Here is a 72089-nt window from a genome sequence, read left to right as displayed (position 1 = left end):
GTGCCTGGAGGCCCGGGCCTTCGGAGTGCAACGGGAACACCAGGCAAGGGTAGAGTGCCTGGAGGCCCGGGCCTTCGGAGTGCAACGGGAACACCAGGCAAGGGTAGAGCGCCTGGAGGCCCGGGCCGTCGAGGTGCAACGGGAACACCAGGCAAGGGTAGAGTGCCTGGAGGCCCGGGCCTTCGGGGTGCAACGGGAACACCAGGCAAGGGTAGAGTGCCTGGAGGCCTGGGCCTTCGGAGTGCAACGGGAACACCAGGCAAGGGTAGAGTGCCTGGAGGACCAGGCCGTCGAGGTGCAACGGGAACACCAGGCAAGGGTAGAGTGCCTGGAGGCCCGGGCCGTCGAGGTGCAACGGGAACACCAGGCAAAGGTAGAGCGCCTGGAATACATGACCGCTGAAAGTAAAGCCAGCGCTAGGCGCAAGATGGAGCTCTTAGAATACCAGGTCAGAGAGGCGAGGAGCAGCGAGATAAAGCTGCAGGACACGATTTGCGACCCCACTCAAAAATTAAAAGAGCAGGAGGAGAAAGTAAGGGAGGTAAAGGCAACATACAAGCTAGCCTGCGAACAGGGGTTTGAGGAAGCAGATCATGGCCCCTGTAGGGAAGAGATAGACACCTTGAGTATGGCTTTAGCGAGGGCTAAGGGGATGATATGCCTTATCAGCCCGAAGGCGGGCCAGTCGGACTTTACCGGCAACCCAAACAGAACCATCCCACAGGCAGCACCCAGAACAAAGTTGGCTAGGGAATCAGAGGTCCCACAGCCGCCACCCATAGCTCCGAGTTTTCAGGAGTGCTGACAGCAAAGGGGGGTGGAGGATGAAGTGGTAGGGGAAGCACAGCAGGCCCCGCTAACGGAGGTACGACCCGCCCGTTGATGACGAGGACCCAGGGGCCATCCAAAATCAGTTGTGGTGCCGCATGGCACCCAACAGCTCAGGGCCATTGTTAGTCACATCCCCAAGCTCACCAAAAAGGGAGACCCCTCTCTGCACTTCAGGGAGATAGAACAGGCAGCGTGCGTCAATGACTGCGATGACGCAGAGCAAGCTAAGATGCTGCTGTTTTCTCTGGGGAGTGATCTCCTCCAGACCCTATCTGATGAATGTAAAAAGGGGCAGAAAGATTATGAGGATTTGAGGAAAGAGATATTGGAGGCCATGGGACTCAATGACGGTAGTCCGTTCGCCCGGCTGGAAAAAAACGGTACAGCTCCCAGGGGAGTCCCCGCAGGTGTTCGCAGACAGGCTGTGGCCAGTCTACCGGAGCGCATGCTCGGGAATGTCAGTGCGGACATTACTGAACCAAGTCCAATTGACCCATTGGCTCTGTTGTCTAACGACAAACTGCCTGCCCTGTTGTGTATGTACCTTTAAGAGAATAACTGGTCTCAGACTGCAGTACCGGCAGTGACCACCCCTGAATAAAAGGCGCTAGTAAGCCTCTGTAGTTTCAGTTTCCCGATTGACTCCTTTCAGTAAAGACTTGTTTTGTTCAACTCCTGCCATCCGTGTCTCAATCATACACGGACACAATACTGGCGACGAGCAGATACGAACTTACCTACAGTCTGCACCACCTCCTGGGATCCATTCCTGCAGCGAAGTGAGCAGAGGTCGAGGCCAGAAGGAAGAAAGAAGCAGTAGAAATGGGCGTCGAACATGGGCATCCGCCCCTGTGTTAGCGGAGTTGAAGATTGCTGGAGAAGCTGTCGAAAGCGGGGCCTGGTTCCTGTCGACGGTGCTTCAGCTAATTGGGCTGGTGGCAGGTAGTACACTGATCCTTCCTGGGCTGCGGCGGTCGCGGACTCGAGCGGGTGGCTTGCAACGGGGCCAAGCAGCATTGTCGGGAAGAGGAGAGAGAGAGGGTGGAGCACACAGGGCGCGGCCGGTGCTACGAAGCCGGGCTGCGTATAGACCCGAGAAGAGGGAGGCAAGAGTCCCACAGGGTTGTTCCACGACGGGAAAATAATAAAAAAGAGAAATATTAAACGCGCAGGAAACCACGAGGAGCTGCAGGTTGCAACGGAAACCGCGGAAAGCAGCGCTAGCAACAGCGGGGCAGAAGGCAAAAGCACGGGAGGCGCCATCTTAATCAGCGGGGGAAGAAGGCAAAGCGCGGGAGGCGCCATTTTGTTAAATTGGGGAAGAAGGCAAAGCGCGGGAGGCGCCATTTTAGATTTTCAAGATGCTGAAGACTGGCTGTATCACTGCCTTTGATAATACAATAGAGGACTGGACCACGTATGTGGAAAGAGTCGAGGTATATTGCGAGGCAAACGAAATAGCCGATGAGAAAAAGGCATCAGTATTGCTAAACTTAATGGGCGCTAGAACGTACGGCCTATTGCGGGACCTGATTACTCCAGCCAAACCGAAGGCGAAGAGTTTTAACGAAATTCTTGCTGTCCTACAGGAACACCTAAACCCTGCACCGCTGTTGATAGCTGAAAGATTTAAATTCCACAGGAGAACTCAGCATAAAGATGAGAGCAATGCTGAGTACCTTATGGAACTACGCAAGCTATCAAAGCACTGCCAGTTCGGAGCAGGACTGGCAGATACACTACGGGACAAATTTGTCTGTGGACTCCTGAGTGAAGGAACACAGAAGAAGTTACTCTCAGAGAAAGAGCTGATGCTAGATAAGGCTTTCAGGGTGGCAGTATCGTACGAAGCAGCAGCCAGGGGAGCTGCGGAAATTAACAAAAGCCACAGGAATACGGCACCCACGAAATGACACGGGGATTTGCAAAATGTTATCGCTGCGGCAGAACTAACCATGACCAGAAGGACTGCTGGTCCAAGGACAAAATATGCAGGCAATGCGGAAAGATGGGACACATTGCACGAGTTTGCAGGTCTGGGAAGAAGACCAGTGACAACAAAAAGGCTACCAAGGAACTGTACAAGAAAGTACAAAAGATGACGGACAGTAGTTCCGAAGACCAGATGAGCGATAGTGAATCCGGGAACAGGAGACTAAGCTGTCTCAAACTTCACAATGTAATCGCAAAGGAGGATCACCAAACCATTTGGGTCACCCTCACGATAGCAGGGTCCCAAGTTAAAATGGAATTGGATACAGGATCAGCGCTAACCATCATGAATCGACGAGACTACGAGTGGCTATTCTCACACATACCCTTGAGAGAGACATCCATCATCTTGACGACGTATACGGGGCAAAAAGTATACCCCAGAGGAAAAATAAGGGTGCCTGTCGAATACAACGGCAAGAAAATACGGAAATTGTATCTCTACATACTGCAAAATGGTGGACCACCATTATTGGGACGTGAATGGAGCGAGAAGATAAGCTTAGATTGACACTCCATTCATGCAATGACGGTGGACGGTAAAAAAGATGAAGACGTCACTCCTGGACGATTGTCAACAATCTTAGCTAACGCCAAAGAGGTATTTCAACAAGAACTGAGCACTCTTAAAGGCGTAACCGCCTCGATAAAAATAGAAGAGAATGCAATTCCCAAATTTTTCAAAGCAAGACTGGTACCATATGCAATTCGCCCAGCCGTCGAGGCAGAGCTGGAAAATCTGGAGAAGGCAGGCGTGTTGTCTAAGGTCGACTGGAGCGAGTGGGCAACACCCATCGTTCCTGTCATGAAGAAAACGTTAAGCAATAAGTCTGAGGAGCCAAGGAAGGTTCGCATCTGTGGGGATTTCAAGGTGATGGTGAACCCAGTCCTTCACACAGTACAATATCCTCTTCCAAGGATAGAAGACATCTTCGCCTCACTGTCTGGAGGGAAGCGTTTTACAAAAATTGTCCTAGCACAAGCATATTTGCAGATGGAGGTTGAAGAATCCTCTAGGAAGTATCTCATGATAAACATTCACAAAGGTCTTTACCAGTATCATCGATTGGTATTCGGAGTAGCATCGGCTCCGGCGATATGGCAAAGAGCGATGGAACAAGCCCTGCAAGGGATTCCGGGGACTCAGTGTTACTTGGGCAACATCCTTGTGACAGGTGAAGATGACAGTGAACACCTTAACAACCTAGAACAGGTGCTCACTAGACTACGGGAACATGGGCTACGAGCCAACTGCCCCAAGTGCGAGTTTTTTAAGAAACAGATATCGTATTGTGGCCACGTGATTGATGAAGAGGGGTTGCATAAGTACCCTGACAAAATTAAAGCGGTTGTTAAGGCCCCAGCACCTGAAAATGTGTCGCAGCTGAGGTCATTCCTCGGATTGGTGAATTACTACCATAAGTTTTTGCCGAATTTGTCGACAATTCTGCACCCACTGAACGCCCTGCTACGAACAGGAGTAGCATGGAAATGGAGCAATGACTGTAAGCGGGCCTTTCAGAAGAGTAAGGACTTAATCACTTCAAGAGAAGTATTGGCTCACTACAACCCAGCACTGCCGATAAGACTGGCGTGTGATGCGTCTCCCTACGGCATTGGGGCGGTACTGTCACATAAATTCCTTGATGGTTTAGAGAGGCCGATAGCTTTTGCGTTACGCTCGTTAACTTCTGCCGAGCGTAATTACGCCCAGATTGACAGAGAGGCCCTCAGCCTAGTGTGGGGGGTGAAGAAGTTCAATCACTACCTGCACGGTCAAAAATTTACTCTACTAACCGATCATCAACCTGTTGTCTCCATTTTCAACCCTCAGAAGGGCGTACCGATAATGACAGCACAACGGCTGCAGAGATGGTCCCTTTTCCTAGGGGCACAGCAATATGACATCGAGTACAAAGGAACTAAACAGCATGGAAATGCTGATGGATTGTCACGCCTACCGTTGCCGACAGTGGAAGAAGAAGACCTTGCAGTGGATCCAATGGAGTTATTCCACTCGACCATAGTCGAATGTCTCCCTGTGATGAATGCAAACATAGAAAAGGAAACACAGAATGACCCGACACTATCACGGGTCTAATGATTTAACAGTGAAGGGATGGCCAGCACATGGCGAACCACTGCTGCCAGCATTCTTGCCGAGAAGAGAACAGCTGTCAGTGTGCAGAGGAACCTTGATGTGTGGATCCAGAGTAGTAATTCCACCTAAGTTGATGGATAGAGTGCTCAATGAGCTTCATGAGGGTCATCTGGGTGGGGTAAAAATGAAGAACTTAGCCAGAGCGTTTGTGTGGTGGCCGGGAATCGATAGAGAAATCGAAGAGATGACCAAGAGCTGTGCAGGATGCCAGAAGGCTCCTCTACATCCATGGGAGTGGCCCTCATCTCCATGGCAAAGAGTGCACATTGATTTTGCTGGTCCCTTCATGGACTCGATGTTTTTAATTGCGGTGGATGCACATTCAAAGTGGCCAGAGGTAATAAAAATGTCCTCAACCAACACGGAAAAAACTATCACAGTTTTACGAACCATATTCGGCAGGAATGGGCTGCCTGAACAGATTTGCTCCGACAATGGACCACAGTTTGTGTCTGAAGAGTTCCGGAGCTTCTTAAAGAACAATGGTGTTAAGCATTACACATCTGCCCCATATCATCCAGCCACTAGTGGATTGGCTGAGAGGTTTGTTTAAACATTCAAGAAGGCTATCAAGGCAATGTGTAATGAAGATATACCCCTACAACACAAGGTGGACAACTTCTTGTTTGCCTACCGGAATGCGACACATGCGGTTACCAACCAAACTCCAGCCATGATGTCCTTCAATCGAAGACTACGATGCCACTTGGATTTGGTTAAGCCAAACGTCCGAAGAGATGTGGAGAACAGGCAGTTTCAGAATATGAATGAAAGGCCGACCAGGAGTTTTAAGATAGGTCAACCAGTTTTGGCCCGGGACTACCGCACTGAGAAATGGCAGCCAGGAACGATTTGTACAAGGCAAGGACCTCTCATGTATACTGTGGACATTGGAGAGAGCATTGTAAGATGCCATGCTGACCAGATTCTAGAGTCACTGGAAAAGGTCAACTCCACACCACGATCTGATACACCTGGTAATGAAATCGACGTACCAATTGCAGCTACCACAGAATCGGTGATATTGGAAGCAGATGAACCAAACAACGACATTGATCCCAACTCAACCTTGCCAGAGGAACCTGATACCCCAAAGAGGCATTATCCGGACAGAATCAGGAAGCCTCCTCAAAGACTGAACTTATAATTGCTTAAACTTAACCAATGTATCTAGCAACCGTAATTGTGATTGTAATTAGTTATCATTTAGTTGTTAAATGAATGTTATGTACTGTTTATCTAAAAGGGGAGGAACTGTTGTGTATGTACCTTTAAGAGAATAACTGGTCTCAGACTGCAGTACCGGCAGTGACCACCCCTGTATAAAAGGTGCTAGTAAGCCTCTGTAGCTTCAGTTTCCCGATTGACTCCTTTCAGTAAAGACTTGTTTTGTTCAACTCCTGCTGTCCATGTCTCAATCATACACGGACATAATATGCCCCAAATCCGAGCCCAAGCTGCAGCCTGGTTTGACCCCAGTAGCCCCCAGACCACCGAGGAAACGGTGATCCGCCAGCTCACGATAGCATTTAAAAATAATAAGGGTATCGAGATGCCCCAACCCAAGGGGAAAGTCCATGAGGTTAAACCTGGGGGCCAGAATAAGAAAGAGTGGCACCAGGAGGGGAACCATCCCTCCCAGGCTAAGTTAAATTGTTACAGATGCGGGAAGGAGGTTCACTGGCACAAGGATTGTAAGAATCCCTGGAAGGAGAATAAGGGGAAGAATTCATCAGCCCCAGCCCAAAAGGCAGAGTCAGGTATCCCTTCCGCTGCGATCGAGCCACTCTTGGAGTCGATACGCTCTCTCCTCCTGACCAGCCAGGGGAAAATAGCAGCCACCACCAGTGATTTTACCCCGTCTGCCCCAGCCCACTCCCAGCAATGACTAGAACCAGCGCAGCCTGTCGACCTGTGTCTCCGCGAAAATGCTGAGGGGAGCAGGCCCTATGTTAAGATGGGGATGAAGACGGTGCAGGGGAGATATTCGGTGGACACTGGAGCTTCCAGCATGGTGGTCCATTCGGAAGACCTGACCAATTCGACCCTGGTCTAACAAGGTCCCATTTAGCTTAATGGGATCCACAGGGAACGAGCAGGCTGGGGAAAGGGCAAAGCCTTTGGCCATAGATTTAGGATCCCTCCATACCACGTGGGAGGGTAACCAAAAGACCAACGGGGTGGCCAAGCAGGGGGACAGGGAAGGAGAGTTCTGGGACCCCTGTAGAGCAGGCCCGGTAGCAGCAATCCGGGACAAGGGAGGCACACAAGGGATAGCTTTGGCCCCAGACCAAAAGCAGGTCCAAGCTCAAGATTCCACCTTTAAGGCCGCCCTGGTAAGGAGAAAGAATTTAGAACAGGGTTACTGGCAGGCTGCTAGTTATATTAAACGATGTAAGTTGTTTAAACCCGAAAAGAAAAAGCAGCCAGTTGGGACAAGGTCTGAGGATAGAGATCCTCAGCCCGCAGTGGGTACAAGCTCACAGGCTGCGCAGGCAGGTGCTATGGCTTGTGTCAGGCGAGGAGCCATTCCGCCCACTGTTCAGGACACTCCCCCAAACCTCTGGGATTCAGATGGGGAGGAGTCCGAGCGCGATAATCCCGCCCCCGACCCAGGTTTGGAACCTGGGGGCGGAGACTCACAACCTGCTGCAACAGGCGGCGAAAGGTTACCTGCCCTCAGCCCAAGTTTGGGAGAGGTGAAACCTGAGGGAGAGGACCCCCAGCCAGCGGTCGTGGAAAACCCACAGACCGCGCTAGCAAAGGCTGCGGTCCAAGCCAAAGGTCCACCCGCCAAGAAAACCCCACCAGTAGCCCTCCCTAGAAGGTCCCCTCGGACACCCCAGCCCAGAAAGGTATGGTCACCGTCTCCCCAGCTTAAAACGACAACCTCCCGAGTTAAAGAGAAGTCGGAAGACAAAGGTCCCCAGCTGGCAGCTACAGACTGCAAGGGACCAGAAGTGCAGGTCAGTGCAGCCACGCCGCAGGGAGCAGCCTGCAGCAGCCCAAACAGGGATTAGGCTGGCTGCCCGGAGATGGGCGGCGGATGTATATAGTTTAGGTAGTATAACTTTTAAGTTTATATAGTGTTAAGCTTAGGGTGTTTAATTTAATTCTAATTAAGATGATGGTTAGTTTTAAGTAATCTGCTCAGAGTGTGTACATTTGAGTCGAGGTCGCAAGACCCGACCATGCTTCACCCAAGCCAGCGAATCTCTCGGGAACCTGGCTGTGTGCTTCTATATCTTTTACAGGAAAATTTACGGAATGAAGGGGGCGTAATCCTACTCGCCCTGATAGGACTGAGCTTCGGAAGGAGAGGTGACGTGGAGGATTCCCATCTCTATGGGTGCTCCGGAGACAGCGCCGATAGCGATCGATGGGAGCGGTGAACGGGAATAGAGGAGAATCTTACCAATTATGGGAATAGTAGTCATAATGCCAGTTATGGGTAGGACAGCCCGACCCGCACCGGTATACAGGGTGGAGAACATTGGAATCATTCAAGGGGGTACACACATTGGTTTTGCAGTGGTCCCATCCTATGTCATAAAGTGGGAGCACGCTATGACAGGTACTGACCTCTCGGGGTGCCGTAGCCGGGGAGCACACATCATCCTGTGTCCCCAGCACTTGAATGCCTATTCGAAACCACAATGCGGGTTCAGAGCTGCTGACGCGAAACCTATAAATTTTACCATGGAAGCCATGGCACAAGGCCATGTTCCCCCGCAGGTAGCATATATAGGAGGTGGGACATGTTGCATCACCACAGGAGCGTCTCACTACCAGCACGGACAGCACAGCTGGTGCGCGGTGAGTGACAGCAGCTTCTGTTTCAAACCCGAGGCAGAAGTTCAAGTGGCACAGATACGAATTGTCCCCATTCCTGAACCATCCACTGTTCACCTCACTGTGGAGGAGAGTTTTACCCACCTCCAGAAATATGTCGCCCACTTCGGTTACCCGATTCCCCCTCTCCCAGAGCGCCTTACCAAATTATTAAAAGCCGTTCTAGCATCACAAAAGCACTTCTGCACTTTGGAACAGAAGGCTGTGCAGATAGGGGCCGACATTTTAGATATTATGACCCCGCCCTGGTGGGACGTTTTTGAGAGTATAGAGGTCCCCTGCTGGATTCGAATGGCATCCCACATCTTAGTAGCCTTTCAGCTAGGGGTCGTCCACTACCTGGTTTGTGTCCAGTGTAGGAGAAAGGGTCCTGGGGTAGAATTTAAAGTAAAAGGGTTGTGGAAGGACCAGTATGCCCGGGTGGAAGAAGAAACACCCATGTGAGTTTTGTGTCATATCACTGCCGAGTGATGGCAGATCCGTTTGCTATTTTTAATAAAGCTCGTTCCTTCCATTTGCTATTTTTAATAAAGCTCGTTCCCTCCATTTGCTATTTTTAATAAAGCTCGTTCATTCCGTTTGTTATTTTTAATAAATATGTTTTTTTGGCCTGATGTTTATTTTTATTAAAGGTTGTGTGTTGCAATGAAGTTTTATGATGTCCCAAGTAGTGCAGGGGTGTTGGACCCCCTCCGTGCTTGGACTATTGTAACAGATAGTAATTGTTTCTATCGATAGATGCCTGTCGTGCATGGCAGTTTTCTCTAAGTAAGGGGAATGTATGTGTCGGGGGATCGTGAATAGATAAATATAGGGGAAGCTTGTTTGTGGGGGGTCAGAAATTTGCTCACCTTGATTGGACACTTCAAGCAAGTTTCAGTATCCTAGGGGGGACTGAAAGGATTCGCAAATTTCATGTCTCCCCTGAAGATTTACTTTTGGCTTATTGGAGAAACCCTGGCTAGACTGAGTTTAAAACCCAGGGCTCCAGGGCTCAACAAGATGGCTACGGTCAACCTCATGACCAAGGCCTGTAAGTTTCAGTTTGGGCTGACAAAGAAGGAACTTTCCAGAAATTAGAAGGCAGACAAACCTTCTGCATTTATGCATGAGAAGCAAACCAGTGGCATTCGGGCTTCTGATTAAAACCCATCAAGGCCGTTTGCACAGTCAATCAGTATGTAATAGCTGCGTTCAGACCTTTGTTAGAGGACATCAGCACTGTTTGCAAACGATCAACGGGGCATTCAAGCTGGAATGGCCCCATCACGAAACCAGTGGGTCAAAGGGAAACACTTATGAGACGTTCAAAAACCAATTAACCGGCCATCCAGGTCGATGGGCCCAGATCGGATTCCTTTGTATAAGCTTCAACACGTCCAGGTCAGACAAAGGAACAAGCTGATCTGGCGGGAGATAAGGACTCCCAGGAGGGGTATAACTAGTCCCTCGGGAAGCCATCTCTCTCTCGCCTCGCCTCCAGTGCCCTGCCGTATCATCAACCCAGCGAGGGGATCATCGACGAAGAGCCCGTCCAGGGAATTAGGACAACCGCAGCTACATTTGAATTACTGGGGTATCTCTGCTCTGGGGCGGTGAAAACCTAAAAACGTCGACAGGCAACAGGGCACGGAGCAGGCGTTTCAACATCCTAGACTGGTGAGCATCAATTTTCTGGCCCATCACAAGATAACCTAGATAGGTGTAAAGGGTGGGAGTTAAGGGGATTGCTAAAATTGTCATTTTAGTCATTTTCTCTCGATGTGTCCGTTTCTCCTCCCCTGCTAAGTGTAATTGTGTTGCATCCATAGTGATTTTCTCTGTATAGTAATTATTTCTCTATTTTAATAAACATTGGTTTTCTTTGCACCAAACCACTGGTCTCGTTTGTCTATATCGCTACTCGTAAATAAGTCCGGTGCTCAGAACTAAAAAGGGGGAAGCGGTTCGAACCACATGGGGCTGGGGTAGCTCAGGCACACGACTGACTGACCAGACAAAAAACCCCAAACCAAAACCCCCTACAGATTACACAAACTAGGGTTGAATTCCCTGGAATTTAGAAGGTTAAGGGGTGATCTGATTGAAGTTTTCAGGATATTAAGGGGAACAGATAGGGTAGATAGAGAGAAACTATTTCCGCTGGTTGGGGATTCTAGGACTGGGGGCATACTCTAAAAATTAGAGCCAGACCTTTCAGGAGTGAAATTAGGAAACACTTCTGCACACAAAGGGTGGTAGAAGTTTGGAACTCTCTTCCACAAACAGCAATTGATGTTAAGATGAATTGTTAATTTTAAATCTGAGATTGATAGGTTTTTGTTAACCAAAGGTATTAAGGGATATGGGCCAAAGGCGGGTGTATGGAGTTAGGTCACAGATCAGCCATGATCTCATTGAATGGCGGAACAGGCTCGAAGGGCTGAATGGCCTCCTCCTGTCGTATGTTCCTAGTGATTTGTAAAGGTTTAGTGTAACTTCCTTGTTTTTGTATTCAATGGCCCTATTTGCGAAGCCACGTATCCCATATGCTTTCTGAACTGCCTCACCAACTTGCCGTGGCACTTTCAAAGATTTGTGAATATGGACCCCCAGGTCCCTCTGCCCTTGCACCCCCTCAAAATAGTCCCATTTAGATTATACGGCCTCTCCTTGTTGTTTCTCCCAAACTGCATCACTTCTCACTTATCCTCATTTAATTTCATCTGCCTTGTGTCTGCTCATTTCACAGTCTGTCTCTGTCCTTCTGAAGTCTGCTACTACTATGCTCACTATTTAATATGTTGCCAAGTTTTGTATCATCCGTAAACTTTGAAATTATACACCTATACTGATGTAATCCCCCAAAGTGCGGACCAAGTGATATACATGGTCGATGTCGCTGGCTTGTTGTAAGAAAGACAGACCCAATAATTGAAGTCAAAACGGTTTATTCAGGCCTGGGGAGATAATGCTCTTGCATCCCCACACAAGGCTCCAACTCCACCGAACCTCTTGAGATTCACACAGTTATACACATTTTCCAAGACCTCCTAATCCAGAGGTCCAATCGATTTAAAAGTCTATACATTAATCACTAACTAGGTGTGTATAACTTATACAAAATAGCCTATAGGATAAATTTCACTTTTCACTGAAGGGGCCTGTAGACCCTCTGATTTCTTGGAAATGAGTCATCCAGGACATGTGATTTCTGAGAAACGAGTCATTCCTCTCCTGGCCACTACTAAGTTTCGTTTTCCAGAAAAGGGTTATGTCGGTGTCTCTTTTTGTAAGTTTCATCTCTCTAAACTGGTATGGTCATTTCTGCAATTAAACATAGAATAATTAGTACATTTCATCTTTAAACATTCTGTGGCCGCAATTGTGTTCTACTAAACATGCCCTGTTATGCTCAATTTTAATATCTTACTTCAGTCCCCCCTTTTGACCTTTTGGACAACTGTTCCAAAACAGGTCAACATGTATTTCCACTGCCTGGTGTCTGCCAAAGCGTGCACTCCCTGGCCTTCTACCAGTCTAGGTTATACATGTATATATCCTATCGATTTGGAGGCCGACTTCCCCCCCTGTGGTATGGTGGTCTTTCCTTTACGGTGGGCTTTCCTTTAGGGTGGTCTTTCCTTTATGCACTCCTTCCGGTGTAACCATTCCCGGGGCCCCTTAGACCCTGCATTAATGGTTTAGGCTTTCCGCTTAAGCTTGTCCCTCATTCCAGCGTTGGATGTGTGACGTGCCAATTCGAGACTGTCATCACACACCAATCCTCATTCACCACCCTCCTTCTGCCACCCTCCTTCTGCCACCTCCATCTTACGGTTGGCCGGCCCGGTCCTTAATTACCATACCCAATTAATCCCTCCTAATTTCAGGGCTTCCTATCACGTCGTACACCATTTGCCTTGGAGAGGCGGGGGAGTTGTCCATTCTTAACTTCGCTACCTGCCCCTCCTCAGGCTCGACTTCTTTCACTGCACCAATATCGGCCTTACTCATTCTGGTACAGAGGCACTGGAGCAGTAAAAATACACAATATATCGTAATAACAATCATGAGGAATATCATTATGCCTTGTATCACTGAGGCGCCCAAAGTCCCTGACCATCCTGATCCCCAATTATCAAAATATGAGGAAGTGGGTGAGTTTCCTCTAATGTTGTACTAATGTCTTTCTGTTGTCTTCTTTAAGTCTTCTTCTATTTTATGATAATATACTTTAAAATTTCCTTCGTTTCCTGCCGTAACTTCTGGCAAGCTTCCTCTAACTTAGGAATTGCCTTGGGCTCTGGTATGACATAAGTTTCAACCCTTTTTAGTAAGTCTCATATTATCAAATGACCAGGTTTTCCTATCTGTATAGGTATCTTTAGACCAAAACAACGGTTTGGTTGGGGAATGGTACAAGCCATATCTTGATATTCATATTTCTGTTCAGTTGTGGTGACACAACAGGTCCCATTGTTCCTTGGTGCTACCCTTGTCCGGTGTATCCCCCTTGGGTGTACCTCGAGGGTGCAATTGGTAATTTTCGCAAATCCGCACTCGGATGTGTCTCCCTCGGTGGGGGGGCGTGTGCACACCCATGTCCTTCCCTTGTGGTGGCACCCGTCCACTACCACCCCCCTTTAGGTTTCATTCTTCTGTTTATTATCTTCATCCCTTTCCCAAAGCGCCTTGGTAGGGTCATCATGATATTTAACCCACTTTCCCTTTGTACTTCTCCTATATTAATCACATTGTATAGGGGTTGTCCCCCTTCTGGGAATTGTGGGATGGCCAGTACAAAGCCAATCATCTTAGTCCATGGGGTCAGACAATCGCCTACCCAGTATACTTGTCCCATTTTACATCCTTTGCATAGGCTTTTATTTGTGTCAATCCAAGGTTCCAGATCCTTATTAGTAATCCAATCAGGGATCTGTTCATTATTTATTTGCCTCATGTTATGCTGAGCATTCGACAATAGCCATGAGCCCTACATGGCACATATATTAGTTCCTTATCGGTTTGGCGAGAAGCATTATTAAGTCTATCAATAATTGTATTGATTGTTTCTGCATGGGGGGCTACTATCTCTTCCACCCCCGACAATTGCATTATTGTTTGGTTTCCCTGCCAGTGTCAATTGCTGGCTATTTCCAGTAGCTTGTTTTAGTAACTTCTCTATTTTTGCTTGTAATTCTTCTAGTCCTTCGTTTACTCCTTCTATATCCAAGCTATTAACTGTTGCTAACCTGGCTGCATACCCTGCTCCGGTCGTTTCCAATACTCCCCGTTTCTTACATCTTTGTACGATAGATTTTTCCTGTGGACCCTCTAATTGTTTTACCCACAGGGAGTTCCATGTTTGTTTTGTATCTCAAAAGTACTCATATTAATGGCAAGCTTAGTAACTCTATGTGCTACACTAAAATACACCTCATCCTGTGTTCTCCTTCTTACTAATCCCCCTCGATAATGGCAATACTTATGTTCATCCCTAGGATCAAGGCGAGGATGCTCCATCTCATTCCGGACGTCCAATGTTCCTATAATTACAAAAAGGGGGCTGGTCGTCACCAGCCAGTTAGAATTATTCTGCTCTTATCCATTTTATCAGTTCAAAATGCTGTACATCTGGTTCGTTTCTTGTTCTGTGGTTCTGTCCCCAGACATACCTGAAGATGCAAACTATGGCATATAACATTGTCATCGGACCTGTGAAGGGGCAGTGACCGGCGGCAGTTAAAAGCGGCGGCAGATTCAAATCGGCGGCAGTTGCGAGGTGAGGCCCGATCAGAGCATCAGACCTGTGAAGGGGCAGTGACCGGCGGCAGTTAAAAGCGGCGGCAGATTCAAATCGGCGGCAGTTGCGAGGTGAGGCCCGATCAGAGCATCGGACCTGTGAAGGGGCAGTGACCGGCGGCAGTTAAAAGCGGCGGCAGATTCAAATCGGCGGCAGTTGCGAGGTGAGGCCCGATCAGAGCATCGGACCTGTGAAGGGGCAGTGACCGGCGGCAGTTAAAAGCGGCGGCAGATTCAAATCGGCGGCAGTTGCGAGGTGAGGCCCGATCAGAGCATCGGACCTGTGAAGGGGCAGTGACCGGCGGCAGTTAAAAGCGGCGGCAGATTCAAATCGGCGGCAGTTGCGAGGTGAGGCCCGATCAGAGCAGTTTAAAAGCTCACCTTTCGCGGGGTTTTTCTTTCACAGCTGGTGCAGTCGGGAGAGCAGGAGGCCAGTAACTCTTATATAGGTGGAGCTGTTGCTAAGCCCGAAACACTACAGTGTAGTGTCTCCCACCCTTCCACCTCCTCTAACCTTTTAGGGGTTAGGGGAAGTTGAAAAGGTAGGTTCAATTTATTTTATTTCAGGAGCCTAACCTAGGTGGAAAAGGTTCCAGGACAGGAGGCGGCAGTGAAAATACAACACCAGAAAACAGGTAGGTGACTGGTTGGTGAGTACTTTCACAAACTTATTCTAAGTAGAATTCAATAATTAAGCTAAATCGTAGTAAATAAAAGGGTATTGTAAGGGTTAAGCCATGGAAGGGCAGCTCGGACCCGTGTCATGCTCCTCCTGTGCCATGTGGGAAATCAGGGACACTGTCCCTGACAACTATGTGTGCAGGAAGTGTGTCCAGCTGCAGCTCCTAGCGGACCGCATGGCGGCGCTGGAGCTGCGAATGGACTCACTCTGGAGCATACGCGATGCTGAGGATGTTGTGGATAGCACATTCAGTGAGTTGGTCACACCGCAGGTAAAGGCTAGCTCAGACAGTAAATGGGTGACCAAAAGGCAGGGTAAAGGCAGGAAGGTAGTGCAGGAGTCACCTGCGGTCATCTCCCTCCAAAACAGGTTTACCGTTTTGGGTACTGTTGGGGGAGATGACTTATCAGGGGAAGGCACCAGCAGCCAGGTTCAGGGCACCATGACTGGCTCTGCTGCACAGAAGGGCGGGAAAAAGAGGGATAGGGCTATAGTGATAGGGGATTCAATTGTAAGGGGGATAGATAGGAGTTTCTGTGGCCGAGACCGAGACTCCAAGATGGTATGTTGCCTCCCTGGTGCAAGGGTCAAGGATGTCTTGGAGCGGGTGCAGAGCATTCTGAAGGGGGAGGGGGATCAGCCAGTTGTCGTGGTACATGTAGGTACCAACGATGTAGGTAAAAAGAGGGAGGAGGTCCTACAAGCTGAATTTAGGGAGTTAGGAGCTAAATTGAAAAGTAGGACCTCAAAGGTAGTAATCTCTGGATTGCTACCAGTGCCACGAGCTAATAAGTTTAGAGAGAGTAAGATAGATAAGCTAAATACGTGGCTTGAGCAGTGGTGCAAGGGAGAGGGATTTAAATTCTTGAGGCATTGGAACCAGTTCTTGGGGAGGAGTGACCTGTACCAAGGGGACGGTCTACACCTGAACTGTGAGGGAGCCGATGTCCTCGGGGTAATATTTTCTAGGGCGGTTCGGGAGGATTTAAACTAATTTGGCAGGGGGATGGGAACCTAGGTAGTGGAAAAGAGGGAAGTCATATGAAGTCAGAAATAGATGGTAGAAAGGTGAGAAGCAATAAGCAAAGGAGAGAAACACAAAGGGCCAAAGTAATTCATAATGAGAGTGTGAAAAAAGCAAGCCTGAAGGCTTTGTATCTTAATGCTAGAAGCATTAGGAACAAGGTGGATGAATTAGTTGTGGAAATAGAGGTAAACAAGTATGATTTGATTGGGATTACAGAAACGTGGCTGCAGGGTGGGCAAGGCTGGGAATTTAACATCCAGGGATATACAATATTTAGGAAGGATCGGCAAAAAGGTAGGGGAGGTGGGGTAGCATTGCTGGTAAAGGAGGGGATTAATGCAATGGAAAGGAAGGATATTAACTCGGATGAAACGGAATCTGTATGGGTAGAAATGAGAAATAGCAAGGGGAGGAAAACGTTAGTGGGTGTGATATATAGGCCTCCAAATAGTAATATGGAGGTGAGGGAAGGCATAAAAAGGGAAATTAGAGAAGCGTGCGATAAGAGCACAGCTGTCATCATGGGTGACTTTAATTTACATATTGATTGGACTACCCAAATTAGTAAAAATTCTGAGGAGGAGGAATTCCTGGAATGTTTTCGGGACGGTTATCTGGACCAATATGTTGAGGAGCCGACTCGAGATCAGGCCATTTTAGACTGGGTATTGTGCAATGAGAAGGGACTTATCAGCAATCTTCTTGTACGAGGCCCCTTGGGTCAGAGCGATCATAATATGATCGAGCTCTCAGTCGAGATGGAGAGTGAGGAAATTGAATCAGAGACTAAGGTCCAGAACTTAAATAAAGGGAATTACGAGGGTATGAGACGGGAATTGGGTAAGATTGATTGGGTGGTGTTTCTGGGGGGATTGACAGTGGATAGACAATGGCAAGCATTCAAAGATAGAATGGAAGAATTCCAGAACATGTTTATACCGGTTTGGCATAAAAATAAACCTAAAAAGGTGACTCTACCGTGGATAACGAGGGAAATTAGGGACAGCATAAAATCAAAAAAAAGGGCATATCAACTGGCAAAAAAAAGCACCAGACCGGAAGATTGGGGGCAGTACAGGATACAGCAAAAGAGGACAAAGGGATTAATCAGGAAGGGGAAAATAGAATACGAAAGTAAACTTGCAGCAAACATAAAGACAGACTGCAAAAGCTTTTATCGGTATATCAGGAGGAAAAGACTGGTAAAATCCCAAGTCGGTCCCTTGCAGTCCGATTCGGGAGAATATATAATGGAGAATAAGGAAATGGCAGACCAATTAAACTCATACTTTGGTTCGGTATTCACAAAGGAGGACACAAATAACCTCCCAGGAATATCGGCAAACATAGGGACTAATGAGAGGGAGGAGCTGACAGAAATTAGTATCTCTAGGGATATGGTGTTGGGTAAGTTGAGGGGACTGAAGGCCGACAAATCCCCGGGGCCTGATAAACTACATCCTAGGGTACTTAAGGAGGTGGCCCTGGAGATAGCAGATGCTCTAAGGATCATCTTCTGGAACTCCATTGACTCGGGAACAGTACCCGTGGATTGGAGGGTAGCTAATGTTACCCCACTATTTAAAAAGGGGGGTAGAGAGAAAGCAGGGAATTATAGACCAGTAAGCCTTACATCGGTTGTGGGCAAAATGCTAGAGTCCATTATTAAGGATAAAATAGCGGAGCACTTGACAAATGGGGAAAGGATCGGACAGAGTCAACATGGATTTACAAAGGGTAAATCGTGTTTGACTAATCTGCTGGAATTTTTTGAGGAAGTAACTGGTAAAATAGATGGGGGAGAGCCAGTGGATGTGCTGTACCTTGACTTCCAGAAAGCCTTCGATAAGGTTCCACACAAAAGATTATCATGCAAAATTAAGGCTCATGGGATTGGGGGCAAAGTATTAACGTGGATAGAGAACTGGCTGGCGGATAGAAAACAGAGAGTTGGAATAAACGGCTCGTTTTCGGAGTGGCAGGCAGTGACCAGCGGGGTGCCGCAAGGATCTGTCCTGGGACCCCAGCTGTTCACAATATATATAAATGATCTGGATCAGGGAATTGGATGCAATATTTCCAAATTCGCTGACGACACTAAACTAGGAGGAGGGGTGGGCTCTGATGAGGATGTCAGGAGGCTACAGTGCGATTTGGACAGGTTGGGGGAATGGGCGGATACGTGGCAGATGCACTATAATGTGGATAAATGCGAGGTTATCCACTTTGGGGGTAAAAACAGGAGGGTAGATTATTATCTAAATGGCAATAGATTGGGAGATGGGGAAGTGCAGAGGGACCTGGGTGTTCTTGTGCACCAGTCACTGAAGGAGAGCATGCAGGTGCAACAGGCGATTAAGAAGGCAAATGGTATGTTGGCCTTCATATCAAGGGGGTTCGAGTATAGGAATAGGGATACCTTACTACAGCTGTACAAGGTGCTGGTGAGACCGCATCTGGAGTATTGTGTACAGTTTTGGTCGCCCCATCTGCGGAAGGATGTTCTTGCCATGGAAAGAGTGCAACGGCGATTCACCAGGCTGATACCTGGAATAGCGGGAATGACCTACGAAGAGAGATTAAATAGTTTGGGCTTGTACTCACTGGAGTTTAGAAGATTGAGAGGGGATCTCATCGAAACATATAAAATTATGGCAGGCCTGGACAGGCTGAATTCAGAGAGAATGTTTCCAATGGCCGGGGAGCACAGAACCAGGGGCCACAGTCTAAAAATAGCGGGCAAATCATTTAAAACAGAGATGAGGAAGAATTTCTTCACTCAAAGAGTGGTGAGCCTGTGGAATTCCCTGCCACAGAGGGCTGTGAAGGCTAATTCAATAAATATTTTCAAGAGAGAATTGGATATATTTCTGAAGGCTAAGGGGATTAAGGGTTACGGAGAAAAGGCGGGGACGGGGTACTGAACTGATAAGATCAGCTATGATCTCAGACGAAGATCAGCCATGATCTCATTGAATGGCGGAGCATGCTCGAAGGGCCGAATGGCCTACTCCTGTTCCTATCTCTATGTTTCTATGTTTCTATGTCATCATACACAGCCCTATCATTGATATATGTAGTAACTCCCCTTCCCATTTTTTATATCTTCTAGTATACTCCTCACTCTGTCAAAAAGGGCACCATCTCTGGTTTACTCATTGTCTTTCTTATATATTTTTAACTGAGTCCAGTGTTTCCACCTTCCTTTACCCGTTCCAGACCCATCTACATGAGCACATGTGTCACTGTTCATTAATACTTCATAAGGTCCTGACCATTTGGGTGCTAGCCCTGGTTTGGCTGGTATTATTTCTGCTATCACTTTGCTATCTATTGCTAAGACCTCCTTCTGGTCGTCCCATATATCCTGTTCTCGATCCCATATAATCTGTTGGTCTTTGGCCTCATGTCTCTAACTATCTGTCCAGATTTATCTTTGGGTAACAGGACAGCCTCCCAAGCAGTCTCCCGGCCGTTTGAGATGGTGCTGCAATTAGTTTATAAGATAACTTCCATTTATCAAATCCTAATTCTCCTTCTATCACTGTGGGGTAATATTAACTCAACATTAAGAAATTTACATTTATTAATGTCCAATATCTTTAACTTCTATAATACTGAAGTTGTTGCTTGGTGAACTCAAACAGCTGTCAGTGGAAAGGGTTAACTCCTTCCCAGGCTTTTGAAGGTGGAGCTAAACATTATTGTGTCACTTCACGCAACCCAAAAAACATCCCTGACTGAAAGACAGTTGTGGTTTCACACTTTGATTCAACATGAACATTTGGGCTTCATTGGTCAGATTCCCTCTCTCAATTGCTCGTTTAGCTGCCCATCCTCTTCTGTGCTTTAATTTATTATTACGCACTCTTTGGGTAGGAGAGAGGTTTCTACTCATTCCTTGATTATATTCTTGTCTCTTACGGGTCTTCCTCCTGGTGTCATATATCCCTGCCTACTCCCGCTATCATGTAATCAGACACCACCCCAAAGGCATTCCGACTATCTATATAGATTTACACTTTTTCCTTTGGCTAACCCCCTTTGATCAAATCCTGTATAGGCTGGGCCATTTCTGCATATTCTGGGATAAAGTTCCGGCAATAATTAAATAGCCCTAGTACTGGCCTGACCCCATCCCCTTTCTGGCGCGGTCCCTTTCTGCTGCCATCTCTGAGGGCTTCCCCCTTTCATTTCACAAACCTTGCCCTTTGGCTTATTCATTACCCCGATATTCCTTTTATCTGTATGGCGCACCTCAAAGTGCAGGGTCATTTTCCTCACAACTTTAGCCTTTATATTTACCCCATCTTCTGGATCAAAATCTGACCATAGCTGCTTGTAAATACTGGACTGATACATCAAAGCACGCAGCTAGTGATTGTGTGCAGCTCAGCTATCCTCTGGGTCCTAATGCTCCTCCCATGTGGGCCACTGTCTGTCGGCACATGCTGCCGGAATCTCATTTGCTCTACGTCTGTCATAGCCTTTAAAAGGATCCCCTGCTAGCCCCAACTTATTCATATTACTGGACATTTTCCCTTAAATCCTCCATATTACAGAATCACAACCCCCCGATCAAGCAGCCCTAATTCTTTAATCTGCTTCCTTTAATGGCCACACGTCACACTGATTCTGATTACTTATCCCCTGGCTCTCAAGGTACTGTTCTTTATTAACCCACCTTTCCGTCTTTGGGTATTTGTCCCTTCCCTTGTAAGAACATAAGAACATAAGAAATAGGAGCAGGAGTAGGCCAATCGGCCCCTCGAGCCTGCTCCATCATTCAATAAGATCATGGCTGATCTGATCCTAACCGCCAATCCACTATCATTGTATTACTATGTATCCTAGGTAGATTACTTCCTCCTTCCCTACCTGTACCTTTCTAAGGTTTAACTCTAGTCCCACCTTCTATAAGGCTTCCAGTACCATAGTCAATTAAATATTGTAGAGGGACCTGCCACTATCGGATATTCTTGCGGAGTGGAGTTATCGTATTCAATTCGGACTACACCAATTTACATCAACCAGAATTTCACTGTGGCCGCAATGAAAGTCTGGTTTTAATAGGTTAATTTACCTCATAACTCCAAGGTTAGATCTTAGACTGAAACTTAATCTCTCGTTAAACAAACTTTTTGTTGCTCTTCTCAGTTTTTACACTCCAGCTTAACTTAAATTGTAATAGGTTTTTTCATTCTGAGGGCACAATCTTATTTGCACATTCTTAAACTTCCAAAATCCCAGACAAGACAAAAGGGTTAAATGCTTTTTCTTTAACACAGAGAAGTGGGTGGCGCTAACAACACACAGCAGACATTTCTTTTTCTTAACGGACAGATTTTCAGACAAAGGAATATTGTAACCTCTTAAACATTCCTAATCAGGAGAACATTCACACTCACACATTTTTATACATCTGTAATTCCAGCATATGTCTAAGGTTCCTTTCACTCAGCAAATCTCTTGTTTTACTTGTCTTGGTACAGATGCTAATAACTTCCATGTTGGTAAAGCTTTAAGTTTATCTTTTCCTTCCTTTTTAAATCGGCGACTCAACAGCTTTCCCTAGTTTCCAAATCCCTGTTTGTTTCTTTTTTTTCTTGCTGGGGTTTCAAATTGGTACGCCTGCAAATTAGATCTTTTTCCTTCATTATCTCTCCCTTCTGTTTCAATTCCTTACATTATCTGTTGCCTCTTTATCTTTAGCTCCTCCCCACCAAGCCTTTGGCTCTCTGCACTGTTTTTTTTTAATTTTCCAGGAGTCGGGTTATAGAATCCAGGTCCCTTGAGGGTTCTTCTTCCACCCTCTTAGTCATAACTAACTGCTACGTTTAATGCGTAATTCACGGTATTGGTGACTTAGGTTTATACACTACGTTGCTCGCCCCTATAGCGTTACTCTGATTAATTGCTCACTTCCTGTCAATCACTCTGTTTCGTTAAACACACCAACCCTTTAGTCCCGAGGTTTTGAGTTTTAACCTCTTTGTGACTGTAGGGGTTTTATTTCATTCACTCACCACGGTGCACCCATTCATTCAATTGTTTAGGGAACGCCCTGCCCCTAACTGAGGTTTCGCCACCTCACGGCTTTTAGAGAATGCCCTGCCCCTAACTGAGGTTTCGCCGCCTCATGGCTTTTAGGGAATGACCTGCCCCTAACTGACATTTCGCCGCCTCATGGCTTTTAGGGAACGCCCTGCCCCTAACTGAGGTTTCGCCACCTCACGGCTTTTAGGGAACACCCTGCCCCTAACTGAGGTTTCGCCACCTCACGGCTTTTAGGGAATGCTCTGCCCCTAACTGAGGTTTCACCGCCTCACAGCTTTTAGGGAATGCCCTGCCCCTAACTGAGGTTTACTTTTTAACCGCCTTCAATTAAAGGTGTCTTTCTTTTTATAGTTCTTTTATACGTAGATTTTGACTTAATGTCTCGCCAGCAATTAACCTCTAATTTTACAGGTGGTAATTAAAACATACTCACCTGTCTTAGGTTAACACTGTCCGAGAGTCTTGTTCAGATCGCGCATCCCATCCTCGTCGCCAATTGATGTAAGCCCCCAAAGTGCGGACCAAGTGATATACATGGTCGACGTCGCTGGCTTGTTGTAAGAAAGACAGACCCAATAATTGAAGTCAAAACGGTTTATTCAGGCCTGGGGAGATAATGCTCTTGCGTCCCAACACAAGGCTCCAACTCCACCGAACCTCTTGAGATTCACACAGTTATACACATTTTCCAAGATCTCCTACTCCAGCGGTCCAATCGATTTAAAAGTCTATACATTAATCACTAACTAGGTGTGTCTAACTTATACAAAATAGCCTATAGGATAAATTTCACTTTTCACTGAAGGGGCCTGTAGACCCTCTGATTTCTTGGAAATGAGTCATCCAGGACATGTGTTTGCACATTCTCCCTGTGTTTGCGTGGGTTTCCTCCGGGTGCTCCGGTTTCCTCCCACAGTCCAAAGATGTGCAGGTTAGGATGATTGGCTATGATAAATTGACCCTTAGTGTTAGGGGGATTAAATACGTGGGGTTACGGGGATAGGGTGGGATATATGTTGGTGTAGGGGTTACGGGGATCAGGTGGGATATGTGTCAGTGCAGGCTCGATGGGCCGAAATGGCCTCTATCTGCACTGTGGGGTTTCTGTGATTTCTGTGATTTCTGTGATGTGATTTATGAGAAATGAGTCATTCCTCTCCTGGCCACTACTAAGTTTTTTTTCCAGAAAAGGGTTATGTCAGTGTCTCTTTTTGTAAGTCTCATCTCTCGAAACTGGTATGGTCATTTCTGCAATTAAACATAGAATAATTAGTACATTTCATCTTTAAACATTCTGTGGCCGCAATTGCGTTCCACTAAACATGCCCTGTTATGCTCAATTTTAATATCTTACTTCATATACCCAAGTCCAGGTCAGCTATATATAACAAGAAAAGCAATGGTCCTAATACCGACCCCTGGGGGAACCCACTGCATACTTCCCTCCAGTCAGAAAAACATCCCTCAGCACTACTCACTGTCTCCTCTCACTTAGCCAATTATATACCCAAATTACCATCATCCCTTTAATTCCCTGTGCTTCTATTTTCTGAGTCAGTCCCGTATGTGGTACTTTATCAAATGCCTTTTGAATGTCCATATATACATCTACTGCACTACCTTCATCAACCCTCTGTTACTTCATCAAAGAACTCAATCAGTTTAGTCAGACACGATTTACCTTCAACAAATCCATACTGGCTGCCCCTTATTAACCCATGCTTCTCCAAGTGAGAATTAATTTTGTCCTTGACAATGGTCTCTAGTCGTTCACCCACCACTGACATTAGACTGATTGGCCTGTAGTTACCAGGTTTATCTCTCCCCTTTTTTAAACAGGGTGTAACATTTGCAATCCTCAAGTCCTCTGGCACCACTCCTATATGTCTGAGGGAGATTGAAAGATTGTGGTCGGAGCTTCTGCTATCTCCACCCTAGCTTCCCTCAGCAATCTAGGATGCATCGCATTTGGACTGGATGATATGTTAACTTTGAGTGATGACAACCTATTTAGCACCTCCTTTCTATCCATTTTTATCCAATTTCTCTACTCCCCCCTCCTCTACTGCGACATTAACTTCATCCTCTTGTGAAGACAGATGCTAAGTACTCATTCAGTAACTCAGCCACGCCCTCTGCCTCCGTATGATGAGTTCCTATTTGGTCCCTAATCGGCCCCACCATTCCTTTAACTATCCTTTTACTTTTCATATGTTTATAGAAGATTTTTGGGTTCTCTTTTATGTTACCTGCTAATCTTTTCTCATATTGTCTCTTTGCCCTTATATCCTGTTTCATTATCCCCCGCACTCTCTGTATTCTCCTGGTTTTTGACTGTATTCTGTACCTGACATTTGTCATAAACCTCCTTTCTCTGTTTTATTCTAACCTCGATATCCTTTCTCATCCAGGGAGCTCTAGCTTTGGATGCCCCATCTTTCCTCCTTATGGGAATATGTTTGGTTTGTACCCGAACTAACTCAGCCTTGAAGGCCTGCCATTGGTCATTCACTGTTTTCCTGGACAATCTTTGTTTCCAGTCCACCTGTGCTCGATCCCTTCTCACATCACTGAAATTGGCTCTCTTCCAGCTGGGTATTTTCACCATTGATTTTTCTTTCTCCCTTTCCATAACTACTTTAAACCTACTGATATTGTGATCACAGCATCGGCGGCAGTTACACCGGTGGCAGTGAGTCAGCGAGAAGCCCAACCAGAGTGGGCCTGTGTGGGAACACAGCATCGGTGGCAGTTACACCGGCGGCAGTGAGTCAGCGAGAAGCCCGACCAGAGCGGGCCTGTGTGGGAACACAGCATCGGCGGCAGTTACACCGGCGGCAGTGAGTCAGCGAGAAGCCCAACCAGAGAGGGCCTGTGTGGGAACACAGCATCGGTGGCAGTTACACCGGCGGCAGTGAGTCAGCGAGAAGCCCGACCAGAGCGGGCCTGTGTGGGAACACAGCATCAGTGGCAGTTACACCGGCGGCAGTGAGTCAGTGAGAAGCCCGACCAGAGCGGGCCTGTGTGGGAACACAGCATCGGCGGCAGTTACACCGGCGGCAGTGAGTCAGCGAGAAGCCCGACCAGTGCGGGCCTGTGTGGGAACACTGCATCGGCGGCAGTTACACTGGCGGCAGTGAGTCAGCGAGAAGCATACTAGTTCAACAGCAGGGGAGAGAGGTAAAAAGTAATCAAAGTGTGACGTCACCAGGAAGCAGGTAAGTGATTGGTTGGTGAGTATTTGGTTGGTGAGTATTTCTCTTCTCTTTTTTTTAAACTTTAACTCTGGTTTATAGTTTCTAAGGTCTCTCTGGTGTAGCAGGGACTGTTGGTAAACCAGTTAACTGTAGTGTAATTAGTGGGATTGATTGATTTAATTTAAATTCAATTAATTAAAGGGTAAGTCATGGCAGGACAGCCGGGCCCCGTGATCTGCTCCTCCTGCGATATGTGTGTACTCAGGGACACTTCCTGTGTCCCTGACAACTACATGTGCAGGAAGTGCATCCAGCTGCAGCTACTGACAGACCGCATTGCGGCACTGGAGCTGTGATTGGACACATACTGGAGTGTTCACGATGCTCAGGACAATGTGAATAGCACATTTACGGAGTTGGACACACCGCAGGTAGAGGTTGGACAGGAAGAAAGGGAACGGGTGACCAACAGGCAGAGTACTAGGCGCAGGCAGGTAGTGCAGGGGTCCCCTGTGGCCATCCCCCTCTCCAACAGATACACCACTTTGAGTACTGTTGGGGGGGATGGCTTATCAGAGGAAGGCAGCAGCAGCCAACTTCCTGGCACCAGGGGTGGCTCTGCTGCACAGAATGGGAGGAAAAAGAGGGGTAGAGCTATAGTAATAGGGGATTCAATTGTAAGGGGAATAGATAGGCGGTTCTGCGGCCGCAATCGAGACTCCAGGATGGTGTGTTGCCTCCCTGGTGCAAAGGTCAAGGATGTCTCCAAGCGACTCCAGAACATCTTGGAAGGGGAGGGTGAACAGCCAGTTGTCGTGGTGCATATAGGCACCAACGATATAGGTAAAAAGCGGGATGAGGTCCTAAAAGCGGAGTATAGGGAGTTAGGAGATAAATTAAAAACAGGACCTCAAAGGTAGTAATCTCAGGATTGCTACCAGTGCCACGTGCTAGTCAGAGTAGAAATAGAAGGATACTTCAGATGAATACGTGGCTAGTGGAATGGTGCCAGGGGGAGGGATTCAAGTTCCTGGGACATTGGAACCGGTTCTGGGGGAGGTGGGACCAGTTCAAACTGGACGGTTTGCACCTGGGCAGGGCTGGAACCAATGTCCTTGGGGGACTGTTTGCTAGTGCTGTGGGGGAGGGTTTAAACTAAAATGGCAGGGGGTTGGGAACCTGAGCAGGGAGACAGAGGAAAGGGAAACAAGGATAAAAGCAAAAGATAGGAAGGAAAAAAAGAAAAGTGGCAGTCAGAGAAATCAACGGTTTAAATCAAACATGGCCACAGTAAATAATAATTCTAAAAGGTCTAAGAGCTTTAAAAAAACAAGCCTGAAGGCTTTGTGTCTTAATGCGAGGAGCATTTGTAATAAGGTGGATGAATTGGCTGCGCAAATAGAAGTAAACAAATACGATTTGGTTGGGATTACGGAAACGTGGCTCAAGGAAGGCCAGGACTGGGAACTCAACATCCAGGGGTATTCGATATTCAGGCAAAATAGGCAAAAAGGAAAGGGAGGTGGGGTAGCATTACTGGTTAAAGAAGGGATTAACACAATTGTAATGAAGGATATTAGCTCTGATGAGGTGGAATCTGTATGGGTAGAATTGAGAAATACTAAGGGGAAAAAAAGTTAGTGGGCGTGGTTTATAGACCTCCAAACAGTAAGGCGGAGGTTGGGGATGGCATTAAAAGAGAAATTAAAGAAGCGTGCAATAAGGGCACAGCAGTCATCATGGGTGACTTTAATCTACATATAGATTGGGCCAACCAAATGAGTAACAATACTGTGGAGGAGGAATTCCTGGAGTGTTTAGGGGATGGTTTCCTGGACCAATATGTCGAGGAACCAACCAGAGATCAGGCCATCTTAGACTGGGTATTATGTAACGAGAAAGGATTAATTAGCAATCTTGTTGTAAGAGGCCCCTTGGGTCGGAGCGATCATAATATGATCGAATTCTTCATTAAGATGGAGAATGAAGTAGTTGACTCGGAGACTAGGGTCCTCAATTTAAATAAAGGAAACTATGATGGTCTGAGGAGCGAGTTGGGTAGGATTGATTGGGGAATGGCACTCAAAGGGTTGACGGTGGATTGGCAGTGGCAAACATTCAAAGACCGAATGAATGAACTACAGAATTTGTTCATCCCAGTTTGGCATAAAAATAAAACAATAACGGTGACCCAACCGTGGCTAACAAGGGAAATTAGGGATAGCATAAGGTCCAAGGAGAGGGCATGTAAATTGGCCAGAAAAAGCAATAATCCTGAGGATTGGGAGCAGTTTAGGATTCAACAAAGGAGGACAAAGGGATTAATTAAGAAAGGGAAAATAGAATATGAGAGTAAGCTTGCAGAGAACATAAAAACTGACTGTAAAAGCTTTTATAGATATGTGAAGAGAAAAAGATTGGTGAGGTCAAGCATAGGTCCCTTGCAGTCAGAATCGGGGGAATTTATAATGGGGAACAAAGAAATGGCAGAACAACTAAATACATATTTTGGTTCTGTCTTCACAAAGGAGGACACAAATAACATCCCAGAGATGCCGGGGAACATAGGGTCTGATGAAAGGGTGGAACTGAAAGAAATCAGTATTTGTAGGGAAATGGTGTTGGGAAAATTGATGGGACTGAAGGCTGATAAATCCCCAGGGCCTGATAATCTACATCCCAGGGTACTTAAGGAAGTGGCCCTAGAAATAGTAGATGCATTGCTGGTCATCTTCCAGAACTTGATAGACTCTGGAACGGTACCCATGGATTGGCGGTTAGCTAATGTTACCCCAATATTCAAAAAAGGTGGTAGAGAAAAGGCGGGGAATTATAGACCAGTAAGCCTGACATCGGTAGTGGGGAAAATGCTAGAGTCCATTATAAAAGATGTAAAAGCAGAGCACTTGGAGAGCAGTGACTGGATCGGACAAAGTCAACATGGATTTACAAAAGGCAAATCATGCTTGACTAATCTACTGGAATTTTTTGAGGATGTAACTGGTAAAATAGATAAGGGAGAACCAGTGGATGTGGTGTATTTGGACTTTCAGAAGGCTTTCAAAAAAGTCCCACATAAGAGATTAGCGTGCAAAATTAAGGCACATGGGATTGGGGGCAAGGTATTGACTTGGATAGAGAACTGGTTGGCGGACAGAAAGCAAAGAGTTGGAATAAACGGGTCATTTTCTGAGTGGCAGGCAGTGACTAGTGGGGTACCGCAAGGATCGGTCCTAGGACCCCAGCTGTTCACAATATATATTAATGATCTGGACGAGGGAATTGGATGTAATATCTCCAAATTTGCAGACGACACAAAGCTGGGTGGGAGGGTATGCTGTGAGGAGGATGTCGTGAAACTCCAGTACGATTTGGACAGGTTGGGTGATTGGGCAGAAACATGGCAAATGCACTATAATGTGGATAAATGTGAGGTTATCCACTTTGGTGGCAAAAACAGGAAGGCAGATTATTATTTGAATGGCAATAGATTGGGAGAAGGGGAAGTGCAAAGAGACTTGGGTGTTCTTGTGCAGCAGTCGCTGAAGGTAAGCATGCAGGTGCAGCAGGCGGTTAAGAAGGCAAATGGTATGTTGGCCTTCGTAGCAAGAGGGTTCGAGTACAGGAACAAGGATGTCTTGCTACAGTTGTACAGGGCCTTGGTGAGACCGCACCTTGAGTACTGTGTGCAGTTTTGGTCGCCTTACCTGAGGAAGGACGTTCTTGCCATGGAAGGAGTGCAGCGAAGATTCACCAGGCTGATACCTGGGATGGCAGTAATGACATATGAGGAGAGATTGTGTCGATTGGGCTTATACTCACTGGAGTTTAGAAGATTGAGAGGGGATCTCATCGAAACCTATAAAATTCTGTCAGGCCTGGACAGACTAGATGCAGGAAGGATGTTTATGATGGCCGGGGAGTCCAGAACCAGGGGTCATAGCCTAAGGATAAGGGGTAAGCCATTTAGGACTGAAATGAGGGGGAATTTCTTCACCCAGAGAGTGGTGAACCTGTGGAATTCTCTGCCACAGAGGGCGGGGGAGGCCAGTTCATTAAATATATTCAAAAAAGAGTTGGATATATTTCTTAAGGCTAAAGGGATCAAGGGATATGGGGAGAAAGCAGGGACAGGGTACTGAATTTGGATGATCAGCCATGATCTCATTGAATGGCAGAGCATGCTCGAAGGGCCGAATGGCCTACTCCTGCTCCTATCTTCTATGTTTCTATGGACTGTCTAGAACTAGGAGTCATAGTCTCAGTATAAAGGGTAGGCCATTTAAGACTGAGATGTGGAGGAATTTCTTCACTCAGAGGGTTATGAATCTTTGGAATTCTCTGCCCCAGAGGGCTGTGAATGCTGAGTCTTTGAGTATATTCAAGACTGAGACAGATAGATATTTGGACTCCAGGGGAATAAGGGGATATTGAGATTGGGCGGGAAAGTGGAGTTAGAAACATAGAAGATAGGAGCAGGAGTAGGCTATTCGGCCCCTCGAGCCTGCTCCACCATTCAATGAGATCATGGCTGATCATCCAAACTCAGTACCCTGTCCCTGCCTTCTCCCCATATCCCTTGATCCCTTCAGCCTTAAGAAATATATCTAATTCCTTCTTGAATATATTTAATGAATTGGCTTCTGTGGTAGAGAATTCCACAAGTTCACCACCCTCTGGGTGAAGAAATTCCTCCTCATCTCTGTCCTAAATGGCTTACCCCTGATCTTTAGACTGTGACCCCTGGTTCTGGACTCCCCGGCCATCGGGAACATCCTTCCTGCATCCAGTCTGTCCAGTCCTGTTAGAATTTTATAAGTTTCAATGAGATCGCCTCTCATTGTTCTAAACTCCAGTGAGTATAAGCCCAATCGACCCAATCTCTCCTCATACGTCATTCCTGCCATCCCAGGTATCAGGCTGGTGAATCTTCGCTGCACTCCCTCAATGGCAAGAACATCCTTCCTCAGATAAGGCGAACAAAACTGCACACAATACTCAAGGTGTGGTCTCACCAAGGCCCTGTACAACTGCAGCAAGACATCCTTGTTCCTGTACTCAAACCCTCTTGCTACGAAGGCCAACATACCATTTGCCTTCTTAACCGCCTGCTGCACCTGTATGCTTACCTTCAGCGACTGGTGCACAAGGACACCCAGGTCTCATTGCACTTTCCCTTCTCCCAATCTATTGCAGTTCATATAATAATCTGCCTTGCTGTTTTTGCCACCAAAGTGGATAACCTCGCATTTATCCACATTATACAGCATCTGCCATGCATCTGCCCAACCACCCAACCTGTCCAAATCATACTGGAGTTTCTCGGCATCCTCCTCACAGCACACACGCCCATCCAGCTTTGTGTCGTCTGCAAACTTGGAGATATTACATCTAGTTCCCTCGTCTAGGTCATTAATATATATTGTGACTAGCTGGGGTCCTAGGACCAATCCCTGCGGTACCCCACTAGTCACTGCCTGCCACTCGGAAAAAGACCCGTTATTCCAACTCTTTGCTTCCTGTCTGCTAAGCAGTTCTCTATCCAAGTCAGTACCTTGCCCCCAATCCCATGTGCCTTAACTTTACACGCTAATCTCTTATGCGGGACCTTATCGAAAGCTTTCTGAAAGTCCAAATACACCACATCCACTGGTTCTCCCTTATCTATTCTACCAGTTACATCCTCAAAAAATTCCAGATTAGTCAAGCACGAGTTGAGGTCGATGATCAGCCATGATCTTATTGAAGGCTTGAGGGGCCCAATGGGCCACTCCTGCTCCTATTTCTTATGTTCTTAACCCCACAGTCACTGACACCAATCTCCTCCTGTCTGATATAAACCAACCCCACAGTCACTGACACCAATCTCCTCCTGTCTGATGTAAACCAGCCCCACAGTCACTGACACCAATCTCCTCCTGTCTGATAGAAACCATGCCCACAGTCACTGACACTAATCTCCTTCTGTCTGATAAAAACCAACCCCACAGTCACTGACACCAATCTCCTCCTGTCTGATATAAACCAGCCCCAGTCACTGACACCAATCTCCTCCTGTCTGATATAAACCAGCCCCACAGTCACTGACACCAATCTCCTGTCTGATATAAACCAATCCCACAGTCACTGACACCAATCTCCTCCTGTCTAATATAAACCAGCCCCACAGTCACTGACACCAATCTCCTCCTGTCTGATATAAACCAACCCCACAGTCACTGACACCAATCTCCTCCTGTCTGATATAAACCAGCCCCACAGTCAGTGACACCAATCTCCTCCAGTCTGATATAAACCAACCCCAAAGTCACTGACAACAATCTCCTCCTGTCTGATATAAACCAGACCCACAGTCACTGACACCAATTGTCTCCTGTCTGATATAAACCAACCCCACAGTCACTGACACCAATCTCCTCCTGTCTGTTATAAACTAGCCCCACAGCCACTGACACCAATCTCCTCCTGTCTGATATAAACCAGCCTCACAGTCACTGACACCAATCTCCTCCTGTCTGATATAAACCAACCCCACAGTCACTGACACCAATCTCCTCCTGTCTGATATAAACCAGCCCCACAGTCAGTGACACCACTCTCCTCCTGTCTGATATAAACCAACCCCAGTCACTGACACCAATCTCCTCCTGTCTGTTATAAACCAACCCCACAGTCACTGACACCAATCTCCTCCTGTCTGTTATAAACCAGCCTCACAGTCACTGACACCAATCTCCTCCTGTCTGATATAAACCAACGCCACAGTCACTGACACCAATCTCCTCCTGTCTGATATAAACCAGCCCCACAGTCAGTGACACCACTCTCCTCCTGTCTGATATAAACCAACCCCAGTCACTGACACCAATCTCCTCCTGTCTGATACAAACCAACCCCACAGTCACTGACACCAATCTCCAGTGTATGTCAGACTGAAGTTGTTTACAATCCTCATGAGCTTTTACGCTATTCCTAGTTGAGTTCGAGATCTCCAATGAAACACTCCACACCTTAATCCCCTGAGCACAGGCTTTATTTTTAACATGTAGGTTCTACAGTAATACAACTCCTATACTAAATGAGTGCAAAATATTTACATGGGAGATTCTACAAAGGAATATTTATTGTAATATTTACAATATTATAGTTATATAGTAAGACTCATAATCTAACAAGGTGTGTCCATGAACTGACTTTGATAATTGCCAAGCCTGAGAGGCATGAAAGGATGTTTGACTCTTTTAAAATGCCAATTAGAATGACATTGTCATCAATCGATGTCACATTACCGAGAGGGCCCCCTTTTTAAAGGGGCACAAACAATCAACTCCAAATTATAATTAAATCAGATCCGAATACTGTTGCTGATGTTGACAATTGACTCCAGTCCCTCCGGTGCCCACCGGTTATGGAAGGCCTCCAGCGTCCCGGCGGACACCGCGTGCTCCCTCTCCAGGGACAGCCCGAAGGATGTTCCACCTTGGCTGTAGCCGTCAGCTTTCTTCTTCCCAGGGTGCTCTCTGACCTGAGCTGCAAACTGTTCCTGTATTTAAAGCCCAATCAGGTACAGCCCATGTGACCCTGGTTACCTCGGCCAATCAAACCATTGAGCTGAAAGACATTTATCAGACAAAGCATTCCATTGGATGGCTATTTAGGGTTCATCGAGTAACCGCTTCCTGTTCATTGGAGCTACGAGGAATCTGCGAGTCGGAACAATGTCAGAATTTGCTTTTACTGGGGCATTTCAAGAAACAAATGGCCTTCACGGTTCCGCTCAGTCCACACAGGCAGAGTTCTCAGCTCTGCTGGTTCTGTTCACACGAGGTCTGTTTCAGCTTAAAAGGGATAATTAGAGCCTGTTCTGTCTAAGGTGATTACAAGCTAATAGTTCACTAGACACGGGTCTATAATACAAAGTTTACTCATATTAAACATACATGTACATAAAACTAGGAAGACTTTACTTTTATGACTCTATTTCATATTAAATCTGGTCTTCTAATAAAACCCAGCTTTCTTCCAGTCCACTCCTGGAGGCCCCACTCCCTGACCCTACAACCTTCAGCAGGGTCAGTGGTGGAGTTCCGCAGTGGGAGTGATCCCAGAGTAACTGTCAGGATCGCACCCCCGTGGATGTTCCGGTTGATGCGCTATCAACAATACCAAAGTCTATGAGATGACTTATATGAAGTAGGCTTTTATTGACTAAGAACTAGAGCATGCCTCTGCTAGTGAATCCATCCTAAGAGCTCCCGGGGGAAGGGTGGTGAGTCACCTTTATACCTGGGCTTAGAGGTGGAGCCAGGGGCTGAGACATGCCTGGGCTTGTACAGAGTTAACATTACCACACAGACAGGTACAGGGTTTAACAGTGGTTTACCACACCGGTCATGTATTTTTAGTTATCCTGGTGTCTAACACACACACATCAATAAAACAGGGAATTCCTGGAACCACGCTGCAGGTCCTTCTTTATCTGGAGATCAAATGTCTGTTGTATAATTGTACCAGCAGTTAACAGGCTCCGGTGAACTCCTCCATCTGCTATTTTAATGTAGGCTTTAACCAATTTATTTTAAACGGGTTTATATTAAATGGGTTAATGCCTGCCTTAAAATGGTAGACTCAGGACTGTCACACAATCATGTTAAATCTTCATGGAATAATTACCTGTGATTTTTAGACTAGAAACTTAAACCTGCCGTTTCACTTTCAGTCAGGAGCAGATCGCAGTTTTACACCAATCTCTGATTTGACAGCACGTTTCCAGCATTCACCGTTGTTCTTCCTGACTCTTGTAAAGGAGCCTTCTGTTCCATGCCTAGGAGCTCTGAACCATAGAAGGGAGCGGCTGGGACACATTTCTTACACGCCTCAAGATTAACTCACATGGGGACTTTGCTGTCAGTGAAGAGAGACGAGAAAGGCCAAAGTGCCGTTTGCCCCTCTCAGTGTGGCCCTGAAGGACTGTGTCCAGGCTGAAGTTCTGTTCCCGCCGTACGATCCTCCCCCAGATTGTCCTTTCTGAGCTCCAGCCAGTTGATGCTAAACACTCAGGTGGGAAAGACAAAAATCTACAACAATGTGTTTTAAACAAAGCTGATTATTTGACATTTATAAAAGAAAGACTTGCATTTCTATAGCGCCTTTCACAACCTCAGGACATCCCAAAGCACTTACAGGCAATGAAGTACTTTTGAAGTGGAGTCACTGTTGTAATGTGGCAGCCAATTTGCATACAACAAACTCCCGCAAACAGCAACATGATAATGACCAGGTAATCTTATTTTTTTTGTTATGTTGATTGAAGGATAAATATTGACCAGGACACCGGGGATAACTCCCCTGCTCTTCTTTGAAATAGTGCCATGGGCTATTTTACATCCACCTGAGAGCGCAGATGGGGCCTCAGTTTAACGTCTCCAGAATATTAAATTCCAGCCCAGTTAGGGGTTATTAACATCAGCAGAAACAAACCCCAACTGTCAGAATGAACACGGTTCAGTCCTGGATGTGATTAACAGCAGCAATAACAGCAGAATCCAACCTCTGCAGTCACATGTGAACTCGCTGGTGTCTCAGCAGGTTGGATGAATCAGTGAATCTCTTCCCACACACACAGCAAGTGAACGACCTCTCCCCAGTGTGAACATGCTGGTGTTTCAGTAGTTGGGATGAATGGGCGAATCCTTTCCCACACATGGAGCAGGTGAACGGCCTCTCCCCAGTGTGAACTCGCTGGTGTGTCAACAGATCCTTTTTGCTTTTAAAGCACTTCTCGCAGTCAGAACATTTAAAAGGTCTCTCATTAGTGTGAACAAGCTGGTGTTTAGTAAGCTGGGATGACTGAGTGAATCCCTTCCCACACACGGAGCAGGTGAACGGCCTCTCCCCAGTGTGGGTGTGCTGGTGTACAGTGAGGTCAGATGATCGCCTGAACCCAGTCCCACAGTGAGAGCACCTGAACGGTCTCTCGTCAGTGTGAACACGTTGGTGACACGTCAGTTCCCTGGAACTTTTATAGCACGTCGCACAGTCCGGGCATTTAAAAGGTCTCTTGTCAGTGTGAACTCGCCAGTGTTTCAGCAGGGCAGAGGAATAAGTGCATCCCTTCCCACACTCGGGACAGGTGAACAGTGTCTCCTCGGTGTGACTGCGTCGATGAATTTCCAGCTCAAACGAGTAACTGAATCCTTTCCCACAGTCTCCACATTTACACGGTTTCTCCCCAGTGTGACTGCGCTTGTGTCTCGACAGGCCAGATGATCAACTGAAGCCTCGTCCACATTGAGAACAAGTGTACAGTTTCTCCCCGCTGTGAACGGTGCTTTTTGCTTCCATGCTCAAATCTGATGATATTCAGGTCCCAATGAATCAAGTGACTCTGTCAGATCTTGATGTGATGTTTTGTTTGAGTTTCCTGTCTTCAAATCCTCCCCTTCTAATACCCTGTAAAATTAGTTTAAAACAGGAAAAAGGGAGCGTGAGAGAGAACACACAAAAACACAAAGGCAGGTTGTGAAATTGAGCTCAATGATTCTGGTCATTTGTGGGGTCGGCACCAGAAAAAAGTGACCATGAAAGCTGCCGGATTGTCGTAAAATCCCAACTGGTTCACTGATGTCCTTCAGGGAAGGGAACCTGCCACCTGGTCTGGGCCTACACACGACTCTGGCCTCTATGGAAGGAGAGAGAGATAGAGAGGTGGGAGTGGGAGGGGTCAAAGGAGAGAGACTTTATACATCTGCAGCTCGACAACAACTTTGACAAAAGCTCCCAAACCTGCAACCTCCAGCTCGTAGAAGGACAAGGGAAGCAGGTACATGGGAACACAATCACCACCGAGTTCCCCTCCAAGTCACTCACCATCCTGACTTGGACAAATATCACCGTTCATTGCTGAGTCAAAATCTGGTAACACCTGGCATTGTGGGAGTATCTTCACCATACGTACTGCAGCGGTTCAAGAAGAAGGCCCACCATCACATTCTCAACGGGACACTGGGGTTTGGCAATATATGCTGGCCTTGCTAGCGATGCCCATATCCCAAGAATTAATTTTTAAAATCTGTATGTAAAACGGATTAAAAGCCTTTACAGAAATAATTGTTCCTAAAACAATACTCTTTTACACTGTGCAAACAGTGTCTGCTAGCAACCTAATCTCCCCCAGAATCCACCACCCTTGACAGTCTCACATTGGAAATTGTTGGGTCCTCCTGGGCTCAGAAGTACTGGGGATTAAACCCAGCAGCTTCTCCTCCATCTCCACTCCAGCTCAAACTGAAGCAACAAAAAGACCTACACAGGCGGCCAGGGACCTACCTTCCGTCAGCCTGCAATAAAACTCTTCCCGACAGCCTCTGACTAATGGCGGCCGCAGCACCCACAATTCCCCGCGCCCCAGAAACCGCTCTGATTCTGATTGAGTTTTGTGATGAGGTAACAGAGGGTTGATGAGGGCAATGCACTTAATGTGGTGTACATGGATTTGCAAAAGGCATTTGACAAAGTGCCACATAATAGGCTTGCCAGGAAAGTTGAAGCCCATGGAATAAAATGGACAGTGGCAGCATGGATACGAAATTGGCTAAGTGACAGAAAACAGAGAATAGTGGTGAATGGTGGTTTTTCGGACTGGAGGAAGGTACACAGTGGTGTTCCCCAAGTGTCAGTACTGGGACCACTGCTTTACTTGATATATATTAATGACTTAGACTTGGGTGTACAGGACACAATTTCAAAATTTGCAGATGACACAAAACTTGGAAGTATAGTGAACAGTGAGGAGGATAGTGATAGACTTCAAGAAGACATAGACAGGCTGGTGGAATGGGCGGACACGTGGTAGATAAAATTTAATGCAGAAAAGTGCGAAGTGGTACATTTTGGTAGGAAGAACGAGGAGAGGTAATATAAACTAAACGGTACAATTCTAAAGTGGGTGCATGAACAGAGCGACATAGAAACATAGAAGATAGGAGCAGGAGTAGGCCATTCGGCCCTTCGAGCCTGCTCCGCCATTCAATGTGATCATGGCTGATCATCCAAATTCAGTACCCTGTCCCTGCCTTTTCCCCATATCCCTTGATCCCTTTAGCCTCAAGAAATATATCCAACTCTTTCTTGGATATATTTAATGAACTGGCCTCCACCGCCCTCTGTGGCAGAGAATTCCACAGGTTCACCACTCTCTGGGTGAAGAAATTCCTCCTCATTTCAGTCCTAAATGGCTTACCCCTTATCCTTAGACTATGACCCCTGGTTCTGGACTCCCCGGCCATCAGAAACATCCTTCCTGCATCTAGTCTGTCCAGACCTGACAGAATTTTATAGGTTTCGATGAGATCCCCTCTCAATCTTCTAAACTCCAGTGAGTATAAGCCCAATCGACACAATCTCTCCTCATACGTCATTCCTGCCATCCCAGGTATCAGCCTGGTGAATTTTCGCTGCACTCCCTCCATGGCGAGAACGTCCTTCCTCAGCTAAGGTGACCAAAACTGCACACAATACTCAAGGTGCGGTCTCACCAAGGCCCTGTACAACTGTAGCAAGACATCCTTGTTCCTGTACTCGAACCCTCTTGCTACGAAGGCCAACATACCATTTGCCTTCTTAACCGCCTGCTGCACCTGCATGCTTACCTTCAGCGACTGGTGCACAAGGACACCCAGGTCTCTTTGCACTTCCCCTTCTTCCAATCTATTGCCATTCAAATAATAATCTGCCTTCCTGTTTTTGCCACCAAAGTGGATAACCTCACATTTATCCACATTATAGTGCATTTGCCATGTTTCTGCCCAATCACCCAACCTGTCCAAATCGTACTGGAGTTTCCCGACATCCTCCTCGCAGCTTACCCTCCCGCCCAGCTTTGTGTCATCTGCAAACTTGGAGACATTACATCCAATTCCCTCGTCCAGATCATTAATATATATTGTGAACAGCTGGGGTCCTAGGACCGATCCTTGCGGTACCCCACTGGTCACTGCCCGCCACGCCAAAAACGACCCGTTTATTCCAACTCTTTGCTTTCTGTCCACCAACCAGTTCTCTATCCAAGTCAATACCTTGCCCCCAATCCCATGTGCCTTAATTTTGCACGTTAATCTCTTGTGTGGGACCTTATCGAAAGCCTTCTGAAAGTCCAAATACACCACATCCACTGGTTCTCCCTTATCTATTTTACCAGTTACATCCTCAAAAAATTCCAGTCGATTAGTCAAGCATGATTTACCTTTTGTAAATGCATGTTGACTTTGTCCGATCCTGTCACTGCTTTCCAAGTGCTCTGCTATTACATCTATATATATAAAGCGGCTCTTCTGTCTGTCCCGATGTCTGTCTGTCCGTTCTCTATACATTTGAAAGTTACAGAGCATACCGATGCGCGCGTTGCCTCAAAAGAAAGCTTGCGATTCCGGACTGGTTATCGGCATATTTACGTTTCGGCCGGACAAAAATCCCGCCCGCGGTATCCCAAAAACGTTCAGCGTTCTGCTCATTAGCATCTCATTAGCGACCGTGTGACGTCGAGGTCGACCAATCGGACGGCGGGTTCCTTCCTACAGTTGAGTGTCGAGTGACTCGACGATTGACCAATCCTACGCTTCGGTGACCTGACCAGTCGACCAATCGGTGCGTGTGTGGGCGGGCCTTATCCTTCTGAACCGAGGTGAATGGCCGCCATCTTGATTTTTCACAATTTTTTCCCCCACACTTTCTGTGTGTTAGGGAACTAAGGTAAATATTTTAATGATGTGTTAGGGAATTAATTAACAATTTATTTGAGTTTTATATTGTGTTTAGCAACCCCCCCCCTCCTCCTCACCCTCGCGCAGGGGGGACTCGGGGCCTGAAGCTCAAAAATTTCTCTCTCTCTCTCTCTCTCTCTCTTTCTTCCCTCTCGCTCTCTCCTTCTCCTCTTCCCTCTCTCTCCTTCTCCTCTTCCCTCTCTCCTCTTCCCTCTCTCTCCTTCTCCTCTTCCCTGTCTCTCTCTACTTCCCCCTCTCAGGTTTCACGGTGTCGGGGCCGTAGCGCGGGCGGGCCGCCCGAAGTTTCCCGCTCGCTAACGGCCGCCAGGCCGCCTCGCGCCGCCCGCACTGACCGCGCATGTGCCGCCCGCACTGACCGCGCATGCGCCGCCCGCACTGACCGCGCATGCCCCGCCCGCGAGAGCCCGGCGCCGGCCGCCGCTCAGCATTCCCGCTCTCGCAACGGCACCGGACCTCAGGCGCTAGGCAGGGGGAGGGGCCGGAGAGAGGGACAGAGGGGAGCGGGGGAGGGGTGGGGTTGTGCGAGGGGAGGGAGACAGGGGAGGGGAGGGAGAGGAGGGGAGGGGAGGGAGAGGAGGGGGAGGGGAGGGAGAGGAGGGGAGGGGATGGGGAGGGAGAGGAGGGGGAGGGGAGGGAGAGGAGGGGAGGGGAGGGAGAGGAGGGGAGGGGAGGGAGGGATAGAACAGGGAGAGGACATGACAGGGAGAGGGGGGACACACAGGGGCAGGGAGACCAAGCGCCCCAAAATTGCCCTCGCAACGCGGGGCTCCCCAGCTAGTCTTTTATAATGGACTCTAGCATTTTCCCCACTACCGATGTCAGGCTTACGAGTGTATAATTCCCCGCTTTTTCTCTACCACCTTTTTTGAATAGTGGGGTAACATTAGCTACCCTCCAATCCATGGGTACCGTTCCAGAGTCTATCGACTTCTGGAAGATGATCAGTAATGCATCTACTATCTCCAGGGCCACTTCCTTAAGTACCCTGGGATGTAGACCATCAGGCCCTGGGGATTTATCGGCCTTCAGTCCCATCAATTTTCTTAACACCTTTTTCCTACAAATACTGATTTCTTTGAGTTCCTCTCTTTCATCAGACCCTATGTTCCCGGCATCTCTGGGAGGTTATTTGTGTCCTCCTTTGTGAAGACAGAACGAAAGTATGCATTTAGTTGGTCTGCCATTTCCTTGTTTCCCATTATAAATTCCCCTGATTCTGACTGTAAGGGACCTACGCTTGACTTCACTAATCTTTTTCTCTTCACATATCTATAAAAGCTTTTACAGTCAGTTTTTATGTTCCCTGAAAGCTTACTCTCATATTCTATTTTCCCTTTCTTAATTAATCCCTTTGTCCTCCTTTGTTGACTCCTAAACTGCTCCCAATCCTCAGGATTATTGCTTTTTCTAGCCAATTTATATGTCCTCTCCTTGGATCTTATGCTAATCTAATTTCCCTTGTTAGCCACGGTTGAGTCGCCTTTTTTGTTTTATTTTTACGCCAAACTGGGATGAACAAATTCTGTAGCTCATCCATTCAGCCTTTGAATGTTTGCCATTGCCTATCCACCATCAACGCTTTGGGCGCCATTCCCCACTCAATCCTACCCAACTCACTCCTCAGACCATCGTAGTTTCCTTTATTTAAATTGAGGACCCTTGTCTCTGAGTCAACTACTTCATTCTCCATCTTAATGAAGAATTCGATCATATTATGATCGCTCCGACCCAAGGGGCCTCATACAACAAGATTGCTAATTAATCCTTTCTCGTTGCATAATACCCAGTCTAAGATGACCTGATCTCTGGTTGGTTCCTCGACATATTGGTCCAGGAAACCATCCCGTAAACACTCCAGGAATTCCTCCTCCACAGTATTGTTACTAATTTGGTTGGCCCAATCTATATGTAGATTAAAGTCACCCATGATGACTGCTGTGCCCTTATTGCACGCTTCTGTAATTTCCCTTTTAATGCCATCCCCAACCTCCACCTTACTGTTTGGAGGTCTATATACCACTCCCACTAATGTTTTTTTCCCCTTAGTATTTCTCAATTCTACCCATACAGATTCCACATCATCAGAGCTAATATCCTTCATTACATTTGTATTAATCCCTTCTTTAACCAGTAATGCTACTCCACCTCCCTTTCCTTTTTGCCTATCTTTCCGGAATATCGAATACCCCTGGATGTTGAGTTCCCAGTCTTGGCCATCCTTGAGCCACGTTTCTGTAATCCCAACCAAATCGTATTCGTTTACCTCTATTTGCGCAGCCAATTCATCCACCTTATTACAAATGCTCCTCGCATTAAGACACAAAGCCTTCAGGCTTGTTTTTTTAACGCTCTTAGACCTATTAGAATTATTATTTACTGTGGCCACGTTTGATTTAAACCGTTGATTTCTCTGACTGCCACTTTTGTTTTTCTCCTTCCTATCTTTTGCTTTTATCTCTGTTTTCCTTTCCTCTGTCTCCCTGCTCAGGTTCCCAACCCCCTGCCATTTTAGTTTAATCCCCCCCGAACAGTGCTAGCAAACCTCCCCGCAAGGATATTTGTCCCGCTCTGGTTCAGGTGCAACCCGTCCGACTTGTACAAGTCCCACCTTTCCCAGAAGCAGGCCCAGTGATCCAGGAAACTAAAGCCCTCCCTCCTGCACCAACTCTTTAGCCACGCATTCATCTGCTCTATCCTCCTAATCCTATACTCACTAGCACGTGGCACCGGGAGTAATCCAGAGATTACAACCTTTGAGGTCCTGCTCTTTAATCTGCTACCTAGCTCCCTAAATTCTTGTTGCAGGACCTCATCCCTCTTCCTACCTATGTCGTTGGTCCCAATGTGAACCACGACCTCTGCCTGTTCACCCTCCCCCTTCAGAATGCCCTGCAGACGTTCAGTGACATCCTTGACCCTGGCACCAGGGAGGCAACAAACCATCCTGGAGTCACGTCTACGGCCACAGAACCGTCTATCTGTTCCCCTTACGATAGAGTCCCCTACCACTATTGCTCTCCCACTCTTTTTCCTCCCTTCCTGAGCAGCAGCAACACCCCCGGTGCCAGGAAGTTGGCTGCTGCTGCCTTCCTCTGGTGAGTCATCCCCCTCAACAGTATCCAAATTGGTATACCTGTTTGAAAGGGGGATGGCCACAGGGGTCTCCTGCACTACCTGCCTGCTTCTACTGCTCTGCCTGGTGGTCACCCATTTCCCTTCTGCCTGTGCAGCCCTACCCTGTGGCGTGACCAACTCATCATACGTGTAATCCACGACCCTCTCAGCATCGTGAATGCTCCACAACCCATCCATCCGCAGCTCCAGCACCTCTATACGGCCCGTTAGCAGCTGCAACTGGATGCATTTCTGGCACACGTGGTCATCAGGGACACCGGCAGCGTCCCTGAATTCCCACATAGAGCAAGAGGAGCATAACACGGGGCTGGGCTCTCCTGGCATGACTTATCCCTTTAATTAATTTAAATTAATTCAATACCACCAGTTAAAGATAAACTCTAGGGCGCTTATTTACCAACTGTCCCCACTACACCACAGAGACCCAAGAAAATATAAACCGCAGAATTTAAGCTTGTAATAAAAGAAATACTCACCAACCAATCACTTACCTGCTTCCTGGTGACGTCACACTTGGATTACTTTTTACCTCTCTCCTCTGCTGTTGAATTGGTGAGCCTCGCTGAATCCGCCGCTTTTAAGTGCCGCCGGTCGCGCTGCTGCTCTCTCCCAGGTCCAAGCTCTCTGGTCGGGCCTCGCTGAATCCGCCGCTTTTAAGTGCCGCCGGTCGCGCTGCTGCTCTCCCCCAGGTCCAAGCTCTCTGGTCGGGCCTCGCTGAATCCGCCGCTTTTAAGTGCCGCCGGTCGCGCTGCTGCTCTCCCCCAGGTCCAAGCTCTCTGGTCGGACCTCGCTGAATCCGCCACTTTTAAGTGCCGCCGGTCGCGCCTCTGCTCTCCCCCAGATCCAAGCTCTCTGGTCGGGCCTCGCTGAATCCGCCGCTTTTAAGTGCCGCCGGTCGCGCCTCTGCTCTCCCCCAGGTCCAAGCTCTCTGGTCGGGCCTCGCTGAATCCGCCGCTTTTTAGTGCCGCCGGTCGCGCTGCTGCTATCCCCCAGGTCCAAGCTTTCTGGTCGGGCCTCGCTGAATCCGACGCTTTTAAGTGCGACCTGGGGGTATGTGTGCACAAATCGTTGAAGGTAGCAGGGCAGGTTGAGAAAGTGTTTAAAAAAGCATACTGGATCCTGGGCTTTATAAATAGAGGCACAGAGTCAAAAAGCAAGGAAGTTATGCTGAATCTTTATAAAACACTGGTTCTGCCTCAACTGGAGTATTGTGCCCAATTCTGGGCACCGCACTTTATGAAGGATGTGAAGGCCTTCGAGATGGTGCAGAAAAGATTGACAAGAATGGTTCCAGTGATAAGGGGTGAGGGACTTCAGTTACGTGGATAGACTGGCGAAGCTGGGGTTGTTCTCCTTAGAGCAGAGAAGGTTGGGAGGAGATTTGATGGAGGTGTTCAAAATCAGGAGGGGTCTAGACAGAGTAGATGGAGCGAAACTGTTCCCATTGGCGGAAGGGTCGAGAACCAGAGGACACAGATTTAAGGTGATTGGCAGAAGAACCAAAGGCGACATGAGGAAATACTTTTTTACGCAGTGAGTGGTTAGGATCTGGAATGCGCTGCCTGAAAGGATGGTGGAGGCAGATTCAATCACGGCTTTCAAAAGGGAATTGGATAAGTACCTGAAGTAAAGAAATGTGCAGGGTTATGGGGAAAGGGCGGGGAGTGGGACTCGCTGAAGTGGTCTTGCAGAGAGCCGGCACGGGCTCCACGGGCCGAATGGCCTCCTTCTGTGCTGTAACCATTCTATGATTGTATAAAATATTAGAAAGTTTGTGCCACAGAAGCACGAGGTTTATCTGCTTTTATTGATGAATTTAAAAAGTCTCTATTAAAACCTGAGCCAGTGTGTTGTGAGACAAAGAGCCTTGTGTCCAATAAGGGGAATAAAGGCCCACAGCCTCCCCTGGCCCCGGCCCCTGAATAAGGGACTGGAGAAACTCGCTGCCCTGCGGCTCAGACAATCAGCCGGCGCTAGTCCCGCCCCTCGGGCTCCCCGATTGGTTGGAGGACCCACCGCCGGCTCGCTCCTCCAGTCCCGCCCCTGTCGCTCCCTATTGGTCGGAAGCTCCCGTCAATCAGGCCGTGGGCCCAGGTCACGTGTCCCCGAGGAGATCACGTCAACCGTCCAGCTGACGCCGTTCGGTCCGGGGCCTCGCGGACTCTCAGGTTTTTCTATTTCACTTTACTCTCTCCCGACCCACCCCTCCCCCAACCCCGCGCGATTCTCCACCCAATCGGAGCGGAGGAAACTCAATTTGCGTCACCGATCGCGACTCTGGAACCGACACCAAGGCCTTTCCCGGAATGCCCCGCGCCAGCTCCGTCCGACAGGATCCGAATGCGCAGGCGCAGCTCCGTGTGGGGGAGGGGGTTGGTCTCCTGTGGGCATGCGCGGTTGTCACCCTTGGTGACCGGGAGGGGTCGCTGTGCCGGACTCGGCCCAAACCGCCGTCCCGCGTACGCATGCGCGGGCTCTTGGCTGTCAATCAACCAACAGCCAGAAGAGGTCGCTGGTGAGGCCAGTGAAGAAAGCAAGATTTGCATTTATATAGCGCCTTTCACCACCACCGGACGTCCCAAAGCGCTTTACAGTCAATGAAGTAGTTTTGAAATGTAGTCACTGTTGTAATGTAGGAAACGCGGAAGTCAATAAGCGCACAGCAAGCTCCCACGAACAGCAATGTGATAATGACCAGATAATCTATCTTTTTGTTATGTTAATTGAGGGATACACATTGGCTGGGACACCGGGGATAACTCCCCTGCTCTTTCCCAAATTATAACAGTGACTACACTCCAAAAGTACCTCGTTGGTTGTAAAGCACTTCAAGACGTCTGCTGGTCATGAAAACGCTGTATCTTTCTCGAAATAGTGTCATGGGATCTTTTACATCCACCTGAGAGAGCAGACAGGGCCTCAGTTTAATGTCTGATCTGAAAGACGGCACCTCCGACAATGCAGCATTCCCTCAGCACTGCACTGGAGTGTCAGCCTAGATTTCTATGTTCAAGTTTCTGGAGTGGAACTTGAACCCACAACTTTCTGACTCAGAGGCGAGAATTCTACCCACTGAGTCACTGGCTGACACTAAAGAACAAGCAGTTCTGATGAAAGGTCATCGACCTGAAACGTTAACTCTTTCTCTCTCCACAGATGCTACCTGACCTGCTGAGTATTTCCAGCATTTTCTGTTTTTATTAAAGAAACGAGGGAGTGATTGCTGACAGGAAGAATGTTGGGTCGTCCTGCGCATGCGCACCTCATTGGCGGCTGAGGTGAAACACCGACTTGCCCCCACCTGAGCCGTGCACACGTACCAGATGTTGCGGCTCCGCATGCGCGCCCGGTGTTCCAACCGCGGGGTTTTGTGCGCTGAGCATGTGCGTTGCGGACCGATCGGGACGGGCGATTGTGGAGCAGGAGGGAGAGCGCGGGGGCCATGAGCACATACGCGGGACTCAGAGTCAACAGAGCGCTTTCTGGAGCGCCGGGGGCTTGTGGGTATTACAGCCGCCATTACTATTGATCCTTTCAACCAACCTGTGCAGCAACTGGAGCCTGAAAATCAGCTTCACTGCCCCTAGGTTCGGAAAGGGGAAAATGAAACAACAGTTTGCCTCTGATCCTTTTCTCATCTCAATTTACAGGGTTATAGAAGTGGAGCAGTTACAGGCGGGAAGCTCAGACCAAACATCACGTCAAGATCTGACAGATTCGCTCGATTTATCAGGACCTGAATATCATCGGCCTTTGCACATGGAAGGAGAAAGCAGCGATCGCAGCGATGACAAACCGCACACGTGTTCGGTGTGTGGACGCGGATTCAGCCGATCGCCTGACCTGGTGAGACACGTGCACCGTCACACCGGGGAGAAACCGGGTAAAGGTGGGGACGGTGGGAAGGGATTCAGTTTCCCGTCTGCATTGGAAGTTCAACGGCGCAGTCACACCAGGGACAGTCCGTTCACCTGCTCCGTGTGTGGAAAGGGATTTGTTTGTTCATCCCACCTGCAAACACACAAGCGAGTTCACACTGATGAGAGACCATTTCAATGTTCTGAGTGTGGGAAGAGCTTTAAAAGCCCCGGGGAGCTGAAGCGACACCAGCTTGTTCACACTGGGGAGAGACCATTTCAATGTCCTAACTGTGAGAAGAGCTTTAAAAGCACCAGGGAACTGAAGCGACACCAGCGAGTTCACACTGACGAGAGACCATTTCAATGTTCTGACTGTGGGAAGAGCTTTAAAAGCCCCGGGGATCTGAAGGTACACCAGCTTCTTCACACTGATGAGAGACCATTTCAGTGTTCTGACTGTGGGAAGAGCTTTAAAAGCCCATGGGATCTGAAGGGACACCAGCGAGCTCACACTGATGAGAGGCCGTTTAACTGTCCTGACTGTGGTAAGAGCTTTAAAAGCCTCGGGCATCTGAAGGGACACCAGCGAGTTCACACTGACGAGAGACCATTTCAGTGTTCTGACTGTGGGAAGAGCTTTAAAAGCTCCAGGGATCTGAAGGGACACCAGCTTGTTCACACTGATGAGAGGCCGTTTAACTGTTCTGACTGTGGGACGAGCTTTAAAAGCCTCGGGCATCTGAAGCAACACCAGCTTGTTCACACTGGGGAGAGACCATTTCAGTGTTCTGACTGTGGTAAGAGCTTTAAAAGCCCCAGGGAACTGAAGGGACACCAGCGAGCTCACACTGATGTGAGACCCTTTAACTGTCCTGACTGTGGGAAGAGCTTTAAAAGCTCCAGGGATCTGAAGGGACACCAGCTTGTTCACACTGATGAGAGGCCGTTTAACTGTTCTGACTGTGGGACGAGCTTTAAAAGCCCCGGGAAACTGAAGGGACACCAGCTTCTTCACTCTGGGGAGAGACCGTTTCAGTGTCCTGACTGTGGGAAGAGCTTTAAAAGCCCCGGGGAGCTGAAGCGACACCAGCTTGTTCACACTGATGAGAGACCATTTCAGTGTCCTAACTGTGGGAAGAGCTTTAAAAGCTCCGGGGAACTGAAGGGACACCAGCTTGTGCACACTGATGAGAGACCATTTCAGTGTCCTAACTGTGGGAAGAGCTTCAAAAGCCCCCGGGATCTGAAGGAACACCAGCGAGCTCACACTGATGAGAGACCGTTCAACTGTCCTGACTGTGGGAAGAGCTTTAAAAGCCTTGGGCAGCTGAAGGAACATCAACGAGCTCACACCGATGAGAGACCATTTCAGTGTCCTAACTGTGGGAAGAACTTTAAAAGCTCCAGGGAGCTCAAGCAACACCAGCGAGTTCACCCTGATCATGGAATCTAACAGCACAGAAGGAGATGATTTGACCCATCGTGTCTGTGCCAGCTCTTTGAAAGAGCTGTCCAATTTAGTCCCAAACCCCAGCTTTATCCCCAGAACTCTGCAAACTAGTCCTCTTCAAGTACATGTCCAATTACCGTTTGAAAGTTCCTGTGGAACCTGATTCCAGCATCCTTTCAGATGGTGCATTCCAGATCTTAACAACCCTCTGTGTGAAAACAGTTCTCCTCATTTCCCTCTAGTTCTTTTAGCAACTATTTTAAATCTGTGACCTTTGGTTACCGACCCACTTGCCAGAGTGAACAGTTTCTCCCTACTTGCTCGATCAAAACCCCTCATCATTTTGAACACCTCTATTAGGTCTCCTCTTAACCTTCTCTGCTCTAAGGGGAACAATCCCAGCTTCTCCAATCTCTCCACATAACTGAAGTCCCTCATCCCTGGTACCACCCTGGTCAACGTCCTCTGCACCCTCTCCAAGGCCTTGACATCCTTCCTAAAGTGTGGTGCCCAGAACTGTACACAAGACTCCAGCTGAGGCCAAAACCCTGCAGCTGTACAAAACCCTGGTTAGACCACACCTGGAGTACTGTGAGCAGTTCTGGGCACCACACCTTAGGAAGGATATATTGGCCTTGGAGGGAGTGCAGCGTAGGTTTACCAGAATGATACCCGGACTCCAAGGGTTAAGTTACGAGGAGAGATTATAAAAATTAGGGTTGTATTCCCTAGAATTTAGAAGGTTAAGGTGTGATCTGATCGAAGTTTTCAGGATATTAAGGGGAACAGATAGGGTAGATAGAGAGAAACTATTTCCGTTGGTTGGGGATTCTAGGACTGGGGACATAGTCTAATAATTAGAGCCAGACCTTTCAGGAGTGAAATTAGGAAACACTTCTACACACAAAGGGTGGTAGAAGTTTGGAACTCTCTTCCGCAAACGGCAATTGATGTGAGATGAATTGTTAATTTTAAATCTGAGATTGAGAGGTTTCTGTTACCCAGAGTTATTAAGGGATATGGGCCAAAGGCGGGTGTATGGAGTTAGGTCACAGATCAGCCATGATCTCATTGAATGGCGGAACAGGCTCGAGGGGCTGAATGGCCTCCTCCTGTCCTATGTTTTTAACTAGTGATTTGTAAAGGTTTAGTGTAACTTCCTTGTTTTTGTATTCAATGGCCCTATTTACAAAGCCAATTATCCCATACGCTTTCTGAACCGCCTCAGCAACTTGCCGTGGCACTTTCAAAGATTTGTGAATTTGGACCCCCAGATCCCTCTGCTCTTGCACCCCCTCAAAATAGTCCCATTTAGATTATACGGCCTCTCCCTGTTGTTTCTCCCAAAGTGCATCACTTCACACTTATCCTCATTTAATTTCATCTGCCTTGTGTCTGCTCATTTCACAGTCTGTCTCTGTCCTCCTGAAGTCTGCTACTACTATGCTCACTATTTACAGGAAACTTTGTGCTATCCGGCACCCACGGGACCGAGCTACTGCCGTTGCCTCAAAACTTCCGGATAGACCAGCGTCAATGTTATCAGATAGGAGCTTTTCATCTCCGTATCTGACAACAAAGACTGTTGCTCAACAACAGCTTGTCAACACTCGGCCCGTGGCTTGGAAGCGTCTCTGAAGCTGTTGCTAAGCTACAAAGATGCTTTCCAGAGCCTGCCTGTGAAAAGAATGCTAGGAGAAGAAAAAAAACCTAACCAAAACGGCTGCTGATTTCTGCCGTTAGATCGAAGTTGCCGGACATTCAACCTCCGGATAGCACAAAGTTTCCTGTACTACGTTGCCAAGTTTTGTATCATCCGTAAACTTTGAAATTTTACACCTATACCCAAGTCCAGGTCAGTTATATATAACAAGAAAAGCAATGGTCCTAATCCCGACCCCTGGGGAACCCACTGCATACTTCCCCCCCAGTCAGAAAAACATCCCTCAGCACTGCTCACTGTCTCCTCTCCCTTAGCCAATTATATACCCAAATTACCATCAGCCCTTTAATTCCCTGTGCTTCTATTTTCTGAGTAAGTCTCTTATGTGGTACTTTATCAAATGCCTTTTGAAAGTCCATATATACAACATCTACTGCACGACCTTCATCAACACTCTGTTACTTCATCAAAGAACTCAATCAGGTTAGTCAGACATGATTTACATTTAACAAATCCATACTGGCTGCCCCTTATTAACCCATGCTTCTCCAAGTGAGAATTAATTTTGTCCTTGACAATGATCTCTAGTCGTTCTCCCATCACTGACATTAGACTGATTGGCCTGTAGTTACCAGGTTTATCCCTCTCCCCTTTTTTAAACAGGGTGTAACATTTGCAATCCTCCAGTCTTCGGGCACCACTCCCATATATCTGAGGGAGATTGAAAGATTGTGGTCGGAGCTTCTGCTGTCTCCACCCTAGCTTCCCTCAGCAATCTGGGATGATCCCATCTGGACCGGGTGACTTGTTAACTTTGAGTGATGACTGTTTAGCACCTCCTTTCTATCTATTTTTATCCAATTTCTCTGCTCCCCCCTCCTCTACTGCGACATTAACTTCATCCTCTTCTTTTGTGAAGACAGATGCTAAGTGCTCATTCAGTACCTCAGCCATGCCCTCTGCCTCCGTATGATGAGCTCCTATTTGGTCACTAATCGGCCCCACCATTCCTTTAACTATCCTTTTACTTTTCATATGTTTATAGAAGATTTTTGGGTTCTCTTTTATGTTACCCGCTAATCTTTTCTCATATTGTCTCTGCCCTTATATCCGGTTTCATTATCCCCCGCACTCTCTGTATTCTGCCTGGTTTTTGACTGTATTCTGTACCTGACATTTGTCATAAACCTCCTTTTTCTGTTTTATTCTAACCTCGATGTCCTTTGTCATCGGGAGCTCTAGCTTTGGATGCCCCATCTTTCCTCCTTATGGGAATATGCTTGGTTTGTACCCGAACTATCTCAGCCTTGAAGGCCTGCCATTGGTCATTCACTGTTTTCCTGGACAATCTTTGTTTCCAGTCCACCTGTGCTCGATCCCTTCTCAAATCACTGAAATTGGCTCTCTTCCAGCTGGGTATTTTCACCATTGATTCTTCTTTGTCCCTTTCCATAACTACTTTAAACCTACTGATATTGTGATCACTGTTAACCAGATCCCTCCTGCCCCAGAACCGATGAGAGACCCTTTAAATGTTCTGACTCTGTAAAGAGGTTTCAGAGTTCATCCAACCTGCTGAGTCACCAGCGAATTCACACAGATCTTCAAAAAAAGAAAGATGTTTTAGAACGGCTGGCGGCACTAAAAGTTCGCAGCCATCTCAGAGTAGTGACCCTTTAATTACAATCTCGCAGAACAAGGAGAGTCGCTGTCCCTTTAACTACCACAAATCCCTGTGTGGAGGAGAGGGGAGATACAGTCTGTCCCAGTAACTGTTGCAGAACAGAAATAGCGACCCTGTCCCATAAGGGCTTGACCCTCCCCCACTCCCTGCTTTTCCTCAAGTGTCTCATCCTTAAAATTCTCATCCTTGTTTTCAAATCCCTCCGTGGCCTCGCCCCTCCCTATCTCTGTAATTTCTTTCAGCTCCTACAACCTTCCGAGATATTTGCGCTTCTCTAATTCTGGCCTCTTGAGCATCCCCGATTTTAATCACGCCACCATTGGTGGCCGTGCCTTCAGTTGCCTGGGCCCTAAGCTCTGGAATTCCTTCCCTAAACCTCTCCATCTCTCCACCTCTCTCTCCTTCTTTAAGATGCTCCTTAAAACCTACCTCTTTGACCAAGCTTTTGGTCATCTGCCCGAACATAACATAAGAACATAAGAAATAGGAGCAGGAGTAGGCCATACGGCCCCTCGGGCCTGCTCTGCCATTCAATAGGATCATGGCTGATCTGAATCTAGACTCACGTCCACTTCCCTGCCCTCTCCCCGTAACCCCTAATTCCCTTATCTGCTAGGAAAATGTCTATCTCCATTTTAAATTTATTTAATGTTGCAGCTTCCACAGCTCTCTGGGGTAGCAAATTCCATAGATTTACTACCCTCTGAGTGAAGAAGTTTCTCCTCATCTCAGTTTTGAAAGGGCAGCCCCTTATTCTAAGATTATGCCCCCTAGTTCTAGTCTCACCCATCAGTGGAAACATCCTCACCGCATCCACCCGATCAAGCCCCCTCACAATCTTATATGTTTCGATAAGATCGCCTCTCATTCTTCTGAACTCCAATGAGTAGAGTCCCAACCTACTCAACCTTTCCTCATACGTCAACCCCCTCTGGAATCAACCGAGTGAACCTTCTCTGAACCGCCTCGAGAGCAAGTACATCTTTTCTTAAATATGGAAACCAAAACTGCACGCAGTATTCCAGGTGTGGCCTCACCAATACCCTGTATAACTGCAGCAAGACTTCCCTGTTTTTATACTCCATCCCCCTTGCAATAAAAGCCAAGATTCCATTGGCCTTCCTGATCACCTGCTGCACCTGCATACTAACTTTTTGTGTTTCATGCACCAGGAACCCCAGATCCCTTTGTACTGTAGCACTTTGCAGTTTCTCTCCATTTAGATAATAACTTGCTCTTTGATTTTTTCTGCCAAAGTGCATAACCTCACACTTTCCAACATTATATTGCATCTGCCAAATCTCTGCCCACTCACTTAGCCTGTCTATGTCCTTTTGCAGGTTTTTGATGTCCTCCTCACTCACTGCTTTCCCTCCCATCTTTGTATCGTCAGCAAACTTGGATATGTTGCACTCGGTCCCTTCCTCCAAATCGTTAATATAGATTGTAAAGAGTTGGGGTCCCAGCACTGACCCCTGCGGAACATAAGAACATAAGAAATAGGAGCAGGAGTAGGCCAATCGGCCCCTCGAGCCTGCTCCGCCATTCAATAAGATCATGGCTGATCTGATCCTAACCGCCAATCCACTATCACAGAACCATCTCCTGAATATAACAGAATTAGACACACGAAATAGGAGCAGGATCAGGCTACACAGCCCCTGGGCCCGCTCCGCTACCCACAGGGCCATGACCAATCCGAACCTAGACTCATGTCCAAATTCCTGCCCGCTCCCCGTAACCCTTAATTCCCTTTACTTCTAGGCAACTGTCTATTTCTGTTTTAAATTTATGTAATGATGTAGCTTCTACAGCTTTTTGGGGCAGCATATTCCATGGACCTACCACCCTCTGAGTAGTTCCTCCTCATCTCAGTTTTGAAAGAGCAGCCCCTTATTCTAAGACTATGCCCCCTAGTTCTAGTTTCACCCATCATCGGGAACATCTTCCCCGCATCCACCCGATCCAACCCCTTCACAATCTTATATGTTTCAATAAGATCGCCTCTCATTCTTCTGAACTCCAATGAGTAGAGTCCCAATCTACTCAACCTCTCCTCATATGTCCATCCCCTCATCCCCGGGATTAACCGAGTGAACCTTCTTTGTACTGACTCGAGAGCAAGTATATCCTTTCTTAAGTATGGACACCAAAACTGTACGCAGTATTCCAGGTGCGGTCTCACCAATACCTTGTACAACTGAAGCAATACCTCCCTATTTTTATATTCTATCCCCCTAGCAATGAAAGCCAACATTCCATTGGCCTTCTTAATCACTTGCTGCACCTGCATACTAACCTTTTGAGTTTTGTGCACCAGGACCCCCAGATCCCTTTGTACTTCAGTACTTTCCAGTTTCTTGCCATTAAGATAATAACTTGCTCTACGATTTTTCCTGCCAAAGTGCATAACCTCACACATTCCAGTATTGTATTCCATCTGCCAAATCCCTGCCCACTTACTTAGCCTGTCGATGTCCCCTTGCAGGTTTTTTATGTCCTCCTCACTCACTACTTTCCCTCCCGTCTTAGTATCATCTGCAAACTTTGATATGTTACACTCGGTCCCCTCCTCCAAATCGTTAATATAGATTGTAAAGAGTTGGGGACTGATGAGCTATCAATTACTCATAAAAGAGTGAGAGTTAAGAGAGTAACTAAAGGCTTTTATTAACAAAAGAATGAAGGTCTGCCTCGAGTGGTCGACCGGTCCAGAAATACAAAGGGCTGGGGAGCAGTCACCTTTATACTAGGACTTGTGGGAGGAGTCAGCCGAGGCATGTCCAGGCATGAACACAGTGGAATACAAACAGTGGTTTACCACATTCACCCCTTGTTTAAAATTGAGTCCGGCGGGGTGAGGTGTATTAAAAGTTAGTGTATTGGAGTCTCTCCGGAGGTCTTGTCTGCCGCTGTGATCGGCGTGGCGACGGCAGGGGTAGTGGAGCTTCCGGCGTCGAGTCCTGCGTAGGCTGTGGCACAGGCGTGTCGTCCTCGTAGATGTCGGGCGGGTCGCGGGGCCCAGGCCTGCCGTCTGCTGGGGCTGGATATCGGGTCGTGGGGGGGGTGGTAGTGAGTAGTGGGTTACTGCGGCCCCCGAGGGTGCAAGGTCTCTTATGGAGCCTGTGTCCTCCCGCCCGTCCGGGTATGCAATGTAAGCATACTGGGGGTTGGCGTGGAGGAGGTCGACCCTCTCGACCAGGGGGTCTGTTTTATGGGTCCTCATGTGTCTTCTCAGCAGGACCGGCCCTGGGGACGTCAGCCATGGCGGTAGCGATGTCCCCGATGCGGACTTCCTTGGGAAGACAAACATTTTCTCATGAGGGGTGGCGTTAGTGGCAGTGCAGAGCAGTGACCGAATAGAGTGTAGCGCATCGGGGAGCACATCCTGCCAGCGGGAGGTTGGAAGGCCCCTAGACTTTAAGGCTAGCAGGGCGGCCTTCCAAACTCTCGCATTTTCTCTTTCCACCTGTCCGTTCCCCCGGGGGTTGTAACTGGTGGTCCTGCTTGTGGCAATACCCCTAGTTAGCAGGTACTGACGGAGTTCGTCGCTCATAAACGATGAGCCCCGGTCGCTATGGATATAGCTGGGGAAACCGAACAGGGTGAAGAGGTCGTTCAGACATTTAATGACCGTGGCACTGGTCATGTCCGGGCAAGGGATGGCGAACGGGAAACGGGAGTACTCATCAATAATATTGAGGAAGTACACATTGCGGTCGGAGGAGTGGAGAGGCCCTTTAAAATCAACGCTCAGGCGCTCGAAGGGGCGAGTGGCTTTTATCAGGTGGGCCCTGTCTGGTCTATAAAAGTGCGGTTTGCACTCAGCGCAGACTTGGCAGTTCCTGGTCATGGTCCTGACCTCCTCAATAGAGTAAGGCAGGTTGCGGGCCTTGATGAAGTGGAAGAACCTGGTGACCCCCGGGTGGCAGAGGTCATTGTGGAGGGCCCGCAGTCTATCGATCTGCGTGCTGGCGCAGGTGCCACGCGATAGCGCATCCGGGGGTTCATTGAGCTTCCCGGGCCGGTACAAGATCTCGTAATTGTAGGTGGAAAGTTCGATTCTCCACCTCAAGATCTTGTCATTTTCGATTTTGCCCCTCTGCTTGTTGTTAAACATGAAAGCAACTGAACGCTGGTCAGTGAGCAGGGTAAATCGTTTTCCGGCCAGGTAGTGCCTCCAATGACGCACAGCCTCCACAATCGCCTGGGCCTCCTTCTCAACAGCGGAGTGTCTGGTCTCCGGGCCTTGGAGGGTTCGTGAAAAGAAGCCCACGGGTCTCCCCGCCTGATTGAGGGTAGCGGCCAGGGCAAAGTCGGACGCGTCGCTTTCCACCTGGAAGGGGATGGATTCGTCCACTGCGTGCATGGTGGCTTTGGCAATGTCCTCCTTCATACGGTGGAAGGCTAAGCGGGCCTCTGCCGTCAAGGGAAAAGAGGTGGACTTGATCAGCGGACGGGCCTTGTCCGCATAGTAGGGGACCCACTGGGCGTAATAGGAGAAAAACCCTAGGCACCTCTTGAGGCAGTGGGGCAGTGGGAGTTCCATAAGGGGACGCATCCGGTCGGGGTCGGGGCCGATGACTCCGTGTTCCACAACACAGCCAAGGATGGCGAGGCGGTTTGTGCGGAATATGCACTTCTCCTTGTTATATGTCAGGTTCAGGAGTTGGGCGGTGCGGAGGAATTTTTCGAGGTTTGCGTCATGGATGACCGAGTACACTCGGTGGTTCACTTTGGAGGTCAGGACATCCAGTTTGTCCTCGTCCGATTTGATTGCTGCGGAGGCGGTCAGGAATTTTTCGAAACACTTAAGCCAGTGAGTAAACTTGGTGGATGAGTCCGCCTCCCGATGATCTAAGTCCAGGCATGCTGGTGTGAGGATCTTCTCCATTATAAAAATTTTGTTAATAAAATTGATGCGCTATCAATTACTCATAAAAGACTGAGAGTTAAGAGAGTAACTAAAGGCTTTTATTAACAAAAGAATGAAGGTCTGCCTCGAGTGGTCGACCGGTCCAGAAATACAAAGGGCTGGGGAGCAGTCACCTTTATACTAGGACTTGTGGGAGGAGTCAGCCGAGGCATGTCCAGGCATGTACACAGTGGAATACAAACAGTGGTTTACCACAGGGACCCAGCACTGACCCCTGCGGAACACCACTAGTTACTGATTGCCAGTCTGAGAATGAACCATTTATCCCAACTCTCTGCCTTCTGTTAGATAGCCAATCCTCTATCCATGCCAGAATATTACCCCCAATCCCGTGATTTTTTTTATCTTAAGCAATAATCTTTTGTGTGGCACCTTGTCAAATGCCTTTTGGAAGTCTAAATACACTACGTCCACTGGTTCCCCTTTATCCACCCTATATGTTACTTCCTCAAAGAACTCCAGCAAATTTGTCAAACATGACTTCCCCTTCATAAAACCATGCTGACTTTGTCCTATTAAATTATGATTATCCAAATGTCCTGTTACTGTCTCCTTAATAATGGACTCCAAAATTTTACCGACCACAGATGTTAGGCTAACCGGTCTATAGTTTCCAGCCTTCTGTCTACTGCCCTTTTTAAATAAGGGTGTTACATTAGCAGTTTTCCAGTCTGCCGGGACCTTTGCCGAGTCCAGGGAGTTTTGGAAAATTATTACCAATGCATCCACAATCCCTACCGCCACTTCCCTCAAGACCCTAGGATGTAAGCCATCAGGCCCAGGTGATTTATCCGCCTTGAGTCCCATTATTTTACCGAGTACCACTTCCTTAGTGATTTTGATCATGTTTAGCTCCTCCCCCCCTTTAGCCCCCTGTTTGTCCAGTGTTGGGATATTCTTAGTGTCTTCTACTGTAAAGACTGATGTAAAATATTCATTCAGTGTTTTTGCCATCTCCATATTTCCCACCATTAATTTCCCGGTCTCATCCTCTAAGGGACCAACATTTACTTTAGCCACCCTTTTTCTTTTTATATAACTATAAAAACTCTTACTATCTGTTTTTATATTTTTTGCTAATTTACTTTCATAATCTATCTTCCCTTTCTTAATCAATCTTTTTGTTATTTTTTGCTGTCTTTTAAAGTTTTCCCAATCCTCTATCCTCCCACTAGATTTGGCTACCTTATATGCCCTTGTTTTTAGTCGAATACTATCCTTAATTTCTTTACTTAGCCACGGATGGCTGTCTTTTCTTTTACACCCTTTTCTTCTCAGTGGAATATATTTTTTTTGGAAGTTGTAAAATAACTCCTTAAATGTACACCACTGATCATGTATCGTCTTACCCTTTAATCTATTTTCCCAATCCACTCTACTCAATTCCGCTCTCATACCTTCATAGTCTCCTTTATTCAAGCTTAGCACGCTTGTTTGAGATCCAACCTTCTCACCCTCTAATTGATTATGGAATTCAACCATGTTATGGTCACTCATTCCAAGGGGATCCTTTACTCGGACATTTTTAATTAATCCCGTCTCGTTACACAGGACCAGATCTAAGGTTGCTTGCCGCCTGGTCGGTTCAGTTACATACTGCTCAAGAAACCCATCCCTAATACACTCAATGAACTCATCCTCAAGGCTGCCCTGCCCAATTTGATTTGTCCAATTAATATGATAGTTAAAATCCCCCATAATTATAGATGTTCCCTTACTACAAGCCTCAACTATCTCCGTCCAACAGAGTTGCCACTGTTCGGAGGCCTATAGACTACGCCCACTAGTGTTTTTTTCCCCTTATTATTCCTTACCTCCACCCAAACTGTTTCATTATCCTGATCTTTTGACCCAATATCATTTCTCTGTATTACAGTGATTCCTTCCTTTATTAACATAGCCACCCCACCTCCCCTTCCTTCCTGCCTGTCCTTCCTGATCGTTAAATAACCTGGTATGTTTAATTCCCAGGCATTGTCACCCTGCAGCCATGTTTCTGTAATGGCCACAAGATCATACCCATATGTAGTTATTTGTGCCATTAACTCGTCTATTTTGTTACGAATGCTACGTGCATTCAGATAGAGAACTTTCAAAGATGTTTTGTGACACTTAGTTCCTGCTTTTGCCCTTTTTATTACTTTACCTTTTACTCCATACCTTCTGCCCCTTCCTGACACGCTCTGGTTTTTAATTTCCCCACTGCTACCTAAGTCTATGACCTTCTCTGTTGTCATTTTTATTATTTGCTCTCTAGGAACCTCCCCCCCACTAGTTAGTTTAAAGCCCTCTCTACAACCCTAGTTATATGATCCGCCAGGACTCTAGTCCCAGCACTGGCCAAGTGAAGCCCGTCCCAACGGAACAGCTCCCTCCTGCTCCAGTACTGGTGCCAGTGTCCCAGGAAGCAAAACCCATTTCTCCCACACCAGTCTTTGAGCCACGCATTTAACTCTCTAATTTTATTTGTCCTAGCCAAATTCGCTCGTGGCTCAGGTAATAATCCAGAGATTATTACCCTTGTGGTTCTGCTTTTTAATTTGGCCCCTAGCTGCTCAAACTCCCTCAGCAGAACCTCCTTCCTTGTCCTATCTATGTCGTTGGTACCAACATGGACCACGACAACTGGATCCTCCCCCTCCCACTCCAAGTTTCTCTCCAGTCCAGAGGAGATGTCCTTAACCTTGGCACCGGGCAGGCAACACAGCCTTCGGGACTCTCGCTCTCGGCTGCAAAGAACTCTATCTATCCCCCTAACGATACTATCCCCTACCATTACAACATTTCTTTCAACTCCCCCCACTTGAATGGCCCCCTGCTCCACGGTGCTGTGGCCAGGTTGCTCATCCTCCCTGCAGTCCCTGCTCCTGTCCCCACAGGGAGTAAGAGCCTCGAACCTGTTGGACAAGTGCAAGGGCTGCGGCTCCTCCGACACTACCTCCTGGATCCCTGTACCTGCCTCACTTCTAGTCACACCATCCTGACCCTGGCCACGGACTACATCTGAATTAATTAATCTAATTGGTGTGACTACCTCGTGATACACAGAGTCCAGGTAACTCTCCCCCTCCCTGATGTGTCTCAGTGTTTGAAGCTCGTACTCCAGCTCTTCAACACGGAGCCGGAGTTCCTCGAGCAGCCAACACTTACTGCAAATGTGATCACCGTGAGCATCAATGGTGTCCACCAGCTCCCACATATTGCAGCAGCAACACATCACCTGATCTCCCATTCTATGTAATTAATTAAATTTATTAATATTATTCTTAAATATCCTCTGCCCCGATTCTAGATGGTGAATTTCACACCTTAGAAACTATAAACCAAAGAGATTTAAGCTTAAAAGGGAGAAATACTCACCAACCAATCACTTACCCACTTTCTGGTGACGTCACAGTTGGATTACTTTTTACCTCTCTCCTTCCAGACTGGAGACTGGTCTTACCTGGTCTCTGGGGACTTTTATAGCCCCGCTCTGCCGCTCAGGTTTCCCGCCGACGCTGTGAGGCCTTACCTGGTCTCTGGGGACTTTTATAGCCCCGCTCTGCCGCTCAGGTTTCCCGCCGACGCACTGAGGCCTTACCTGGTCTCTGGGGCTTTTTATAGCCCCGCTCTGCCGCTCAGGTTTCCCGCCGACGCACTGAGGCCTTACCTGGTCTCTGGGGCTTTTTATAGCCCCGCTCTGCCGCTCAGGTTTCCCGCCGACGCTGTGAGGCCTTACCTGGTCTCTGGGGACTTTTATACCCCGCTCTGCCGCTCAGGTTTCCCGCCGATGCTGTGAGGCCTTACCTGGTCTCTGGGGACTTTTATACCCCGCTCTGCCGCTCAGGTTTCCCGCCGACGCTGTGAGGCCTTACCTGGTTTCTGGGGACTTTTATACCCCGCTCTGCCGCTCAGGTTTCCCGTCGACGCACTGGTTACTGATTGCCAGCCCGAGAACGAACCATTTATCCCAACTCTTTGTTTTCTGTTAGATAGCCAATCTTCGACCCAGGCCAGTATATTACCCCCAATCCCGTGATTTCTTATCTTGATCAGTAATCTTTTGTGTGGAACCTTGTCAAATGCCTTTTGGAAGTCCAAATACACTACATCCACTGGTTCGCCTTTATCCACCCTGGATGTTACATCCTCAAAAAATTCGAGCAAATTTGTCAAACATGACTTCCCCTTCGTAAAACCATGCTGACTCTGTCCTGTTAAATTATGTTTATCCAAATGCTCTGATACTGTTTCCTTAATAATGGACTCCAACATTTTGCCAACCACAGATGTTAGGCTAACTGGTCTATAGTTTCCAGCTTTTTGTCTACTTCCCTTCTTAAATAAGGGTATTACATTAGCAGTTTTCCAATCTGCCGGGACCTTTCCTAAGTCCAGGGAGTTCTGGAAAATGATCACCAATGCATCCACAATCCCTACCGCCACTTCTCTCAAGACCCTAGGATGTAGGCCATCAGGTCCGGGGGATTTATCCGCCTTAAGTCCCATTATTTTACTGAGTACCATCTCCTTAGTGATTTTAATCGTGTTTAGCTCCTCCCCGCCATTGCCCCCTGTTTGCCCAGTGTTGGGATATTTTTAGTGTCCTCTACTGTAAAGACTGATACAAAATATTTGTTCAGCGTCTTTGCCATCTCCATGTTCCCCACCACTAGTTTCCCGGTCCCATCCTCTAAGGAACCAACGTTCACTTTAGCCACCCTTTTTCTTTTTATATAGCTGTAGAAACTCTTGCTATCTGTTTTTATATTTTTTGCTAGTTTACTTTCATAATCTATCTTCCCTTTCTTAATTAATCTTTTAGTTATTGTTTGCTGGCTTTTAAATGCTTCCCAATCTTCTATCCTCCCACTAGATTTGGCAAATTTATATGCCCTTGTTTTCAGTCAAATACTATCCTTTATTACTTTACTAAGCCACGGATGGCTGTCTTTTCTTTTACTCCCCTTTTTCCTCAGTGGAATATATTTATCTTGAAAGATGTGAAATATCTCCTTGAATGTAGACCACTGCTCTTGTACCGTCTTACACTTTAATCTGTTTTCCCAGTCCACTTTAGTCAATTCTACTCTCATACCTTCATAGTCTCCTTTATTTAAGCTTAGTACGCTGGTTTGAGATCCAACTCTCTCACCCTCAAACTGAATTTGGAATTCAACCATATTATGGTCACTCATTCCAAGGGGATCCTTTACTAGGACATTTTTTATTAATCCTGTCTCATTACACAGGACCAGATCTAAGATTGCCTGCCCCCTGGTTGGTTCAGTTACATACTGCTCAAGGAACCCATCCCTAATACTCTCTATGAACTCTTCCTCAATGCTTCCATGCCCAATTTGATTAGTCCAGTCAATATGAAAGTTAAAATCCCCCATGATTATAGCTGTTCCCTTATTACAAGCCCCAACTATTTCCTGATTTATACTCTGACCAACAGAGTTGCAACTGTTCGGAGGCCTATAGACTACGCCCATTAGTGACTTTTTCCCCTTATTATTCCTTATCTCCACCCAAACTGTTTCACTATCCTGATCCTTTGACCCAGTATCATTTGACTATTGCAGTGATTCCATCCTTGATTAACATAGCAACCCCACCTCCCTTTCCTTCCTGCCTGTCCTTCCTAATTGTCAAATACCCTTGTATGTTTAGTTCCCAGTCATGATTATCTTGCAGCCATGTTTCCGTAATGGCCACCAGATCATACCCATGTGTAGTTATTTGCACTGTCAACTCGTCAATTTTGTTACGAATGCTGCGTGCATTCAGATAAAGAACTTTCCAATATGTTTTCTGACAATTTATTCCTGCTTTTACCCCTTTTACTACTTTACCTTTATCATTATACATTCTGTCCCTTCCTGACACGCTCTGGTTTTTAATTCCCCCACTGCTACCTTGCTCTATTGCCTTCTCCGCTGTCATTTTTATTTTTTGCTCTCATAAAACCTCCCCCCCACTATTTAGTTTAAAGCCTTCTCTGCAGCCCTAGTACATCTTCTTATGTGGCTCGGTGTCAAATTTTGTTTTATAACATTCCTTAGGACGTTTTACTACATTAAAGGCGCTTTATAAATACAAGTGGTTGTTGTTGTTTCCTGAAACTAATAATAAATTCCCCAGAGGGAAAGAAACTTGTACTTTTACTCCCAAATATTAGAAAGTTTGTTCCACAGAAGCACGGGGTTTATCTGCTTTTATTGATGAATTTAAAAAGTCTCTATTAAAACCTGAGCCAGTGTGTTGTGAGACAAAGAGCCTTGTGTCCAATAAGGGGAATAAAGGCCCACAGCCTCCCCTGGCCCCGGGCCCTGAACAAGGGACTGGAGAAACTCGCTGCCCTGCGGATCAGACAATCAGCTGGCGCTAGTCCCGCCCCTCGGGCTCCCCGATTGGTTGGATGACCCACCCCGTTCGCTCCCTATTGGTCGGAAGCTCCCGTCATTCAGGCCGTGGGCCCGGGTCACGTGCCCATGCGGCGATGACGTCACTGAGGCCCCGGCCACGTGTCGCTGAAGAAGTCTGACCCACTCCGCGAGGCTGAATCAGGTCCGTTCGCTTCCCGGGACCCTCGGACTCCCAGGTTTGTGTTTACCGTCATTTATTTCCCCGTCTCTCTCCGCTCGTCCGTCCAGCTGAGAAAACTTGCTTTCTGCCGGTAATTCCGACTCTTCAACAGTTAACGACCGTTACCCAGAGTGTCGCCCCCGAGCATGCGCACTAGCAGCTGGTTCTGGGACTCTGCTGCCCCCGAGCATGCGCACTAGCAGCTGGTCCTGGGACTCTGCTGCCCCTGAGCATGCGCACGAGCAGCTGGTCCTGGGACTCTACCCCTGAGCATGCCCACTAGCAGCTGGTCCAGGGACTCTGCCCTGAGCATGCCCACTAGCACCTGGTTTTGGGTCGCTGCTGCCCCCGAGCATGCCCACTAGCAGCTGGTCTTGGGTCGCTGCTGCCCCCGAGCATGCCCACTAGCAGCTGGTCCTGGGACTCTGCCCCTGAGCATGCCCACTAGCAGCTGGTCCTGGGACTCTGCCCCTGAGCATGCCCACTAGCAGCTGGTCCTGGGACTCTGGGCCCCTGAGCATGCCCACTAGCAGCTGGTCCTGGGACTCTGCTGCCCCTGAGCATGCGCACTAGCAGCTGGTCCTGGGACTCTGCCCCTGAGCATACGCACTAGCAGCTGGTCCTGGGACTCTGCTACCCCTGAGCATGCCCACTAGCAACTGGTCCTGGGACTCTGCTGCCCCTGAGCATGCCCACTAGCAGCTGGTCCTGGGACTCTGCCCCTGAGCATACGCACTAGCAGCTGGTCCTGGGACTCTGCTACCCCTGAGCATGCCCACTAGCAACTGGTCCTGGGACTCTGCTGCCCCTGAGCATGCCCACTAGCAGCTGGTCCTGGGACTCTGCCCCTGAGCTAGCCCACTAGCAGCTGGTTCTGCGACTCCGCTGCCCCTGAGCATGCCCACTAGCAGCTGGTCCTGGGACTCTACCCCTGAGCATGCGCGTTCTAAACCCCAACAAGAGCGGCGCATGCGGACTTTGAGGTGCCCAGAGAGGAATCTGTCATTTGCCTTTGATCAATAACCCTCATGGTCTTGAGGACCTCCATCAGGCTGGCCCTCATCCTTTGCTGCTTCAGTGCAAAAAAAAGCCCCAAACTTCTCCAATCTCTGTTACTAACTGCTCTTTGGAACAGAGGAGACTGAGGGAGATTTGATTGAGGTGTATAAAATTATGAGGGGCCTGGATAGAGTGGGTAGGAAGGACCTATTTTCCTTAGCAGCGAGGTCAATAACCAGGGGCCATAGATTTAAAGTAATTGGTAGAAGGATTACAGGAGAGTTGAGGAGAACTTTTTTCACTCGGAGGGTGGTCGGGGTCTGGAACTTTCTGCCTGAAAGGGTGGTAGAGGCAGAAACCCGCATCTCAGTTAAAAAGTACTTGGATATGCACATGAAGTGCTGTAACCTGCAGGGCTACGGGCCAAGAGCTGGAAAGTGAGATTAGGCTGGAAAGCTGTTTTTCGGCCGGCTCAGGCACGATGGGCCGAATGGCCTCCTTCTGTGCCCTAAATTTCTGTGATTCTATGATAACCCCTCCATTGTGAGACAGTCTGGGTCAAAATGGAGTGAAAAAGAGAAACAAAGAACTTAAAGAAAAGACTTACATTTATATAGCGCCTTTCACGTCCATCGGACGTCCCAAAGCGCTTTACAGCCAATGAAGTGTAGTCACTGTTGTAATGTAGGAAAACTGGCGGCCAATTTGCGCTCAGCAAGCTCCCACAAACAGCAGTTCCAAAATTCTATAGATTATGGAACAGTTCCTGCAGATTGGAGGGTGGCAAATGTAACCCCGCTATTAGCCTAACATCAGTAGTAGGGAAAATGCTAGAGTCGATTATAAAGGATGTGATAACAGGACACTTAGAAAATATCAACGGGATTAGACAGAGTCAACCTGGATTTATGAAAGGGAAATCATGTTCGACAAACCTGCTGGAGTTTTTTGAGGATGTAACTGGTAGAATAGATAAGGGAGAACCAGTAGATGTGGTGTATTTAGATTTTCAGAAGGCCTTTGATTAAAGTCCCACATAAGAGTTTAGTGTGCAAAATTAAAGCACATGGGATTGGGGGTAATAAACTGGCATGGATTAAAATTGGTTAACAGACAGGAAACAGAGAGTAGGAATAAATGGTTCTTTTTCAGGGTGGCAGGCGGTGACTAATGGGATACCGCAAGGATCAGTGCTTGGGCCCCAGCTATTCACAATATATATCAATGATTTGGATGAGGGAACCAAATGTAATATTTCCAAGTTTGCTGACGACACAAAACTAGGTGGGATTGTGAGTTGTGAGGAGGATGCAAAGAGGCTTCAAGGCGATTTAGACAAGTTGAATGAGTGGGCAAATACATGACAGATGCAGTATAACGTGGATAAATGTGAAGTTATCCACTTCGGTAGAAAAAACAAAGGCAGAGTATTATTTAAATGGTGATAGATTGGGAAATGTTGATGTACAAAGGGACCTGGGTGTCCTTGTACACCAGTCACTGAAAGCAAACATGCAGGTGCAGCAAGCAGTTAGGAAGGCAAATGGTATGTTGGCCTTCATTGCAAGAGGATTTGAGTACAGGAGCAAGGATGTCTTACTACAGTTATACAGGGCCTTGGTGAGACCACACCTGGAGTAGTGTGTGCAGTTTTGGTCTCCTTACCTAAGAAAGGATGTACTTGCCATAGAGGGAGTGCAACGAAGGTTCACCAGACTGATTCCTGGGATGGCAGGACTGTCGTATGAGAAGAGATTGGGTCGACTAGGTCTGCATTCACTGGAGTTTAGAAAAATGAGAGGGGATCTCATTGAAACGTATAAAATTCTGACAGGGCTAGCAGACTGGAGGATGTTTCCCCTGGCTGGGGTTCTAGAACGAGGGGTCACAGTCTCAGGATATTTAGGACATTTAGGACTGAGATGAGAAGAAATTTCTTCACTCAGAAGGCGGTGAACCTGTGGAATTCTCTACCACAGAAGGAGATAGATAGATTTCTAGACACAAAAGGCATCAAGGTGCATGGGGAGAGAGCGGGAATATGGTGTTGAGATAGAAGATCAGCCATGATCATACTGAATGGCGGAGCAGGCTCGAAGGGCCGAATGGCCTACTCCTGCTCCTATTTTTCTATGTTTTCTATGTTTCTATGCAATGTGATAATGACCAGATAATCTGTTTTTTTTAGTGATGTTGATTGAGGGATAGATATTGGCCAGGACACCGGGGATAATTCCCCTAATCTTCTTCGAAATAGTGCCCTGGGATAATTTACGTCCACCCGAGAGAGCAGACGAGGCCTCGGTTTAACGTCTCATCTGAAAGACGGCACCTCCGACAGTGCAGCTCTCCCTCAGCACTGGACTGTCAGCCTGGATTTTTGCTCTCAAGTCTCTGGAGTGGGACTTGAACCCACAACCTCTGACTCAGAGGCGAGGGTGCATTTATTCGCTGCCCTTCACAACCCCAGGATGCCCAAAGCGCTTCATTGATTTTGAATTGCTGTCGCTGTTGTAATGTAGGGAAAGGTGCCAGCCAATTTATACTCGGGGACCCTCCGTTATTCCTTCCCCTGACTTCCCTCAGAATCCTCGGATGGAAACCATCATGTCCCTGGGATTTGTCCCCTCTCCGTTTGAGGAACGTCTTCAGTCCCGTATCTTGTAACTTTTAAAAGCTCTTTAGAATAATTTGTCCGTGACTACACTGTTGTGGAGTATTTTAAACCAACACTCGACACAAGGTTTAAGATCGATAGTCAAGTTGTCTTTATTGCACCGGTGGGGAAACAGTCTGCTCTGTCTTAGCCAGACCTTTCCAAATTGGTACAGCAAACACTACATTTTTATACATTACAACACATGTCAAAATTCATTCCTGCCACCCGATTGGACCTTGGCCCACATGCATCTTCACTGATTGGTTGCCTATGCCACGTTACATTAAAGCACCGCCTTTATTATCGGCCGTTATCCCTCAAGTTGTTGCACCTCTGACCTTTGTTTATGCCAAATGGGTCTCATCAACATTGTACTTCTGACTCATTGTCCTCCTTTCCTGCCTCTCTAGGTCTCTTTCATTGTTTTACTTTCCTGCCAGAACAGAACTTACATCCTCTTAGGTCTCTTATGGTTTCCACATCCGACTATGTTATCCACTTAGAAAAAGCTTACTACTGCAAAAAGCCCATTAGATTATTGTCTTTATTACACCATTCAGTGAAACTGCCAGCGATGTCAGTTTAGCTCTTTCCCCACTGCAATCCCCCCTTTTGGTACTTGGCCCTTGCCCAAGTTAAACCACATGTATAAGCATCGCTGTGCCTCCTGCCCCATGCGGTGATCAGGCGCTGGTTCGGGAGGCCCTGCATACCCATCATGTTGAGAGCAAACTTGTGTTTTCCAACTCGCTTTAGCTCTTTGTTTGGTCCGTTTCTTTTTACAAGCAGTGCATGCTGCTATTCCCCATCCTATAGTCATGACTAACTGTACTATCACTAATATATGAGAAATGATGTGGATCCATGGGTGTATGTTGACATTCACTCCCCAATCCCACAGCTTCTCATACCACGGGACTTCCTGTAGCTCTACCTCTATGTCCCTTTCTAATTCCCCAAGATCCCTTTGCAGCACTATGTATTGTTTCATCATCTTACTTAAATCCTCTTTCATTTCTTGCAGATCCTCTTGCAGGCGGGGTATTGGGGCCCCTACCGGATCTTCAGAATTGACCAACTCGTCCTTTAGACTATCTGGCACATTTAGTTTTATCTCCTCCCTTGAATGTACATACACCAATCTGGTGTGTCCAATTGTCACAGGGATCTTTGGCGTAAAGCAAAAGTTAGGCATTGTGATTGCACATACAAGGTTACTATATTGGTACTCAGTCTCTGTGGTGGCTATACAATACTCCCTTCGCCTCTATATCCCGAGCAGGTGTGATGGTGATCAATATGTGATAATTCCAACACACACCCCTCTGTCTTATTATAGCCGCACTCATCTTTAGGGCCTTCTCCTACCGGATGTGGGCATATCGTAAGCGTGCCTTTCCCGTGGCATCCGTTTAGGGAGATTTCTCTCATCGTACCATTCTTTCTGATGGCATAGGTATCAATTGGATAGTATTGGAGATATGTCTCACCCCTCACTATGCCTATGTTTCTTACCTGGTACTGTGGGTATGGAGTCATGTCTAGTCCCACCACTGGTATCAGGAGTACCATGCCTATCATTGCTGTCACTTCTGCTTTACATTTTTGTATCACTGGATATACTCTGGTCATCCCTTTGAGGGTACCAGCACTCAGAGGGCCTGGATTCTGGCTCAGGCCATAGAGCTGTGTGCTGTTAATCCAGTCTGGTACCTCGCCTCGCTGTGTCTGTGCCAGATTATGTTTTAACTGTCCGGTGATCCATTGGCCATAGGCATGACACAAGCCTCTCCCTACCCTGTCTTTTGCCTGTTCCTCATCTCTATGGTTTAGTTTGTTGATAATGCTGGCATGGTCCTCTAGAACCTTGATTCCCTCGAGTAATTTCCTTATCGTGTGTCCTCCCAACTCTGATCCTTGTCAAACCAAACCAGTTTCCTTCTCTAAAATCTGCTGTATTACCCTTTGTAGTCGTTCCACATGACTCTGGACTCCTTGTATATCTAGGGCATTAATGAATGATGTCCCCATGTTTATTCCCGTGAGTATATCGATTCCTAAGCTCCTCTTAATCCTTTGGTGGAATGCAGCATGTCCCCTAAAATTAGTCGCCCCTGTCGCATCAGCAGCTTGGTTAATTACATTCTTCATCATATATGCATACAATTCTCTAGTTTTAGTAAACCTTTCACAATATCCTGGCCATTGTAACATGGTTAAGTTCATTAGCACCGGTACAATTTTGTGTCTCACGTTACCATACAATTTTTCTCCCTCGGTAAATAATACTAGTCCATTCATGGGTCCAGGTTTCATATCTGGACATTGTAGCATCCTCGGTTCGCTTGTCTCTTCTTTCTGTGTATTGGGAGCCGTGGATGAGACTCCGAATGTGATTGTTCCATTAAAACATGGTGCTTCTTCATCATGTACTTGTCGTGTAATGTGGGATGTCCCTTTGCTTATTTCATGTCCCAGCAGTAATCCCACCTTCATGGTGAAGTTTCCCTGTAAATTAAGCAGAAGCCTGGTCGTCACCAGAGGTTAGTTTATCTCCGGTGTTTATTCCATTGTTCCTGTGGGATTTAAGATCAGATGGGTTATTGTTGTACCGTTTTAATTGGGTCCAATGTTTCCATCTACCCTTTCCCCTCATATTACCATACAATTGTTCTCCCTCGGTAAATAATACTAGTCCATGCACACGTATCGCTGGTCATGATAATCCTGATCTCTCTGTCAATATTTTAACAAATACCTGCTCGCCCACCTTGGGTAGGGGCTCCGAGGCCCCCTGCTTTTGTGTATTGTTATCTCTGATGTCTTGTTGTTCTTTAACTTCTTGTTTGAGCTCCTTCAATTGATTGTCCAATGTTTGTACGTATTTCCTCATTTTATCTTTTAAGGGTCCTAGTCCCTCGCTACCAGATGCTACTCCTTCCGGCAGACACACTGCTCGTCCAGTCCTGAGTTCATATGGTGTCAGTCCGGTCACCCTGTGATCCTTTTTCCATATTCCATCTCCACCTTTGGCTGCGCCTCTCTTTGTCCACTGCTCCTGCTCCTCCATTTCAGTCTCCTCTTGGATTCTTTTAATGTTCACTTCCTCTGCTGTTATTCTACCTGCTGCTCTTGCTGCCTGATCAGCTAGCATATTTCCTTTTTGTTGCTCGCTCACTACAGGAAACTTTGGTTTATCCGGAAGTTGTATGTCCGGAAACCTCGATCTAACGGCAGAAATCAGCAGCCGTTTTGGTTAGGTGTTTTTTCTTCTCCTAGCATTTTTTTAACAGTCAGGCTCTGGAAAGCGACTCTGTAGCTTAGCAACAGCTTCCGAGACGCTTCCAAGGTACGGCCGAGTGTTTACAAGCTGTTGCTAAGCAACAGTGTTTGTTGTCAGATACGGAGATGAAAACCTCCGTATCCTTCAACATTAGTGCTGGTCTATCCGGAAGTTTTGATAGATCGGCAGCAGTTCGGTCCCGTCGGTGCCGGATATCGCGAAGTTTCCTGCATCTTGCGGTGTGCCTTTATTTTAATCACTGCTACCTCTTCTCCTTTTACCGCTTCTACTGGGTCTCTCACTACCTCCTCATGCTGTATTTGTCCTCCTCCAGAGGTTACATATCCTCTCCTATTCCACACTATCATATAATCATGCACTATCAATATTTTAACAAATACCTGCTCGCCCACCTTGGGTAGGGGCTCCGAGGCCCACTGTCTGTGTATACCCACTGTCTGTGTATATATTTACTCGTTTTCCTTTTGCCAATTTCAATACTTCTGTGAGAGCCACTGGTTCTGCTACCTGCGCTGAGGTTCCTCCTTCAAGCCCTCCCTTTGCGACTGTTTCTCCGTTCTCGGATACTACTGCCCAACCGTGGGTGGCTCCCCATTTATATATTGGTGAGATCCGTCTACATAAAAGGTGTTTTGGGGATTTTCAAGGGGCGATTCTGATTCGGTTCCTCTCACCCCTTCTTCGATTACTAACTGACATTCGTGTGCCTCACCCTCTGTTAACATTCCCTCTGCGGGGTTGACTCTATGTTCCCTTATAACCTGGACTGATCTGCCCTTGGGTATCAATACTGCTTCCCAAGCTGCCCTCCTTCTGTCTGATACAGCCTTCATTTTGCCTGTGTTTAGCAGGTCCACACTGTGTGTTGCGTGTGTAATATCAGCTGTCCTGACATAGTGATGGGCTCGCATATCTGCACCGCCCACGTGGCACAGTCGAGGGCCGCCACGCATCTCGCCATTCCTTTAGCCATGGGGGTTTGTTGGGTGGAGTAATAGGCAATTGGCCTCATATCTCCCCCGTACTCTTGGGTCACTACAGCGTTATAGAAGTTCCTGTCTATGCTATAGTATATATGGAATGGTTTGACTATATTTGGCAATCCTAGTGCGGGTGTGGACGTCAGGGCTGCTTTTAATTTTGCATAAGCCTCGTCCTGCTCCGATTGCCATTCTATCTTATCAGTGGCGGGTCTCCCCCCCTTTAACTAACCGTTGAATCGGCTCTGCTTTCCCTGCAAAGTCTGATATAAAATTCCTGCAGTAGTTAAACAGTCCCAACACTTTCCTCACTCCCCGGACGGTCACTGGCCTTGGCATGTCTTTTATGGCTGCCTTTCGTTTCTGCGGGAGTGCCTTATACCCCTGGCTCATTTCGTGCCCTTGATACTTTACTTTGGACAGTCCAACCTTTGCCTTTTTTTTGGGGTTTCAATTTAAAGCCAACTTTCTTAAGTGTCCGGAGGGTGGCTGGTAATGCTCCCATGTGTCCTTTGGCACCCTCTGATGCAATCATTATGTCATCGACATATTTGAGTAGGGCGCTCTGGTACTTTGATAGGTCTAACCCGTCGAAGGCTTGACTCAGTACACGGTGGAATATATTTGGACTATTGTGGAACCCATGCGGGACCCTGGTCCATGTATACTGTCTATCCCCACACCGGTTCGAATCCTGTTTGTGACGCCAATTGTTGTGGAGTATTTTAAACCAACACTCGACACAAGGTTTTAGATCGATAGTCAAGTTGTCTTTATTGCACCGGTGGGGAAACAGTCTGCTCTGTCTTAGCCAGACCTTTACAAATTGCCACAGCAAACACTACATTTTTATACATTACAATACACATGGCCATCTCATGCACAATTCATTCCTGCCACCCGATTGGACCTTGGCCCACATGCATCTTCACTGATTGGTTGCCTACGCTGCGTTACATTAAAGTACCGCCTTTATTATCGGAAAAGTATATGTCAAGATGTTGTTGCACCTCTGACCTCTGTTGGTTCTATGTCCGGCTATGTTATCTCCACTGCCAATTCAGCAACTTGGAAAAAGCTTATTACTGCAAAGCATGGTCTTTATTACACCATTCAGTTAAACTGCCAGCGATGTCCATTTAACTCTTTCCCCACTGCAACACTCTTCCTCCTTGATTGCAATGTCTGCATCGTCCCTCTCTTTTGTGAAAACAGGCGCAAAGTATTCATTAAGAACCATACTCATGTCTTCCACTTCCACACACAGGTTACCTTTATAGTCCCTAATAGGCTCCACTTGTTTTCCTTGCCAATATTTTTTCATGCCATCTCTTTGCTATTCTTCTTTGAAATAGTGCCATAGGATCTTTGATGTCCACCTGAGAGAGCAAACGGAGCCTTGGTTTAACGTCTACTCCAAAAATTGGCACCTCCGACAGTGCAGCACTCTCTCAGCACTGCACTGGAGTGTCAGCCTAGATT

At 47.3% G+C, this 72089-nt stretch overlaps 1 protein-coding gene and 1 long non-coding RNA gene across 2 annotated transcripts; both read right to left on the bottom strand.

The window, feature by feature from the left end:
- Positions 1 to 11749: 11749 nt before the first annotated feature.
- LOC147118419 (uncharacterized) lies at positions 11750 to 15354 on the bottom strand. Its single transcript, XR_015077906.1, has 2 exons — positions 14494 to 15354; positions 11750 to 12142 (listed from the first exon to the last, which is right to left on the bottom strand). It is a non-coding gene; the product is annotated as an uncharacterized LOC147118419 (long non-coding RNA).
- A 17251-nt stretch (positions 15355 to 32605) lies between these two features.
- LOC147118418 (uncharacterized) lies at positions 32606 to 63728 on the bottom strand. Its single transcript, XM_085983909.1, has 2 exons — positions 63676 to 63728; positions 32606 to 35835 (listed from the first exon to the last, which is right to left on the bottom strand). The coding sequence occupies exons 1-2, from the start codon at positions 63726 to 63728 to the stop codon at positions 35142 to 35144; spliced, it is 747 nt and encodes a 248-aa protein (XP_085840035.1). The 3' UTR covers positions 32606 to 35141.
- Between the last annotated feature and the right edge of the window lie 8361 nt (positions 63729 to 72089).

Source organism: Somniosus microcephalus, chromosome 4 (assembly GCF_052327205.1).
Source record: "Somniosus microcephalus isolate GS21.2 chromosome 4, FLI_Smic_1.0, whole genome shotgun sequence".
Taxonomy (NCBI): domain Eukaryota; kingdom Metazoa; phylum Chordata; class Chondrichthyes; order Squaliformes; family Somniosidae; genus Somniosus; species Somniosus microcephalus.
This window is presented reverse-complemented; position numbering and strand designations above follow the sequence as displayed.

What these genes read in the sequence shown, in the direction of transcription:
- LOC147118418 (XM_085983909.1), bottom strand. Translation starts at nt 63,728, where the DNA reads ATGAGGGCCAGCCTGATGGAGGTCCTCAAGACCATGAGGGTTATTGAT. An exon ending in ATGAGGGTTATTGATCAAAG is followed by an intron (nt 35,836 to 63,675) that starts GCAAATGACAGA and finishes TGGCCTGTCGAG; the next exon opens with ACACAAGCGCAGTCACACTG.